Below are 70,309 nucleotides of genomic sequence, written 5' to 3'. Positions count from 1 at the left end.
CAGATGCTCAATTGGATTGAGATCTGTGGAATTTGGAGGCCCAGTCAACATGCCATTGTTGTGCTTATCAAACCATTCCTGAACCATTTTTGCTTTGTGGCACTTCGCATTATCCTGTTGAAAGAGGCCACAGACATCAGGAAATATCATTTCCATGAAAGGGTGTACATGGTCTACAACATTGCTTAGGTAGGTGGTCAAAGTAATATCCACATGGATGGCAGAACCCAAGGTTTCTCAGCAGAACATTGCCCAAAACATGACAATGCCAGCTTGCCTTCTTCCCATAGTGCATTCTGGGGCCATGTGTTCCCAGAGTAATTGAGGCACACACACCTGGCCATCCATGTGATGTAAAAGAAAATGTGATTAATCAGACCAGGCCACCTTCTTCCACTGCTCTGTGGTCCAGTTCTGATGGTCACGTGCCCATTGTTGGCACTTTCACTGGTGCACAGTTGTCAGCATGGGCACCCTGACTGTTCTGCTTCTATGCAGTCCCATGCGCAACAAACCATGATTCACTGTGTATTCTGACACCTTTCTATCAAAACCAGCATTAACGTCTTCAGCAATTTGAGCAACAGTAGCTCCTCTATTGGATCAGATCACACGGACCAGCCTATGCCCCCCACGTTCATCAATTAGCCTTGGCCACCCATGACCCTGTCACCGGTTCACCACTGTTCCTTCCTTGGACCATTTTTGATAGATACTGACCACTGCAGACTGGGAACACCCCACTAGAGGTGCAGTTTTGGAGATGCTCTGATCCAGTCGTCCCCATCACAATTTGGTCGAACTCACTCAAAGCGCTCAAATCCATTCGCTTGCCAATGTTTCCTGCTTCTAATACATCAACTTTGGGGACAAAATGTTGACTTGCTGGCTGCCTAGTGCAGTGGTTCTCAACTGGTTTGGCCATGGGACCCACATTTTTACATGGTCATCAAGCCAAATTTTTAGGAACTTTAATTAAGCAAATTTATTTTTTGTTTATTTGTTAACATATACACAAATAGTGTCTCTATTTACTTAGCTTAAGCCAGATAAATTGTAAGAAAATCACTAAGACTTGAATGATGAGTAAACAATATTTTGTGGCTGTCATTTAACAAAATTTATCAAATTATAGAAATATCACAAAGTAAAAACAACAAACAAACAGTGGTTATGGTAACGAAAAGTACAGTTACCATGGTAAATAAACAATGAACTAAACTGAACTGTTAATAAAACATATTAACACTGGTCCTGTTGAACAGAACAAACCAGCAAATAATAATAACCATCTAATATGACAGCTATTATAAACATCTGTTTCACTTAACAGTAATTTGGGAAGCTAATGAGATAACTGAGGATGTGCTTTACTCCTGATAAGACTTTCAAAGTCTGGGGTGATGGTAGACAGTGCTACCCTAAGATCGTGCTCAATGTTCAGCCTGTTCCTTTTCTTTGACCTAAGCTGCACCAAAGAAGAGAAGCCACTTTCGCACAGATATGTAGTGCTGAATGGTAGGATGGTTTTGATTGCACAAGTGGCGAGGGACAGATACTCAGAAAGTGCTTCACGACACCAAAACTGGGAAAGGCTCACCTCACTGAATTTCTTTTTCAGCGTCTTATCACATGACAGCAAAATACTCCACAGGTTTGTCTTTGCATCCGAGATGTTTCTTTCTAAATGTCATTTTAATTTAGATGGTTTCATGCTCTCTTGTGAGAGCACCTCTCTACACATGACACACTGAGGTTTCAAGCCTTTTTTGTTGTCAATATATGTAAATCCATATTTTACATATTCGGGGTCATACTTGCACTTCGACATATTTGTTGCTATAATTAAATTTAAAGTTTCACATGTCAAACAGTAAGGTTGTCGCGTGTGCATTTCAAAATAAAAGTCCTGTATAAGCAAAATATGTTAAAAAAAATTATAATTTTGTTGTTTTTGACCACACACTCCGTGACCCACTTTTGGGTCCAGCTGAGAAGCACTGGCCTAGTGTATCCCACCCACAAACAGGTGCCATGATGAGGACATCAGTATTATTCACTTCACCTGGCAGTGATCATAATGCTATGGCTGATTGGTATATATATATATATATATATATATATATATATATATATATAACAAATAAATGATAACAGCGTATTGAAGTTGAGTTTGAGTATGTTTAGAACCTATGAGGACTTCTGTTTCTTCTTCTCAGCTTCCTCCTCTTTCTCCATATATATATATATATATATAACACACTGATGTTGGACGAGAAGGCCTGGCTCTCAGTCTCCGCTCTAATTCATCCCAAAGGTGTTCTATCGGGTTGAGGTCAGGACTCTGTGCAGGCCAGTCAAGTTCCTCCACACCAGACTCTGTCATCCATGTCTTTATGGACCTTGCTTTGTGCTCTGGTGCACAGTCATGTTGGAAGAGGAAGGGGCCAGCTCCAAACTGTTCCCACAAAGTTGAGAGCATGGAATTGTCCAAAATGTCTTGGTATGCTGAAGCATTCAGAGTTCCTTTCACTGGGACTAAGAGGCCAAGCCCAGCTCCTGAAAAACAACCCCACACCATAATCCCCCCTCCACCAAACTTTACACTTGGCACAATGCAGTCAGACAAGTACCATTCTCCTGGCAACCGCCAAACCCAGACTCGTCCATCAGATTGCCAGATGGAAAAGCGCGATTCGTCACTCCAGAGAACGCGTCTCCACTGCTCTAGAGTCCAGTGGCAGCGTGCTTTACACCACTGCATCCGACGCTTTGCATTGCAATTGGTGATGTATGGCTTGGATGCAGCTGCGCACTGTTCTTGAGCTAATCTGAAGGCCACATGAAGTTTGGAGGTCTGTAGCGATTGACTCTGCAGAAAGTTGGCGACCTCTTCGCACTATGCGCCTCAGCATCTGCTGACCCCGCTCCGTCAGTTTACGTGGCCTACCACTTCGTGGCTGAGTTGCTGTCGTTCCCAAACACTTCCATGTTCTTATAATACAGCTGACAGTTGACTGTGGAATATTTAGGAGCGAGGAAATTTCACGACTGGATTTGTTGCACAGGTGGCATCCTATCACAGTTCCACGCTGGAATTCACTGAGCTCCTGAGAGCGACCCATTCTTTCACAAATGTTTGTAAAAACAGTCTGCATGCCTAGGTGCTTGATTTTATACACCTGTGGCCATGGAAGTGATTGGAACACCTGATTCTGATTTTTTGGATGGGTGAGCGAATACTTTTGGTATTTATACCAATACTTTTAGTGTATATATATATATATATATAGTTACACTACACTAATAAGTAGTGTAACTTTTCAATTACTTTATAAAAGTATAAAAGTAACTACATTTGATTACTTTTTGATTACTTTTAAGTTTCTAATGGATATTTTCAATGAAATCATTTCCAAACATTTATACCATGCAGGGTTAACCTTACAGTTGTACTCAATTGTTTACTGTTAGAATTTTAAATCTTTTCATCACTTGAATTAAGATTATATTAATTTAATTTTAAGCACAGCCACCACAAAACCAGACTTCAGAACAAAAATTGTTTAATACAATGTTTTAGGAATCAAATCTTTGCATAGCTATTACAGGACACACTGGCAAGTAACAATGTCTTGGAAAAAAAACACAATCTGAAGAGTCATCATAATGTACGCTACAGTGATAAAATAACTAAGTTATATAGATCTGACATTACCAACACATTATATATATATATATAAAGCATACCTTTTGGTTTGGAAATGCCAAAGTATCCTGTTGTTAGTTTCTGCTGTGTAATGACATCCTCCAGGATGTTTCCTGGGCAGAAGTCATCATTACATTTCCTGCATGTTTCGGAATCTGCCAAAACATATGACAGATTATGTTGTATAAAATCATATCTATCTGTTTCACTTTTATAAAACCATAATCCCTATATATTCTGTACATAACATAGATTAATTTCCACAGGTAGATAAAAAAAAAAGTCACCCCTGATGGGATGGCAGATTTTCCTGCAGAGTGCATATTGCAGTACACATAAACCAAATCTGAAAGTACTGGAAACTGGAAAAACACATGCATACCCAGATCTAGATCATTTACCTGCTATGTTGCTAATTGGGGTATCTGGTTTAATCAGGTTGGAATAGGGTTCTGTTTTTCCTAGTTCAATCCAGTTACTATGACTGTAGAAATCCTTAGAGAATAATATAAACCAGGGTCAAAATAACAACACAACTGCTGTATCAACTAATGTCCCATGAAACCAGGACATCTCCTTTGATATTGCAGCCATGCAATGTAACATCATTACATTTATTATAAATTCTCATATATCTTGATTTTAATTAATAGCAGTGCCACAAATTTACATTAACATAGTGAAATACCTGCAATGTGTGTAGGATTTTACCAAGCGCCTCTCTGGCAGCTTGATAGTTCTGCTCTTTGATACTGTATTTGACAGCAAAAAGTCCTTCAGTTATAAGATCTCGTCCAGCAAAAAACTCCTCACTGTCAAAATGGTAACGTGCAGTAAAAAAATGCCAAAAGTCGACCCAGGCATTGTAATGATTTATCTCATCAATGCTCTTTTGAAAATCTTTGGCTGAATCAGATGAGTAACAGCTTCCTGCTACTGACCTAACTGTCAGTGTGGAGATCTGCAATATGAAAGGCACAAAAGAATCCAATGTGTGTATTTATATATATATATATATATATATTTTATTTATTTATTTATTTATTTATTTTATTTATTTATATTTCAATAAATATAAAAAGTTTTATCCACCAGAACAAAATTCTGTCCTTTTTGAAGTGCTCGCGATTTGCAGATATCAGCAGTTGTCTGTAAAATCGCATCACGAGTTATGATATGATGCGTCTTGGAATTCACTATAGCGGGCATAAAGGTCAGCGCCTGTCTTGTCATGAGGATCAGCATAAGATTCGGATAGATCAGTGTCCTTATAAGCAGATTTCTGATGAACATCATCAAACCTGCAAGGAAGAAAAACCCTGGTATAAATTTTATATGATAATAAAAAAAAACTTTGTATGATATTTGTTTAAATGCTTTCTTTATATTTGTATCTAAATTTCTTAATTAAATATATTAAGAAGCATTAGAAGCATTTTAAACATAAATCATTGTTTTAAAGATCCTACCTTAAAATTTTAGTCTCTATGTGACTTTAGTAGAGCTGTGCGCTGTAATGTTGAAAATCCTTTCGTGCTTCTGCTTTATGCAACCATCAAGAGTGTCAAAAGAGTCTATAAAAGCCACACCCAAAACCAAACATTATGATAACATCATGGACCTTTCAAGAGTACATTATTAATTTATAAATATTTTATTTTCTTGCAGAAATGTGTGATGACCTACAGTTTGCAGAATTTACTGAACTTTTATTTTATTTTTCTGAACTAATTCTTCTGTTCGTATTTCAATCACATGTAATATTAATATATGCATTTACAACTGCATGCACAAGCTAAAACAAGTACATCTCAAGTGATACAACAGGAAAAACAGGAAAATACACCTGCAGAGAAATACCTACAGACTAAAACCCTGTTCATTTATTCACTAAATCCTAAAAAATGACCCTTGAAGACAGTTCTAAGGCTGTACCAAGCACCTAATATTCTGTAAAACCAGATTTTCTCTTTAACTATTATAGCAGTACTCTCTTTAATTTTTAAAAATTGTTCAGTATAATCTAATATAAACATCACAGTTATTAGCAATATATTCACGTGGCTGATTTTTAAATAAATCATTTGAACATATTTTAATTTTAAACAGATATATGTAAAGTCTGATAATTACATGTTTTCTTGAACTAAAAATATAATGCTTTACTTATATTCTAATCATCAATGTCAGAGACAATATTAGACAATTATTATGTTATTATGCAATGTGTAACATGGATTGTGGAGTGCACTGTGACTCAAAGACACATGCAGAATGCACACAGATAGTAAAAAGGCGTGTTACTTTTAACATTTTGTTAGCCATGTTAAATGTTTACATGGCTATTATTCTTTTATTTAACATTTGTCACATGGCAAGGTTTGAAACACAGGGCGGATGCAAATGCAGGTGGTGTAGGATTTAATTACCACAAAGGCAACCAGATTATCAAAGGGAAGAGTGTCAGCAAACAGTGGATCCCTGTAGCTTTGAAAAAATAATTACAATATGTGAATAAATAATAGCTATTTTAATTTTATTCATTTATTATTTTCAAAGGAATACATTTTATTTTGTAAAAAAAGTGTTTTGATATATTGTCATATTCAATTCTGCATGCACAGATTCATTTGCTTTTACTGCCAATGATTCTGGCTTATCTGTATATCTAATATGTGGTGAGAAACAAACACAGAATTTGTTGAAAAGTACCAAGCTGATGAACAAAAAAGAACAATTTCAGAACTGCTGTGATCAGAGCAAATTAACTTTCAAGAAGTGGACCAAATATCTAAACTCAACTACTACTGCTAGCTTTTTTCCAGCTCAGAACATAGTAAGGTGAAGAAAGGTGTTCACAGATGGAGAATACATGAAAGAATCATTTATTAAAATATCAGAGCATCTGGTTCTATAAAAACGACAAACTACATGCTCCTTCCACCATGTCTTCTCAAAAAGGTATGATCAGGGCATGGATTACAAGCCAAAGTTCATAAGAACAAACCTCTCTTAAGAGCAGTTGAGTGGGTTTGTCTGTATTAATAGGACTTGAATCGAGATTTTTAGTAATACAGTAATTCAGACGTGTAAATGATGCAAACATTTTCAGCAACTGTAAAAAGTTAGGAGTGGATGGTAGTGCATGGGTAATTAAGGTTGCATAACATCTGTGAAAGAGACAGACATAAGTTGGTACCTATACATCAGTGGCCAGCCGTGCATTTCACACCTAGGCCTTCACCGGTGTCCTTCCTGAATTAATCCACCTCTATACCATCATTATGATGCCATGGCAATAGATACAAATCAACCATTAAATAACAAATTAAAAAATAAATTAGGCTACAGTATTTCACACCTCACAAGGAATAGTCAATTTTATTACAGTCCGCCTTGAAAATGCATTTGTAAGGACGTCTGTGACCAAATCGATTTCTTCACCTCTGTCAGCCATTGTGAGTTAAAATATATATATTTTTATTTAGTTTCTGCCTCTGACTACTCCAATTATCCAATCAAAGGATGGGAAATTGCTGACGTAATCATATGCCTGCTAGATGGCCCCAGTGACGCCAACTCAAAATCTGATTTCTTACACTCTGGCAACACATGATGTCAGCCACTGGCTGAAATATGATTGGATAAATACTCCTATCATAAATATACACTACTGGAAGCAGCACAACCAAGAGAAAAGCTATAAAATGTAGAAAATAGACTATTGGGAATGATTTAATACACATTCATGGAAAAATATATTAAATATATTAAAATGCAAGTCAGTGATTTAGATCACTGTCGTTTAGGCCAGCAGAGAAGGCCTTGCTGGCCCTGATGGCCCACCACTGCGATACATACATAAATATGCATTTTTTCATCAAGCCCTTAAGCTTTGATGAAATGATATTTTGCATATATGATCCACACACCCTGTATGGCATCATTCCGTGTGTTGGTGGTGGTGCTCTTGTCTGGTCTTGTCTGGCTCTTGTACTGTGCAGTGCTCACAGTAGGGTGTTGTGTGCTGTGGTGCAGGGGTGCTCGTATGATTGAAGTGTCCTCTGAGTTACGTAGGCCGACATCCAGTTCTGGAGTGTACATGTGTGTTGAATGTTATTATATGCCTTTTTTCAGGTCTATGATAATAAAATTGATAATTCAATTTTAGTGATACAGCTTTTTTTCTTTTTACTTTGTATTTCTTTATGTGTAAATGTGTTTGCAGAACTTATTTCAGAGCTTTGTCTGAATAAGTCCCGCCACATTGTTTAATTATGGAGGATGAACTGCAAGAAATGAGAGATTTAGTGGCCCAATTGAGGGCAGACAATGAGATACTGCAGCAGGAGCATTGAGTTGCTTGATCTTGGCACAGGCTCTGCTAATATGATGTGGTTACTCCCTGGTCAGCTGATACGACTGCTGCTTCAGTTCAATGGTTTGTGTTCTTTCCAAAAGACTGACACTGTAAAAAAATTAATGGTAGATCTGGTATCGGCATTGAAGAGTGGGTCAAAGAAGCTCAAGTGTATATGAGTGTATACGAGTGTACATAATATAGCGCACACCAATCAGGCATTTTTCCTGATCATCTTGAAGGAAAGGCCTGAGATGAGATTAAATATCAGTCGAGTGCTGAATTATATGGGTGTACAGAGCACAAAAAGCGTTTTTCTCATTGTGGAAACACAATGAGAGAAATATCTCTCATTAAAGAGAAATAAATCTCCTTGGCACTACTGAGACTTTTTAAAAAGTGAATAGCCAGTTGCCCCAAACTATTCCAAACGCCAGTGTTATTGTAAGGGACCAATTTTTGAATACCTGTCTGATAATGATCTTTGTCAAGAGCTGAAGACACCATCCTGCTGCAACGTTGTTAGAGCAATTCTCTAGAAAAAAGAAGGAATGGCAGGTGGGGCAAGGGGTTGGAACCAGTCAATCCTTTCAGTATGTGGAATCCAATATGGGATTCAGGGAGGTCCTGGGTTAGATTCAGATTGTGGGGGTCAGTCATCTGAATAAAGTGAGCTTCGAGATAGATCATCTTACCCAAGCCTTGGCATGCAACCATACCTCTTTTGTGCATGTTTGTTCATCTTGTTCCACCCCAGTGATTTGTAGACAGGGTCATCAACTAGTAGGGGGTGTGTAGGACTCACAGCTGGTAACTCATTTGTTCTCCTGATGTCCTCACCTAATTGACTTGAAAACCCCTAAATTGGGTATGTTAAGTTAGATATTGAAATGTGCGATAGTGTTGTTCCTAGTTGTTGGGTACTAGTAGTCTGTGATCCCCCGGGTGGTGGCACTGACACCCCTGGTATTTTTGGAATTAATGCACTCAGTAACTGCCACCAGGAGCTTTCTGTTCTGTATGGAATGACCTTATTTGAAATTCGAAAGTTTCTCAGGAATTTCTTAATCATTGTGGAGGAAATGTGGAGGTACAAGGGCATAGTGTGTGTCACATTCCAGGCAGCACATTAAAATTAGTAACAGCAACTTGCACATCCTTTTTCATGGGCACAACCATCTTATTTGAGCCCCCGAAGGTCGATCAGAAAGTGCTCAGATAGCTGGTTGTACCAACCTCATTTCCCATGAGATCTCCTCATCAGATGACATTCCACCATCTGACACCACCATCTCCCTGGTGGTACTGGTCAGAAAGAAGGACAGGACATAAATTTACAGATTATAGGTTTACATATACATATTTAAATCATGACTGCCCCTCTCCCCTGACCTCAACTTCCTAAGCTGAGATATGCAAAGAAATGTATTCCACTGTGCTGTATGAATGTATGTATGTATGTATGGCAATAATAAAGGCTGCTGCTTCTAGCTAGACCTGTCTACATCTTTCTTTATATAGGTAAAGTTAATATATAATGACACAAAATTATTTACAGTTAATTATTGTAAATGATTGAGTCTGTGTACAGAGACATTTTAATTTAGTTAATAGCAAATCAAGAGAAAGAAAAAAATACAAGGGAAAGACATAGGCAGTATCTTAAATCATAGGCAGGAATCAACAGATGTTTTTTTTGAATAATGTTCTATGAAGTACATGGCTTAAATCACCTTATACCAGTTATAAGTTATTTAAAAATAAATGCACTTAAATTTAAGCATTAAAATAAAATTATTCAGGCAAGAAAATGTAAGCTATACCAGAACATGAAACATTATAACCCTGTATAACCATGTAATAGCAATAAGCCTGTAATTACTAGCAAATGACTCGGGAAACAGTTTTACCTTGGATGTGAATGTCTTTAATGAAGATCAATCACACCAATTTGAGACTGAAGGCAAAAACTGCTTCTGTTGCTCTTACAGATTTAAAACATGTGGCAACATTTCCCACTTCATCCACAGCAACCAGTTCCAGGTCTGAGGAACAACAAGAGGCATTGTAGATGACCATAGTGTCACTGAGCACAGTATTGGTGGTGAGGTTGCCATTTCTCTGGAGGATTCTCACAGTCTGAACAATTGATCAATTTCCATCAGTCACGTTGGCAGTGAGGTACCATGAGGAGAGGCTGCAGACTGCAGTTGCCTGAACAGTTAACATTTACACTAACAGTAATAGTTTGGTCTGTGTCAACAGCAGTGGGCAGCACACCCTGAAAGAAGTAGAACGGGAGGGAAACTGGATTCTGGAGCCTTTTCCCACAGAACTCATTGTGGTGCACCCGGCAGAAGCTTCCCCACTGCCAGATGAGACAGGTTTTAGACTCTCACTGTTTTCACCTTGCATAGTGCCCTGAAACAGCAAGCTGGCAGGGGCTAACCCAGGAGGTGGCAACACATAAGGAGCAGGAGGATGGGTGGTCATGGCTAAACCCCAAAGCACTGGAGGTGGTGGGGTAGGCAGCAGTGGAAATGGCCCTAAAGGAGCATCCCTGAGAACCCTAGCCTTCGGGCATTAGGATTCCTTTCTGGCCCACATGGCAGAGATGGTTGTCTCTTGCCTGGGGGACCTGCCCCTAAGCGCTAGCCAGCCACCCAGATTTTACATGGGGTGGCTCACGCTGCAAGGTTAGCGTTCTTTTCCTGCCTCAGTAGGCCAGGCTGGGGCTGGTGGGTACTGGCCTAGCCCTAGCTCCTCACTTCAGCAAAGGAAGAACAGGCCCTTAGGAGACACCAGGATGTCTAAAAGAAAGGTTGTCCCTTTCTTTTATCTCTGTCAGATTGCCTCTCTGTGGCAACTAAATGCTTTTATGAAACAGCCAATGGCATGGACCATCTGATTTATGGCACAGACGGCTAAATTGATGAGCCCCTTCCCAGATATGAGCCCCTTTAGCAGGTCAGCTCGGTACAACTACATTGTATGCAACACCACAACAGCTTAACCTGCAGGCCCTTCCCTATAAGGCCAATGTGGCACCTGCCTTTGTCTCTATTCCCTGACACTTTTCTCAATATTTTGAACATTAAGTACTTCAGTGTGTGATATTTTTGAAAGTCCTTCCAAGTTCTGTCAGGATGCAGATTGTCTGGTTATATATACATGTTTATATACACAGAGGAAATTATTGAACTTATTTCTCAACCACATTTAACACACCCTGAAAAACAGTACAGAAACCTTACAATCTCTTTACATTGCACCAAAATAATGGTGGGTTGACCTGGAAACACTGTATACACTGAAAAAAGTAAATATTACACACAATAGCTTTATAATGGAAGTACACATCATCCCCACACCATCATCTATAAATCCCTTTGCAATTTAAGTGCTAGCACTTACTTATTGGAAATAAAAATAGATTGTTTATCCCTTATACTAACACATACAAGGCATATATGTAAATTGAATAATAATACTAAGAACCTTAAAACCTTATGCTGAATGTATACATACTGATCTGCAATTTAAAAAATGCGTTTATATTTTAAAATTTTACATGAGAATGTCATGATTAAAACAAATTTGCATGAAAATCCTTCTGATAGGTGTTTTTTTTGACTTGACTTACCGTAAACGATATGCATGTGCCCTGACATTTAATTATTCACATAAAATAACAACAGATCATTTAATAATACATGAATACATACAGCGCTTAAAATCACTAAGTATATTATGCAAATAATATTTCTTTCTATTTCAAATACATTTAGTTTTTTCTCTTAGTGCTGCATGAATCTGTAAATTGATATTCCTATGTTTACCCAAAGACAGACTGATAAAAAGCAAAATTCTACACCATAAGTAAGGATGCTTGGTGCAGCTTTAGATTTGAAGCAGGTGGCAACATTTCCCACTGTATCCACAGCAACTAGTTCCAACTCTCGGGAACAGCAAGAGGAGCTGTAGTCCACCATAGTGACATTCACACCTGTGGAACTGAGCACGCTGGTGGTGCTGAGTGTGCCGTTTCCCTTGATGACTCTTACACTCTGGATACCTGACCTGTCAGTCACATTGGTAAGGAGGTACCATGAGGAGAAGCTGCAGTTGCCTGAGCAGTCAGCATTTATGCTTACTGCTGCACATACTGGAGGAATAATATCTTTTACCTTAAAGAAGTAGAAAAAGTGTTACATTCATACACAAACGGATATAATGACTATATACACAACTACAAAAGTATGGGCTGAATATGCAAGGTCTAACATTTTAAATACTCTTTAAAGATTATTGCATTTATGCATTTAATGTTTCAATTCTGGATCATCACTGCCATCTTGAACACTGGTATACAATTATGAACTGATTTGATTAGGCTCATGTCAATACGACATGTCCAAAATATCCAAAACACCATCAAAGCATCATTGTATGAGAATATCACACAAAGGTTTTATACACCCTGTGATGGTGGCGCCCACACCACTGCCCACTCTAGAAAATCTTTGCCCTCAGTGAGAAGCACAGACAGTACATGGACCCAGCAGGCTTGGGGAAGTTATCATGGATTGATGCTAAAGCTCTCTTGATCTCTTCCACAGAGTTTGATGCAGACAGTGAAGACTAACTTCCAATGCTAAGCAGTGAGGATGACATCGAGGCCCACCTACAAACTTTTGAGAGGACCACCATTTGTGAAGATTGGAGCCGGGACAAGTTGGCTTTTGTCCTTGCACCCTTGCTTTTGGGGGAAGGTCCAGCTGGCCTACTATGCACTACCACTCATGCAGGCGGCCATCTATAGCACACTGAAGGGTAAAATTTTGTCCTGGCATATGGATGCTGGGAACACCACAGAAAGTGAGACACCTATGAACCCTAACCCTGTCTTATCTGTGTTCCAATAGATCACCAGAGAGGCAACTTTAAGTAGAAGAAGGATAACTGGCTAAAGCAATGCTGGAGCCAGGTGCACCAAGTGGAAGGGGTCAACGTCAACCCTGGCCAAAGACTGGCAGCATCGTACTTCTCTGTCTTTGATAGGCTCTTGTACTATCACACGGAGTGGCAGGGCTAATCCTGTGACCTCCTTTTCGAAGTCTGCCACACTGAGATTCCCAAAGTTCAAGGAATGCCCTTTGTGTCCCAGATAACAACTGATCTTTATTGGCTGTTGCAGATTAAGCACCTGTGGCCCCCAGACAAATGGGCTGTTTGAGAGTTATAATCAAATGCCTAAGCAGATGCTTAAGTGGGTTCTAGATGAGGAGAGGAGGAATGGGGAACTCCTCCTTTCTTACATCTACATAAGGGCACAGACACCCAGTAATATCACATAAATGTTTTTAAAAAGTGGATCGAGTTGTCACCATTATTGTCTGCGTTTGCTGTTTTCCCCACAGATCCAAAGGAGCGTACCCTGATGTGTAGGAGGAAAGATTTACACTCTCCCAGGACCAAGATCTGTTGGAGATAGTGGATCAGTTCGCTAATGTGTTCTACTCGACCCCCAGACTAATACACTTGGTCCACTCACTACAAGATGACAATACCCCCTGGGAGAGGTGGTAAGGCAGCAGATCTATAGAGTCCCAGAGGCCCACTGTCAAGCTACCAATGAGGAGTCCAGCACAGAGCAGGAGCCCACAATGGCAACACAAATGGCCTGTCAAGGAGGCACACCATGTGGGACCAGCACCCAGTGGCAGTAGGCTCAGACCTGAGAAGGGTTTCAGCACCCCAGTGAGGTAAACAAAAGACCACATGGCTGCAGGGTGGGGCAGCAAAAACTCTCCTCACAGCCAGCTGGTGGTAGAAATTCTTTACCTTTGTTAGGTGACAGTTACCATGGAGTGATCTTAATTGCTCTCTCCATCTCCTTTCCACAGAGTTTGATGCAGATGGCGAAGACTATGCTCCCCAAACTGCTGTGCCCCACACCATGCCCTGGGTCAATGCACTGCCTAGAAGCTTTAATGGCCTGGCACCACTAAGACATCAGTTCTGCACACTATGATGACTTAAACGCTTCACCAAAACCTTGTGATTTAAAATAAAGAACGCGTTTTAAACATCTCTGGTTCTGGGGTGTCTGTGTTTAGCTTGTCACACCCATAAGCTTGCTACAGTACCCAGTAGTAGTACAGGGAGGAAAAAATATTTCGTTCAAAATCTGAGATATCAATGTTAAATGTTTGCCAGATTTTAGAGAAGTGACATCTAGTGGGTTTTTACCAAACTGCCATATATTTTAAATGATCAGTTCAGCAATGGTAAGAATCAAATCGCCTTCTGTTCAACAACTGAATTTAGGAACTTACAATTTGTTTCTAAGAATCCTGAAATATTTAATGTAATGTAAAATAATTACCGGAGCAATGACAGAAAGACGCAGCACAACATAGTTGAAGTCACTTCCATTTGGTGCTTCAGCTTCAATTGTCACAGTGACATCAGTTCCAGAGGGAGTATTTTCAGGAACAGTCAGAGTTACTGAGCCATTTGCACTGACCCCACTAACCAGAGTGATAGACGAGTTATAGCGAGTGTCAAAATTGCGATCATTGCTGACACTGATATTGAAGATTCCTCCAGTGCCACTGGTTGTAACAGTGAAAGGCAGAGTGAATTGTTTTCCTGGTTCCATTGTTCCAAGTGGTTGAGTCTGTCAGTATATAGAAAGAAAGTAAATAATCCCACTTCACCAAATAATGAATGAACATACTTATAACTCACATATTATTATGATGATGATAATGATGATGATTATTATTATTATTATTATTATTGGTCAATAAAATGGCTTTCAGCCATCTTCCATTTCACAAAGATTTGCCAACTCAAGGACATGAGACTGAATACTTATTTCAAAAAGATATTTGAATTTGATTAATTTGAAAAAACAAAGAAAGATATTTTTTACATTTTACTTAATTATTATAGATAATTGTGCCTAGATAATTGCTCATTTTAAGCATTAATTTCTTTGTATTTAAACTTACAGTAATGTTCACATTTGATGTTTGGAATTGAGTTGGTGATTGTCTCTGAAAGGTGTTATCTGAGGCTCGAGAGGGACCGATCTGTCCAACCACATGAACAGTAAATTTTCCTACTGGAATGCTGTTGAAGGTCACCATGTACTGCCCACTAGTTACCAATTCTATTATTCCATTAAAGGAATTTGAACTTGAAGTTTCTACCAGAGACACCTCTGTAGGTTGCACAGTGTCCCCACCGACCATGGTCACCAACAGGGTGACATTGGTGTCTGAAAAGGAAAATAGAGAAGAAACTTTAGTTTTAAAGTTCAGATTTAATTGATTGTAGCGTAGGCACACAAAGCCTACACTAAGCAAAGGACTGTTCCCAAGAAAGCTGTAAAAGACCCAACAATCTACCCTGTTTCTAAGCAGAGTTCGGAACTGGCACTAGAGGGCATCCAACCATCCTGATCCACCTGCCCTCTAACCCTCATGAGCCACCTGTTAGCCGACCTTTCCGGCAACTGTTGGCCGAAGATGTCCCCTACAGGTTACTCCTCATCCAAAAGGGGGGAACTGTAGCGTCTCCCGGTCGGCTCACTTGCTCATGGGGTTCGTTGCATCCTTCTCAAAAACTCAATTAACCATTACGCAGCTCACAACTGACCTATTTCGCTTATAGTCATTTAATTTTGACTCAACCGACATGCTGTAACTCATGGGAGCCAGGTTCCGGGATGTCTGATGGCTCTGGATAACCAATGACCCCCCCAACGAGACTGGAGACAAAGTAGGAATCCTGCCTCCATGAATGTTGGAGTTCTGCAGACCATCAGTACTGATAGCCCAGCCTCACACCGCTGGAACTTCCCATCAACTTGTGACCTTAACATGCAAATCACCTTGCGCCTAGCAGTTTTACTGCCGTTAAAAGTCGACAAGAATTCCCTAATCTAAACCGAATCAATGCCTTGACCGGGGGATGACCAAAGTTCTGACTGAAGACACACACACACACACATATACATACACACACACACCCACACACACACATATACACACACACACACACACCCAAAGCATCTGGAAACGCTCATCCTGACCCCCACATGCACACACATAAGGAGAGTTCCTTTATTCAAGTTTCAATAAAACAATCGTAAAACCCTACCTGACCCATGCCTAACACACCTGTATATGTATTCCCCTTTTTGCCTTTATATTTTTATTGTTGTATTACCACTCATTGCCTGTTGTTCTGTGTTTTGCTTGAAACAGAACATGTTTTATAAGATAAGATTATATGTTTAATTACTTATACCCAGTTTCCTTTCCTCTCACACTGTCTCTTTCATGTCTAGTATCAAAATGATCCTCTTTTACTTTTATAAGCAATAGTGTATGCCATATGGTCATTCAAGGACATGACATGAGCCTACTATACTTTAATTGAAACTTTATCCATTCCCCGACTTCAACATAAAGTATGCAAATGAGTGACCGAGCGGAGACAAAGAAACTCTTTCCCTCCAAAAGTTTCAGGTGTTGGATTGGTCACTCTGAAAAACTGGGTGCGACCAAGGGATCTATAAAAACCCTAAGCACCCATCTATCGTTGCTCAGCTTTTTGTCCAGCTTTGGCTTTTTGTCCGGCTCAGCTCAGCTCGGCCCCACGGGGGCCAACCCCGCACCTTTTCTTCCCGGCATGACCTCTTCTATCGTTGCCCGACTCGACTCCGATCTTTCTTCGGGACAAGACTTTCACTTTCTTCTGAGACTTTGCCGGCAGCTTCAATTGAAGAACTTTGTTTGCACCACCGAAACCTTTTTCATTCCAGCAGAATCTCGTGCTTGCTCTGAGGACTTTGAATCTCCGAACCTCCTTGATCCACTACATCAGGACTCTTATCAACGAACCAATGCAAGTAAAAGTTACTAATTACTTTAGATCCGCAATTTTAAGCAGAAGACCCTTTATTAAGGCAAATCCTAATTACCTTGATGATTCTCACACAGCTGTAATCAAAACTCGATCTGAAACTGGCCATATTTGATCTCTAGTTCCTTATCTCTTTCTCTCTCTCACTCTCTCTCTCGTTCTGATTTCCTCCGTATTCCCTTCTTTAATCTCAATCTCTCTTTGCCTACTTATCCCCTCTCTATAATCCTTATCCTTTCTTTTATGTAGTATGTGTTGGGTGTTTCTGTTTTATTAAATGCATTTGATTCACGAGTGATTGTTTCTGTGCTTTGCTCACAATTTCGGGGTCCCTGAACATTGCTCTTGCTACGTGCTAAATTACAGCTAGTACCTTATAAAGTATTTATTCTTTCTTGGCCAGGAAGATAACTTTCCCTGGAATTAATACATAATTATACTGTCTGTTCGCTGGATGAACAAATCAAATAATTGTGTTATTTATTCTCTAACAGTTAGTTCTAAAACCCCCATTTGAATATTTATAATTAATTGTAACCCGTTATAATTACACTTAAATATTTAAATGTTGAGCTAAATTCGCTACATGATTATCACTTTGGATGAGTTGTTAACTTACTTGCTGCAGGCCTGCTGTTTAATGCAACATAGCTTGCATGAAGCCCTTGTGAAGATTCTATGAAGTCAAAGAGGAAGTCAACCTCACTTTGACCTGAATAGTAAATAAAAAAATATTACTAAAATATAATAGTAAAATACTGTATTTACTGACTGAACATGTCTTTAGTCATTTATTTATGCACAACTGAGCAGGAGATATCTACTAAGAGAATTGGGAAGTGAAAGAGACTTAGTTTTACCAACAACTCTGATGCTGTAGGGCTGTGTCGATTTCATGTCGAAAACCCACCACCCAGTCTTCTCTGTAATAGTTGGTTGCACTGTGTGGAAGTTACCAACTTTCTGAATAAGCCCCAAAGCTCCATCCAGTTCAGTGCTGCTCTGTGAGACTCCTAGGTTTGATAATAATATTATTATAAAGATTTATCATAGTGCTATAGTAATATATTGACTTTTCACGAGATTCTGTGTGCCATCGCAGAATAAGGGTTTTGATTAATTTCACAATATACACACCTGAGGGGCTGGTGATGGTGTATTCTGGAGAATTGCCTGTGATGTAAATGATCAAGTTTTGCACAGAAGAATCTACAAAGGCTGACAATTTTTCAGCTTTTGCTGGATTTCTTACAGCCTGGAAAAGCGTAACCTGAAGAAGAAAAGAAGTTAGTTATGTTATGTATCTATATTAATGGCAAAATTTCCACTTATGTTGCTTTTACATATTTTTAATAATGTCCATCTTTCTATTTAATGTTATGGTAACATTTATTCATTCATTCATTTAGATACATTAAGTGCTATACCCTGTTCAGGGTCACAGTGAATCTGATACCAGGAGCACACTTTAAATGGAATGGCAGTCCAAGTCTTGGTTATAATGCAACAAAAATGTAGCCAAATAAGGTAGCTTTATCCTATTATTAAAGAATGTCTTTAATTACCAGTGTAGATCGGGAGGTAACTGCAATAATGTCAGTAGCTTGGGACAGAGTATCTTTGGTGACCTCAATAGCATGGCCCCCAGAGGTATGAGCCAGGTCCTGGTAGATCTGTGAATTGAAAAGCTGAGGGGAGACTAGTTGCTGGCCATCTGCACGGTCAGCACTCCTTCTGCGACGCCGAGAACTAATGGTGTTAGTTAGCATGAAAGTCACCTTCAAATTGGAAAAGAAAGAAGATTTTATCAGCATTTTGCCTATTTTTCAGATTATCTCATGTTTATGTAAATGTGTCACAATGAATACAAAATGGAGAATAAATGATCAGTACATATATCATTTTTATAAAATTCTCAAAAACTCTAAAACATAGCATGATATTTTGACGTTTACATATTAAGGTTTATATGTACTCACTACAGACTTGGTTCTCTCAATCAGTGCTTGCACAGTGTTTTTCAACTCTTTATCTTTTGCATCAGCATCAGTGAAAACAAAAATCTGTGTCTGTGCTGGAGATCCAGTGAGGGCGAGCTAAAACAAAAAGAATGAAATGAGTGTTAATTTTATGCTTGTGATTCATCAATGCTTTGTCAATGTTATTGTTAAAATGTAAATGAGATATTGAATAATTGATGAGTCACTGACCAGCTGACTTACTGGCTGTCTGATAGAGGGACTGTCCGAATAATTCACTGCTAGAATAACTGACTAGACTGACAGAGAATATGGTCTGAATCACTAAGGCTCTGATTGACTTACTGACTACTAACTATATGAGTGAGTGATTGACTAAATGAGTGATTATATGGCTGATCAAGCATATTTTTCTTCATAATATGTTATATCTTTTTTAGAATTAGTTTACTTTATTCTACCAAATGCATAATGGAAATGAGTCAATGTCATTGATCTGTCAGCTGCTCCCTTGTGTGTGAGGGGTTGCCACAGGGGACCAACTGGTCCACACAACAACTTGGCACAGGTTTTACACCAGATGCCCTTTGTGACATAACCTTCCCATTTTATCCGGGCTTGGGACTGGCATTGCATCCAATGGCTGGGAATTGAACCTGGGCCTTCTGTATAGCAGGTGAGAAACCTACCACAGTGCCACCAATGACCAATAGAAAGGAATCAATAATAAGTCAATAATATCATTTTAAAAATTACAATAACATGACACTTAAAGAAAACCAACCAGTACAGCAAATTATGATCTGATTGTATCATACTTGGAGTGCTGAGAGACTCATTTCAGGAGAATCTCCTCCATCAACAGCTGTAAGTTCACTGAGTTGCTGTTTAAACACATTAGGATCATTTGTTCTTATAAGTGGACCATAATCTGAAAGAAAGTGTAAGAGCAGTGAAAATTAGTTAGTTAGTTTGTTTATATAAACCCACTGTACCATATGTAAGACAAAAGTCAAGCGACATTCAACATCATATTTTTTTAACCTTTGGCACACATCTCCGGAGCCTGTCATTGTCAATTCTGTCTAACAATTTCTACCCACTGGGAGGAACAGCAATACTCTTTGTACCAGTGCTTGCTCTATATTTCAGAAAAGCTTTGCATATTACTTCTATTGTCACAAAGTAAGAATTTCATTGTATTTAGCAAGTGTATGTTTACTGACTTATAAATGTTGTATAAGAGTTGTACTGATGTATAAAAAGGCTGCATTCTAGGAATAAAGCTTACCAGGGTCATTAAAAGGCACAAGGATATATTCTGAATTTGCAGTGCCTGCATTACTGTCAATGATAGATGAAGTAATTCTCCTCACTTCATCAATGTCATCAGACATGCTGCTAGTGGTGTCTATAACAAAACAAACCACTGAAGTCTGGCTGAGTCCCAACATTCTGAGAGAAAAGAACAAGAATAGTGAGTACCTGTCTCACTACTGAGCAGATAAACCTGCTGAGCCAGTGGAAATGCCTGACTTTGTTTTTCTTTTATATGAATAACAAATGGGAAATATGAATGCAGTAATTACGGTAATAGAAGTGTTTATGTGCAGTTGCTTTTATTCATATCATTGCTTAAATCCAATTTTGAATCCAATTTTATTATTTTTTCAGATACCTAAGAAACTCTGAATCTCCAACTGCTGCTCTAATATCCTGCAGTAGTTCTCTGGTAGCAGCAGTGGCTACTGATGCGGCTGCTTCATGTAAATGACCATGGCTTGAAGATGTAGCATCCTTATTTATGCCACCTTGCCCCTGAGTCGTTAGATCACCTAATCCTCCATGGCTGCACTTTCCTTAAGATAAAACGAAACATGAAGATACAAAAGATTTAATTTGTTTGTCAAAGTGGTTGAAATTGGTTTGAACATGTATTTTAAATAAATTGTTTACATTTTATTATTTTAGAATTATTTTAGAGGGCAAGTAAAAAATATGAATAAAACCATTTAACAATTTTCTGTAACTTCATCTCAAACCAGTTACCCCGGACAATATGTAGACGCTTTAAACAGTTTAAAGCATTACCTTGTGGTTTATACATTCCAAAGTATCCTGTTGTTAGTTTCTGCTGTGAAATGACATCCTCCAGAATGTTTCCTGTGCAGATGTCATCAGTACATTTCCTGCATGTTTCTGAATCTGCCAAAACAGTTAAGAAGGCAAAGTTGCATAAAAACCCTATATATTATATTGTGCACAAGCTAGATTAGTTTTCACTTAATAGTATAACATTCACGATACATTAAGCGTAGCCATGGATCCACTGAACAAGATTTTCAATAGGAAGTTTCACTAAACTATTCACAGGTAGATAAACAAACTAGATATGTGTAGTGGTGTTTTCTGACCAAAATAGATAAATAATTATACTAGGTATTAATATTTAATAGTCAATCAATCAAACAAACAAGAAACACATCAATAAAACATGCAAATTTCACAAAGGGCAGAGGTGGGATTTGAACAACAAGCCATTAGGGTGCAAGGCAAATGTGCTAAGCCACCATGCCCCCACATGCAATAATCATTTTATTTGATTGAATGGTTCAACCATTTTTTTTTACCAAACATTTGCCTTGCACCTCCAGGGCCGGAGGTTTAATTCCAACATCTTCCTTGTGTGAAATTTGCATGTTCTTCCCATGTTTTGGGGGTTTTCTTCCACAATCCACAGACATGCATTGTAGGCTGAGTGGCTTAAATGTGTGTAGTGTTTGAATATGCATATGTGTGTGTGTGTGTGTGTGTGTGTCTTTTGCCTTGTGATGGGTTGGCACCCTGTCCAGGACCATGAAATCTAAAGCTGGACTATTAGTTTGGCAGCTGGAAATGAGGCATATGTTATTATTGTTAGTTTCAGCTTATTATATATGTGTAACATCATATTTTTTGTGCAGTGATTACAATTATTATAGTGATTTGCAATTATTATTTTGGTCCTCATTAGATATATGCTGTTATGATTCCATTGCCTGTTTCAGAACCATCCCTTAATTTGGTTAATCACATTTTATTGGCTAACAGCTGCTGTGGTGAAAAACTGAATTGGAATAATGCATTTTTTTCTGTTTGAAAGCTACTGAGGAGGTAAGAGCAGGTGGAGTTTTAAACTTTTTGAATGCAAGTTGCATGTTAAAAGACAATAGAACACACAAACCAAAACTGAAAGTATTTCAGTAGATATGGATCACAAGAAAAACAGGTTAACTCAACAGCAGACAAATACCTACAGCGCTGGATCATTTACCTGCTATGTTGGTAATTGGGGTGTCTGGTTTAATCAGGCTGGAAAAGGGTTCTGTTTTTCCCATTTCAATCCAGTTACTATGACTGTAGAAATCCTTAGAGAAAGCCATGGAGCAGGATCAGAATTACAACACAGTTGCTCAAACTAAATTAAACAGTTGCTCAAACTAAATTGAGTATTGAATGTTAAACCTTGTATTCTGCTTAATAGCAACTAATGTCCAATGAAAGAAGGACACCTCTTTAGAAATCACAGCAATGCAGTATAACATCTTTAATTTGATTTAAAAAGACGCAATATATTTTCATCTCAATTATTAGCAATACCACTATTTTACAGCAACATGGTGTCATACCTGCAGAGTGTGTAGGATTTTGCCAAGCGCCTTTCTGGCAGCTTCATAGCTCTGCTCCTTGATACTGTATTTCACAGCAAAAAGTCCTTCAGTAATAAGTTCTCGTCCGGCCAAAATCTCCTCGTTGTCAAAATGGTAAGGTGCATGAAAAACATGCTGAAGATCGACCAAGGCATTGTGTCCATTTATGTCATTAATGCTATTTTGAAAATCTTTGGCTGAATCAGAGTAACAGCTTCTTGCTACTGACTTCACTGTCAGCGTGGCTGGCTGCAAAATGAAAAGCACAAGACGATCCAATATAAAAATATAGTTTTCTTAGAAATAACTTTATATTTCAATAAATATAAAAAATGTTATCTACCAGAATGAAATTTCGTCCCTGCTGGAGTGCTCTTGATCTGCAGATATTGGCTGTTGTCTGTAAAATTGCATCACGAGTTATGTCCTGATGCATCTTGGATGATGTTTTTAAAATCTTAAAGGTCAGAGTCTGACTTGTTATGAGGATCATTATAAGATTTGGATAGATAAATGTCCTCATGAGCAGATTTGTGAAGTTCATCATTAAAGCTGTGAAGAAAAAAAAAAAAAAAACCTTGCATAAGTAATCTCTAAAACCAACTTTATATGTTATTCATTTAAATTCTTTCTTTATATACTTCTATCTATATTTGTTAATTAAATATATTATGAAGCATTACAAGCGTTATAATCATAAATCATTGTTTTATAGATCATACCTTAAAGCTTTGGTCTTTAGGTGTCTTTAGTGGATTTGTGCTCTGTAATAGTGAAAATCGTTTTGTGCTTGTGCTTTTATCAACCATCAGTACCAAAAGAGTGTCCAAAAGCCACGCCCAAAACCAGACAAAGCATACATAGCATTATGATGAAAACAACTTCGGAACAAACTTTTTATATAATTTGTTTAAATGCTTTCTTCATATTTCTATCTTCATTTCTATATTGAATATACATTCAAATTATAATCACTGTGATATAGATCACACTTTAAAGCTTTAGTCTCTTTTTGCTTTTGCCTTATCTAACAGTTATCAATGTCAAAAGTGTGCATGAGAGCCACTCCCAAACATAACAAGCCAATCAACATACATAGCAATATGATAATATCTGTATTCATATATTTATGGTGGTCATCCTTTCTGCTTCTTTATAAAGTAAAAAATGTATTATGTTTTTTGGAGCATGGTTGTGGGGATTCACTCCTAAACTGGGATCCCAAAAGAGATCCTGACTGACCAAGGCACAGCTTTCATGTCATGTACACTTCAAAAACTGTATGAATTATTGGGCATTAAATTGAATTACACAAGTGTTTTTCACCCACAACCTGATGGCCTCATCAAGCGATTAAAATGTATATTGAATGATAAATTACTCGAAAATATGATTTGTATGTTTATGCACAAAGACACAAGAAATTGAGAAAAGTGGGTGAAATAATACAGTTGGCAATATAATTATTGAATTTCAATATGTTCTTTACCTGTGGGAAAAACTCCACACAGGGACAGTTATCAATGGAGAATTTGCAAAAGGTGCAAGAACGGTAATCCTGGCTGTATGATGGGGTTCCTACATGTCCTACAGCTATGCGAATTCTTACAGGGAACCTTCTTGGCACAGGGAGATAGTTCTTGATTTACTACCCACATCAAGCTCTAAATTACTTGCTAAATTAAATGCGAAGTGAGGAGGGAGGACTCAAAACTATGAGCTGTGTGTGTATGTGTGTGTATTTGTGAGTGATAGTGATAACATTGAAAAGTGAAAAGTAAGCTAAAGATCTGGGGTTGCACCTCGTCTATCTTCCACTTCCTTATTTACCTTCCTCACCCACTCAGGAACATTTCATGCAGCCTTTATTGTGTAATATGCTACTGTAGTAATGCTGGAGTGCAGTATTATGTTGGACCTGTCCGCATACTTATGCTTTTTGTGTGTTAAACATACCTGAAATTCTTGTGTAATTTCTAACATAATAATATGTTTACATGCCTTCTTTATATTTCTATTTACATTTCTTAATATATATATATATATATAAATTCCTTTTTGCTGTTGCCCTATCTAATGATTATGAATGTCAAAAGAGTGCATGAGAGCCACTCCCAAACGTAACATGCTGAACATAACATGCATAACAATATGATAATATCTAAAGTGTGGTGGGCATTCATTTTACTTCTTTGTAAAATATATCTATGATGTTTTTACTTGTTTTTTGGAGCATGGTTGTAGGAATTCATTTATTATATTATAGGCCTACTGTACCTACTTTGATCACAGGAGTATTAGCGAGGTTGGTCAGCAAGAAGATTTGTGAAGTTTGTGAAGACAGAAAGATTGCTTATATGAATTTTATATTTGATTTACATTTAGGAACAAGGATACATTAAAAAAAAAAAGAAGAAAGTAAAACATGCATTAGGCAATTAAATTGAATTCAAGTTCACATTTATAGTGCATTTTTATATGCCCAATTTAAAAATACATTATTTAAACATTATTTTCTTCTTTTTCTTCTTAATAATAATAATAATAATAATAATAATAATAATACTAGTTTCATACAGAAATGTGTGATGGCCTGCAATTTACAGACAGTCAAGAAGTAAAATATGTTTCTTTTTTCTTGTATCTCACCTGCAAGTAATAATAGTGTTCCATCCAAAAGTGAAGAAAATTGCATTAAAACATTTCGAAATTTATATATAAAAGTCTAATGTCACCTTAAAGTCTTCTTAAATAGATAATTTAAAAAAGCATGCCCAAGTCAAAACTGAAAGTACATCTGGAACAAGATAAAGCAGTAAATAGATACCTGCAGAGAAATAAAATCAACACTCACTTCCAGTTAAACCAGGTTATCTCTCTTTAACAGTTATAGTAGTGCCATTTTACCCTCTTTAAATTTATTTTAAGAGTGTCAGTGTTAAGTACCCAGTATAATCTTCATCTTACTTATTAGCAGTACATGATTATTTTTGCTGAATAATGTAGTGTGAAGTATGTGCTGAATTTACTGTTGTATCTGACATTACCAAGCTATTTGATTTATGGGAGATGTCTGGTTTTAAACCTTTTTTCTTTCTCTAGTTTACTTGTGTTTTTACCTCTGTCTGATAACCTGTTTGTTTATTACCTGATATTTGTCAGGTAATTATATTACCTGACAAATACCTGATATTTGTCAGGTAATTATATTACCTGACAAATATCAGGTAATCAAGATTATTATATTACATCCGGCGTAAAACCTGTGCCAAGTTGATGTGCGGACCAGTTGGTCCGCTGTGGCGACCCCTCACACACGTAGGGAACAGCTGAAAGATAGTTCAATCAGTAATTAATTTAATCAATTAATGGACATCACCTCTCTGACAATCCTTAGTGATTTTAGCCTTCATTCTGACAAGCTTCAGTCTTCTTGCCTTCTGCCTCTTCTGAATTCCTTCTACTTGGCATTTAACAGCTGCCTTCCCCCATGCACAAGGTATTAAAGTTTCCGGTATTAGGGCAAATGATCAGCGAATGTAAGAGTGGATGGGGGTCCTTAGGTGTAGCTTTCCTGTTACCTTTAAAGAGGTCTTGATCTTCTTGATGATGCTACTCTTTCATCCATCTCAATGAAGATCAAGACATCTTCACGGGTCCACCAGTAGTTAAATGTTTCTATCTAACTAGAAAGAAGTCCAATTGTCATGATGCAACTTCCAGATAAGATTGAGCACAGCAACAAGACACAAGATACTGCATCAGTAAGCTCTCTCCCAGGCAAAGATTTCTAAGTACAGTCCGGTTTCACCATGCGTTATTTGATATTTTGAGGACTGTAGACCTAGAGGTTGGCCAAGGAAACTTGCAGCAGATTAAAGACATAATGCTTACTTCAGCACTGGAAAATGCCCAGCAGTGTCATCAACAAAGAACTTTAGGAAACCTGTAGTACCCAGGTACACCAAGATACTGTCCAGAGAAATGGAGTGGAGTGAAGTATGGCCAGAAGTGGTCTTCATGGAATAACTGCAGGCAAAAAGCCTCAACAAAGAAACAACTCAACTATGCATAGGATCTTGGGTGCATTATAATGGCACAAGCATAAAAACCCATTCTATTCCACTCTCTATTGCTCCTCGCACTACTACCATGGTGGTGATGAAAGGAGAGTGCCAACTGGGTGGATAGCCAGAGAGTGCATCTATAACATTCACTTCCAGCTTTTCACCCTCCTGGACATTTCTGGCATTTGTCAGACCCTTATCCAGAGCGACTGAGTTATGGACCTTGCTCAGGGGCCTTGTAGTGGCAGCTTAGTGGATCAGGGATTCAATCTCACAATCTTCCGATCAGTAGTAAAGCACCTTAAGCACCTTAACCTGTAAGCTACATTAGCTTACAATGGTCACACCAAATATTGATTGGACTTGGATTTCTCTTCTGTTCATATACTTCCCATTTTGTTAATTGATTAAAAAAAAAAACATATTATATATATATATATATATATATATATATATATATATATAAACACTATTTTTGAAGCATTCTTACTCTGCACCATTTTTTCATTGCTGCCTGGATTCCAGCAGAAGATGAAGAGTGTTTTCCAAATGCCGTAAATATAAATGAATATTCTTTATTTGCTTACTGAAATTCTATACACACCAAGTAAGTCTAGTTGCAATTATAGTGCCAGCATTTAATTTTGTTTAATTATTTTTAAAAAAGCCCCCATACAACTGCAAGCATGAACTCTTAAAGCAGAACCTATATTATTATTTAAATTATATTAGAAAGGTTAACTTTAAACTTGAAACTGAAACCTTATTACTCTATACTGCATGTAGATATATTATATTGTAATATCATTGAGCTCTTTTAAAATCTTAACATGACATTACCCAGTCATTTAAAATGTATTCATATTTTAAACTTGTACAAAAATGCCTTTTGATATCTCTTTTTTTAATAAACTTAAAAGCATTTACCGCTTCATGTATGAACGCAGTACTGAACAGGTATTATATAAAATAAGCCAAAATATGCTGATTTTATTCATATTCAGGTTTTTAGGGCTGCAGGAATTGGTAGAGTGAGGATCCTATATTAATCCAAAGGCAAACTGGTAAAATCAAGAAACAATTTGCACCATAAGTGAGGATGCTTGATGCTGCTGTAGCTGTCAGAGATTTAAAGCAGGTGGCAACATTTCCCACTGCATCCACAGCAACCAGTTCCAACTCTTGGAAACAGCAAGAGGAGCTGTAGTCTACCATTGTGACATTTATCCCTGTGTCACTGAGCACAGTTGTGGTGTTGAGTGTGCCGTTTCCCTGGAGGACTCTCACACTTTGAATACCTGACCCATCAGTCATGTTGACAGTGAGGTACCAGGAGGAGAGACTGCAGCTGCCTGAGCAGTCATCATTTATGCTAACTGCCGCACATAATGGACGAGTAATATCTGTTACCTTAAAGAAGTAGAAAAAACAGTTGAATTTCTACACCATTATTTACCATTGACTTGTCTGAAAAGTTGATAATGTGTGGAAGGCTGTATTTTGACAAATTTTGTTAAAGTCAAAAGGGAGAAAACTTCAACAGGAACATCAGCTGGTATCTGTTTACAAACAGAATTGATTGAGCTGATATGTGTTTGGTTATGGCATGAACCTACCCAAAAATGTCACCAAAGGATGACATTCACTGTGCAGGGAAATCACACTTAACTATGGTTTTAGACAAGATTAGGCAGACAGACTGTTTTCCCCATTGCATTTGTACGTTTGCAGAAAGCTAGTCAAGGTGAGATGATTTTGGCAAAATATATTAATTATGAATTCTAATTGGGAGGTGTTAAAGTATGCTATATGCATACTTTAAAAAACACTTTTTATTCATATTTTTTTAAATTATTTCTGGATGTCTGGCAGACATCAACATTAACTTAAATTTAGTCAATAAAATGTAAATAATTACCGGAGCAATGACAGCAAGACGCAGCACAGCGTAGTTGAAGTCACTTCCATCTGGGGCTTCAGCTTCAATTGTCACAGTGACATCAGAACCAGAGGGAGTATTTTCAGGAACAGTCAGAGTTACTGTGTCATTTGCACTGCCCCCACTCTCCAGAGCTATGAATGTGTTAAAGAAAGTCTTAAAATTTCGATCATTGCTGACACTGATTTTAATGCTTCCTCCAGAGCCCTGGGTTGAAACTGTGAAAGGCAGAGTGAATTGTTTTCCAGGTTCTATTGCCTCAACAGGTTGAGTCTGAGGAAAAAGAAACAAAATATTTCACTTAAAAACATATTTAAGTGTGTGTGCCTGTTTGAACACAGGTATTTTTATCTTGCAGCATTGAATACTGAGAATTAGTTTTTTTTTTGGGTAATTTACTGGGTGGGAATTATTATTATTATCATTATCATTATTATTATTATTATCATTATTATTATTATTATTATTATTATTATTATTATTATTATTATTATTATTATTATTATTATTATTATTATTGTAGGTATTTTAAATGCCGACTTACAGTAATGGTTACAGTCGATGTTTTGAACCGAGTTGGTGACTGTCTCTGAAAGTTGTTATTTGAAAATCTAGAGGAACTAATCTCTCCAACAACATGAACAGTAAACTCTCCTGCTGGGATGCTGCTGAAGGTCACTAAATACTGCCCTACAGCTACCTCTTCTAGTGACCCATTATAAAAGTTTAAGCTTGAGGCTTCGAGCAGAGACACCTCTGTAGGCCTCACACTATCCCCACCGACCATGAAGACCAGCAGGGTGACATTGGTGTCTGAATGAAAGGAAAACAAAGAAGATACAAACATATGATTTTGTTCAAAGTTAACTGATGATCACATGCAAAGGGTCATTCACTTACTTGCTGCAGGTCGGCTGTTTAGTACAGCATAGCTTGTTTCTGAAAGTTCTACAAAGTCAAAAAGGAAATCAACCTCGCTTTGACCTGGATAGTAAAAAAAATAAATAATTAAAACAGTACATACTTTTTCTCACAATATAAATGTATTGATTTACAACTAAGTAGGAGAGGTCTACAAAGAGAACTGATTTTACCAACAACTTTGATGCTGTAGGGCTGTGTTGATTTCATATTGAAAACCCACCATCCAACCTGGCCTGTAATATTTGGTTGTACTGTGTGGAAATTACCAACTTTCTGAATAATTCCCAAAGCACCATTCAGTTCAGTGCTGCTTTGCGAGACTCCTGGGTTAGATAATGACATCATTATAAAAACATAGCATAGTATTGTGTAATGTTGACAGTACATGAGTTTTATAGTGATACATAAGACCAGGGGTTGTAGTCAATTAATTTCCTAATCTACACACCTGAGGGACAGGTGATGGTGTATTCTGGAGAGTTGCCTGTAATGAAAATTGTCAGGTTTTGCACAGATGTATCCACAAAGGCTGAGAATTTTTCAGCTTTTGCTGGGTTTCTTGCAGCCTGAAATAGAGTGACCTGAAGAAGCAGAAAAGTGAGTGTTACTGATTATACAATGCTAATAAGAGATGTGGTAGTTCTTAAGGCATTGGAATACTGAACGAAAGGTTGTGAGTTGAAATACCAGGTCCACCAAGCTGCAACTTGTGTAAAATGGAAGTTGCTCTGGATAAGGGTGTCTGCCAAATGTAAGATAAATGTTCTTTATCTTTTTTTTTTAAACATAGCAGATCAGATCGGACGAGTCGACTAACCTTTAATGACAAAAACAAACTGAAATAATGCAGAAACCAAGCAAAAGTAAAGAAAAAAGTGTACATAAAATGTCAAGTCTTGGCAGATACCAAAATATTTTTTTAGGATTCATAATCTGTAGTTCAGCCAATCCAGAAAGTGCTGAGGAGGCTGTAGGTTTTTGTCCCTACAGAGCCACACCTCCTTCTAACAGCTTGAATATCTAGAACTATGTGTCTTATTGGAACATAAAACAGCCAGACTAACCATTTATGTCTTAAAAACAGAAACCTGTATGCTAAATCCCTTAACAAAACATTGCTTCAGACATAAACTTCCAGAAACAATTAAAGCTCTATTAAAAAGAATGAACTCTTTCCTTAGAACTAGCTTTGTAGCTAAATCCGGAAATTAGCAGTTAACAAAGGCTTACAGTTGTTAATAAGCAGTTATCAAGTCTTATATTTCTTTAGGTCTCACATTTGCAGGCTAAAGCATGCTGTGAGATTTCTTTGGAAGGTTTCATTTACTTTTACTGAGGAAAACAAAACAAAACAAAACAAAACAAAACAAAACAAAACAAAACAAAACAAAACAAAACAAAACAAAACAAAACAAAACAAAACAAAACAAAAAACTCAGTTAACCTTACTGAACTAATGTAACTAAAATGCATGCATCAGTTCCACAAAACTAATTAATTTATATAAAGAACATTTATTTTAATAAATCTAAAGTGCTGAACCCTCAAGAGAGCTCAGAATCTCTGAAACTCTGGCATGCTGAGGCACTCTCATTACCACTGCATCATTCTTCACAATCTGGGTAATTTAATACTATATTATTTACTTCCTTCCGTGCCAACAACCTTGAGCAATTTAATAGCATAATTGGATTCCATTAAAACTAAATGATCTGGGTATATTGTGTTATAATATCAGTAACATTTCTACATATTCTATGAACCTTTAGGCGAGCCACTCAGACGTGTCGACATGTTGGAGACCCCTGATCTACACCCTAAATAGGATGCCAGGCCAAGAGATGGTTATAACACAACCGATATTTAGATGTATGAATATTATGCTATTAACAAAGTCTTTAATTACCAGTGTGGATCTGGAGGTATCTGCAATAATTTTCGTAGCTTGGGACAATGCTCCTTTGGTCACCTCAATAGCAAGCCCTCCAGAGGCCAGAGCCAGGTCATGGTAGACTTGAGACGAAACTTGCTGCGAACTAATGGCTGTAGTTTGTATAAAGTTCACCTTCAGTGAAAGGAAGAATATAAAATCAGTCTTTAGCTTGTATAATTTCATGTTTATGTAGGTGTGCCACAATGCACGTAGATGAATACACAATCAGATATACAGATTATAGGATAAAATATATTTTTCATATTGAAACATTACAAATCAACAGTAACAAAAGTTTGTGTGTGTATATATATATATATATATATATATATATATATATATATGTACTGTATGAAAATTTGCATGTACTCACAACAGACTTTGTTCTTTCAATAAGGGCCCGTATAGTATTTCTCAACCCTTTATCTTTTGCATCAGCATCCGTGAAAACAAAAATCTGAGATTGCGCTGGAGAACTAGTAAGTGCCAGCTGTAAAAAAAAAAAAATGCTATGATTGCTACTTGTATGCTTGTAATTAGTCAAGAATAAACATCGTTCAGTTCTATGGTGAAAAAATAATGTGGTAATTTAAATGTTAAAAGCACAATATTTAAACAAAGAATAAATTTAAAAACTAAACACAAGTTAAATAAAAAAGTATTTCACCTAGGCTTATTTTAAACATTAAAGTAATCGTATTATTTTCTAAAAGGTACATGCCGTCTAATTTTGGATATCATTTTAGAACTTTATTAACCTGTATCATACCTGCAGTCCTGAGAGACACATTTCAGGAGCATCTCCTCCACCTTCAGCTCTAAGTGCATTAAGTTGCTTTTTAAATAGATCAGGATCAGTTGTTCTTGAATGTGGGCCATAATCTGAAAAGAATGTGTAGCCAGGTTTGTTTATATAAATTTATATCACCATGTTATTGCATTTTCTGCCAGCATTTAATAGAGCACAAAGGGTGAAGATGAGCTAACTATTCATGATTATCTGTTAGTGCCCATTACTGTAAACTTCCATAGCCAAAAGCATAGCATAGTGGGAGTGGTTAGGCCACACCATAATTGTAATTTTACCTCTGGCCACCTCCCTCCCTAACCACCAGAGGGAGCCATCACCCGAGTTTTCAGACATTGCACTTCCAGTCTCTGCTTTGTTTTGTTTCACTGCTACCTGTTTCACTGACCTTTTGCCCTGTTTTATGGTTTTTCTCTTGGATTTGTGATTTGGATTTGTTTGCACAGTGGATATGTTTTTTCTGGTTTTTGATCATTGCCTGTTTTTGACCCCTTAATTTGCTCACTGTTTTGGAGTGTTTATTATGTTCATTCTTTATTAAACTCTACATATGGATTCCACTTTGCGCACTCCGACTCCTTCATTACAGGCATTTAGAATGAGTCAGTTATAAAGAGGAATTAAACTTACCAGGGTCATTAAATGGTACGAGGATGTATTCTGAACGTTGAGCTGCTGTGCCAGTTTTACTGTCAATGATGAATGATGTAACTCTCCTGACTTCCTCAATGTCTTTTGACATGTCACTTGTGGTGTCTATGACAAAAGACAACACTGAAGTCTGGCTGAATCCCATGAGTCTGAAGGATGAGGAATAACATACATAACTATGCTACAGAGCAAATAAACCTGGATTTAATGCTAAAGAAGAGGCAAAGCACAATATAACTACAATATAAACTGTAAATGCAAGTGTAAAATGTGTTATAAACCTTATTTAACAATGATCAGAATATGACTGTGAATAACACTGATAAAGTGAAGCCAGGAAACATCATCCAAAGTGGCAAATGGACATAACCCACCTACTTAAGTGGGTATGTGTGTATTTGTGCATATCATTTCTTAAATATTGTTTTACACATTAAAAGACTTTTGCTGATACCTAAGAAACTCAGTATCTCCAACTGCTGCTCTGATGTCTTGCAGTAGTTCTCTGGTAGCAGCAGTGGCTACTAATGCTGCTGCTTCATGTAGATGACCGTGGCTAGAGTCTGCAGTATCCTTATTTATGCCACCATCCCTCCAACTTGATGGATCAAATATTCCTCCATGACTGCATTTTCCTTAAGATGAAATTCAAAAGACATTTTATCAGCATAAATAAAAATAATTTGTTTGTCAGGGTGAATAAAGCTGATAAAAAATATTTGTTATTTAAGATTATTTTTGTAACAGAAAAATAGTTTTAGTATAGTAATAGTATATAATAGTAATAGTAATAATAGTAGGACAAATGTGACTATTGACAAGGCAGCTGCTGCTCATCTGTTTTATCATTATATTATTTTATGGCTCATGGTGGTCCAGCGGCAGGATCCCGCGCTCTCATCGCCGTGGCCTGGGTTCGATTCCCGGGTAGGGTGCCAACCCAGCCACTGAAGAGTTAACTCCCAATGCCGGTCCCAAGCCTAGATAAAAATTGGAGGGTTGCCACAGGAAAGGCATCCGGCATAAAACCTGTGCCAAATCATGTGGATCAAATGATCTGCTAAAAACAGCGGGCCCTGCCATTGCGCGGGACAATTGCTAGGATAAAAAAAAAAATCATTATATTATTTTGTTTTATCCTTTTTTAGCATTACTTCTTTGACCATCATACCCCTCCCCCCAACAATCTTTTAACTTTATAAAGTAAAGTGACATTCACCATTTAGCCATAGTTTGCCTGCACCTGTATGCCATATATAAATAATTTTATGAATTCAAGGAAATGGATTTGACTAAAATGAGTTTGCTAACTACGCATATATGCTGTGCGGGTTATATTACTGGCCTAACATCATTTCATTCTGGCTACTTTTTAAAAAATTATTATTGTATAGTTTGACAATTGTCTGTATCTTCATCAGACCAATAACCTCTGCTTTTAAGTTAACTGCTTAAACTATGTTACACATTACCTTTAGGTTTGGAGATGCCAAAATATCCTGATGTTAGTTTCTGCTGTGCAATGACCTCTTCCAGGATGTTATTTTTACAGTCTTTCCCAGTACAACTCCTGCAGGTTTTTGACTCTGGAAAAAAACAGATGAGAAGATGTTCTCTGTGCTTTACACTTAACAGGATTTTTAATACAGAGTTTCCTTTGTAGTCTATGAATAAGATTTACTGGTATTTGGAAAATTGGTGTCAAGGAGGACTGAAGCTGTTTTGATAGATTCGTGGTGAACCGTAACCCTACTAAGCCAGACGAACTGTCATTCGTTTATTTACAGGTACAGGACAAGGTTTAGATCCATGTGCTGGGGAATTATTTTGTACATCTAGAGCAGTCTGATCCAGTCTGGAAATCCATAGAAAATCTAGCCACAGATCTAGCCACATGTAAACACATGATACAAACAGATAGAAAAGAAGCAAGCAAGCAAGCAAGCAAGAAAGCAAGAAAGCAAGCAAGAAAGAAAGAAAGAAAGAAAGAAAGAAAGAAAGAAAGAAAGAAAGAAAGAAAGAAAGAAAGAAAGAAAGAAAGAAAGAAAGAAAGAACAGGGCAAGGTCTGGACAGGAAAATGGATTAGAAATCAGATGGCAAGAGTTCTGAAATATGTGTAAGGTGTCATCTGATGGTGATGCAGTGAAATGCCCTGGTTGGATGTGACAGTAGTATTAACTGCTATGTCAAGTGATTCAGAAGCATCTTCTAAAAAACAGCAACAAGATATGATGTTGAGAATGGTTATGTTAATAGTCAGAATCAACAAAGCTTTGCTGATCTGCAAAGCCAACATTGTGGATGACTCCACACAATTTTCACACAAACTCTTTATCCTCCTGCCATCTGGAAAAATGTACTGAAGCATTCAAGCCCTAACTACACCCAAACCATCAGACTCCTTAATTTGCAGAGATTGGACTGACACACACTAACATCTCTAAACTCGCTGTAATCTTTGCTACAAACTGCTGCTAACTGATTACATTCAGTGCATCTTTACTTGCACTTTATTTAACGATAGAAACTATATACTGGTTCTACTACTACTAGTACTAGCATACTAAGTTATTAGTTCTGTGCTGTTTTATGTAGAACCAGGGTCCTGGTGAAACATTGTTTCTTTTCACTGTGTACTGCACCAGCTATATATGGTTGCAAGGACAATAAAAGCTTCTTCAATTGACTTCACTGGGCCCATGGGGCAACTCCTGAATTCAGTCTCAGCAGATCCTTTTGTACCATTTCAAGATGGTTCTGTTTTTCTTTGCAGGAACGCCCAGTCCTCTTCAACTGTCCCTGACCCTTATGTCTCAAGTTGTTTTTTAGAACATGCTCACACCCTCCCACCTATCATGCATTGGCTATTTTGATTATTATGATTAACATACACCTTTTCTTGAAAATACACAATTTTGTTCCACACTGTTAGCCAGATAGCAATACTCTAAGCTCAGGGTTATCAAGGTGACAGCAGATCAAGGTTTATGCATGAGAAAACAATGGTGGGTATTAATAAAATCAAATAAAATGTTTCCCTATAACCAGAATCTTAATAATAATAATAATAATAATAATAATAATAATAATAGTTAAACATCAGAAAAACACCCATATAAACACTTGCCTGCTATGTTGTTAATTGGGGTTTCAGGTTTAATCAGGTTAGAATATGGTTCTGTTTTTCCCATTTCAATCCAGTTACTATGACTGTAGAAATCCTTAAAGATAGAAATGAACCAGGGTCATAATTACAACACGATCACTGTAAATTATTTTCGTTTATTAATTAAACCCTAAACATGATTCCTTGCATTTTACTTAACAACTATTAATTAAAGTCCCATTAGACTTATTCATTTCTTTAGCTACTATAGCAATGTAGTGGAACAGCCATAAGCAAATCTGCTACAGTTACATGGTGGCATACCTGCAAAGTGTGTAGGACTTCACCAAGCGCCTCTCTGGCAGCTTGATAGCTCTGTTGCTTGATACTGGATTTGACAACAGAAACTCTTTCAGTAATAAGATCCCGTCCAGCCAAAAACTCCTCATTGTCAAAATGGTATCTTGCCTTAAAAACATATTTATAGTCAATCTGGGCATTGTGTTTATTTATCTTATCAATGCTCTTTTGAAAATCTTTGGCTGAATCAGATGAGTGACAGCTTGCTGCTACTGAGTTTACTGTCAGTTCACCTTGCTGCAAAAAAAACAAAAAAAATCACTTCTGTTATAAAATATGTGTGTTATTAAAAAGATTGTATGTTTAAATAGATATAAACGGTTTTGTTCACCTGAACAAAACTTCTTCCTATCTGGAGGGCTTGCAATCTGCAGATATCAGCTGTCGTCTGTAAAATTGCATCCCTGGTTATGTCCTGATGCTTCTTAGACTTTGTCCAAAAAATATTAAAGGTCAGAATTTGACTTGTCATTAGGATCAACATGAAGTATATACAAATCCATGTCTTGATCTGTAGATTTGTGGTCCTCATTGTGTAACTGTGAAGAAAAATAGAGAGAGAAAGGATTTGGGTCATGCCACTAGAGGTCCTCATTGTTCCTCATGTTGTGTTACCTCAGCCTAAATGTTCTCAGTGCCCATGCATAATTAAAAGATTATCTGTTTTTTAAGTGAGACCTCTGGGATCTTTGCCCTTTTTTCTTAAGAGAATATTCATGTTGCACCACTTATTTTGAGGTCGTGTGCTGTTTATTTTTTCACTGATTTTTTTTTTTTTTTGGAGAATTTTCACCTCAGAGCGTCTGACTCTCATGCTGCAATGACATCCTAACACTTTGCACAAATAGCCTTCAGATGTGTGATATGTATGAATTTCAGACTTTCCCAGTACAGTATTTATTTTGCTTTAATAACTGACCTGGCATGTACTCCAAAAGTTTGTGCAAAACATTATGCAACAAGTTAGATCAAATCTATCAGAGTATTATCTGAACACATGCTTTACTAAAAGTGGTAAATCAAAAGAAACACAGAACCTGGTCAATATCACAAATTTGCTTACATTTAAAAAGGGACCATAAAATAGTGCAGGATGTTAAATATTTGATATTAAATATCAAATTACTGAACATTTAAATGGAAATTTAATGTATATATATATATATATATATATATATATATATATATATATATATATATATATATATATATATATATATATATAAACATTTCAATACATAAATTAATTACATAAATTTGTCATGTAAATCATACCTTAAAGTCTAGAAGACTGCAGTAGACCTCAGTATTAGTGTATGTTTTGTTGTGCTTTTGCTTTGTGCAATACCGTTGCACCAAGCAAAAGCACATAATAACCGTTGTGAAAGCCAATCCCACAACGGAAGAGGATAACACCACTTCATAAGAATTTTTTAAGAATTCTTCAGCACAAACAACCTTACCTGACTTACAGGTTAGGCAAATCAAGTCACCTTGGAAAAAAGTATCAGCCGAAGTGCTGTACATCATCTCAACAAAATACAAACTAAATAAACTAAAACTAAAGCAGTACACCACTGGAGAAAAAAAGACAGAAAAAGGTCCGACAGCATCTCTTACAGAAACACAGCCTTAATACTATAGATCTTGATAAGAATCAAATGCCTTTAATAACAAATGTTAATTTGGATTTTGCAATGTACACAGTGGGCCATAACGTTGGAGCTACAACAGAAAAACCCCAGTCACCTTTAAACTTCATCAGACACCGTTGAAAATTAATATGAGCTGGTTAGATGATTTTCAAGCTCTTGAGGTATTTAATATCTCTATATAACTTGTTGCCAAGCTAGTCAGAGATTATATTTGACTGTAAAAAAAAGGCCAGGACAAGAAAAACACCCTGTCATAAGCAGCCACATTTCAGACTTCAAGAACATGCAAAGATTTAGAAACATTTATACATTATTAAATCCCTTATACCTTGCAGCAAATACCTTTTTAATTTGTAACCAAATATATTTAGACTGTAGTAATGGAACAGACAAAAGAGGCAAACATTTGAGCCAAGAAACACCCATATACCTGCATCCTGTTCATTTACTCATTATTACAAGTATTATAGACGTTACAGGATTTATGCAATATGTCACATTCATAGACATGTCAAATCTTGTTAGCTTTCCATCGAAAAGGAAATACAAGTTGTCACAGACGTTAGGGCACCAAACTGGAAAGCTATCCATCCAACCATAGTGCGTGGTCAAAATATAGGCTTTATTAGTTAAATACTTCCCCACCAGATGGTAGAGGCATTATGATTTTGGGCTGCCGGTGCTCTGTCCATGCATCCAGTCGAGGTTCTTGTTAGTGAGATTAAACAGCAGATGAGATGATTAGATTACTTGATCCTAATAAATCACAGCAAGGTTTTTCTTTTTAACTTCCTTCCTGTTTAAGCATAAAGTTATTTGAGGCATACAAATGAGTTCAGGTGAACTCATTAAAGAAGGTCTAGGCAAGATGTTGTACTTATTTTGTTTATCATTATGACATTGTTCTTTTTTTTATTTGCAGTGACTGTAACAAGTATTGGCCCTGATATACAATAACATATTGATTTTAACAAAGAGGGCCTGTGAGTGACTGTTTCTCCACAAGGGTTTTCTAGCCTTCCTCCATAGTATAAAAAAAAAAAAAAACTGGATAGACATCAGATAGATACCACAAACCAGATTACAGGAGTTAGAATTTCTGTAGTCTGTAGAAATTTGCTGGGGGAGCTTTTCCCCAGTTAGGTATGTTTTAATCTTGTTATGAAATGGCATGGTGCACTAACCTAATATCGACACATTTTAGAGGAAGATAGACTGGTATAATACAGTGGCCCAGTAAAAAGGACATAAATTCAAACTAATGAAGTCAACTTTAAATAAATAGAAAAGGTGTCAACTTTAAAAATAAAAAGAGTTTACAAATAATGACATTCTCTTGGGAGTCAGTTTTAAATAAAAAGAGTTAAATGACTCTGATGACCCGATATTCTCTATCAGGATTTACTGATAGAGGATTTACTGGGTTTACTGGGTGACTGCAAATAAATTGCAGTTACCCAGATCCTGAAGCAGCAATCTATTCACCCACCGTAACACTGCCACTATTATGGTTGGCTGTTGTTATGATGCTCTGTACTGTACTGTGAAATCCCATGTTAGTTTCATGCCAGATTTACAGGACCCATATCTTTAAAAAAAATTCCATTTTCACCTTTACTGTTTCTAACCGTTTCCTGACTGGCATATATCAATAACCTTCTGGAACTTTCTTTTGGTCATGGCATGGTATGCTGCATGTTGAGAGAATTTTGCTAAAACGCTCTATTTAAGTGATGTTTAGATTCAGCAGTGCTGGCAGTAATCAAGCCTTGTTGTGTCTATTTTAATTGAACCCAATTGCCTGTTATATTTGGTTAATTGGTTATTAACTAACGTCGATTTACTTTAAGGTGACTTTTAAATAAATATTTTTAAATAAAATGTTGCAAGTGTTAATGAACATGTATCTAGCTCTTTACAGGCTTTATATGCAGTTATATCTCAGCATGGTTGAATTCTGGAATCTGACCAGTATATAACCACACAGTTTGGACAGTAATTCTCACTTGTTTCGTGGATGCGGCACATATTCCAAGAGTGTTAATACACAAGTGTTTAATGGTTTTTAGAAGACATTTATACAACATGAATGGATGAAGTCTGAAGTGTGAGTGTTCTGTAACAGTCACAGGGATTGAGTTTATGCTTTGTGGTTCCCCTTCAACTGTACTGACTTTTGAAAGGAAGAGAAAGAGGGAGAATTTTTCATGGCTATAGACCTCTTCAGTGTTTATGAACAAATAGAGATGAGTGTTCATGCAAAAGGTCTGACTAGCCAAACAACAGGTTGTCAGGTTATTTGGCTGAGTAGCCAAACAACCTGACACTTCAGTCAAACTTAAATTAGCTGGTGTTATTTTTATGACAGGCAGTGCTGTTTCACTAATGTTAAATTCTTAGTTCTTCCTAATTGCCAGTAACCACAACCATCTTTTGTTGGCTTGGAAAGGTAGAACACAACAAAAATGTGTATGAACACTTTCTTTTTGACATATCACAAGTGATATCACAACTGATACTGACTCATGCTATATTTTCATAACCGAAATGTGTGACTATTGTCAGAGAGGTGTATCTCACTCAAGGGTCTATAGCGTAAATGATGAAATGCTAACAAGAACTAACAAGTTTAATGTCTAACATGTCACAACCAAATCACCTGTAGTTGTTAAATATGGCTGCAAGTTAGAGTGTCTCTTACTTAGATGAGCCAAAATGACTTGCAAATTATGCTTCCCCCCAGATGTACTTGCATGTTTGCTGATTTTGTCATTATTATTATTATTATTATTATTATTATTATTATTATTATTATTATTATTATTATTATTATTATTATTATTATTATTATTATGAACATGTGTAGTGCTTTACTCTTGGTCGTTGTTGTGGAGATGTAGTAGCTTAGTGGTTAATGTGTTGGACTACTGGTCCGAAGGTTGTGAGTTTGATTCCTATGTTCTTCAAGCTGCTGAAGTGCTGTGAATTTGAGCAAACCCTTTGACCCTCAACTGCTCAGTTTCAGTAACATGAGTTAACCCTAACCCAAATGTTGTAAATGTAGTTGCAGCAATACAAAAAACTTCCAACTGGTGTTTGGAAACAAAATTTTAATACAACGAACAATAAATCAAGACTAAATAAATCATAATGGCACTTGAATATGGACATAATATAAGTCTTTGATCATTTTAACTTGTTATAATCAAACTTTTCAAGTTACATCAGGATGCAGTAATATGTTCTGTTGGCATTGTCTGTTTGACAGTGTATACATACACAGGATAAGTATTACGCTCATGTCTGTGTAATTCTCAGCCACATTTACCACATCCTGAAAAATATATAAAAACAGTCTGAATACTTACCCACTTTACATAGCACCACATTAATTGGTGTGTTGACCTGGGAACACTGGTGTGCTACAAAAATACATTTCCACATAAATGTTTGAACAAGCCAGCTCTCCTACATCTATGTCTATTGCGAACACACCTGACACACATTCAAAACAATGTTTTACAGATTATACTAACTCACAATCCTGACCAAGATCCCATTCTTAGTACAGGTCAAAATCCTGCTGACCTATCCTTATTACTGACTAAATTAACACTGGGATTTTACCTGTATTTAATAGAAAAAATCCTGTCATGTTTGATTTAACATCTTGACAGCTTTACAGAAACATTTAAAAAAAAAAGTTGTTCAGATAGGATTTCACTTTTAGGCATTCAGTCTGTTAATCCAGATAAAAGAACCAGGGTAAAATATCCTGCAAAGCACAGATTTACTCATATTAGCACTATGAGCAATTTGTTTTGAATAAGTTTTTTCATGTTATGGAAATCTGACATATGAACACAAGCCTTGGGGATAAGGTAGGATAAGCCTAGGAGTGTAGATTGAAACAGAAAGCAAAGTCTTTGGTGGGGTGTAAGATCCAAAAATTTGCTTCTTTTTTGTTGTTTCTTCATTCTGAATCTAACATGTCCTCATCTCTCTGTTACATGCTCATGGGGTTAAGGCACACTCATGACAGGAAGGTCAAACCCTATAAAGGACCAAGGAAGGTTGCTGATGTCTAAACTTCGGAACTGTCCCCACTGTAACTTGTGCCTGCATTCTCCCTGCGGTTGCTGCCATTGCCATAAGCAGAGCAAGAAGAAGTGGAGTATGGTGGATACTTTTTCTCTTTCCTTTTACGCCTAAGTAAAAGAACCACTAGAATTACCACTAGACACACTAGGAGGATTAGTCCAGCCACTCCCAACAGTGCGGGCATGCCAGCAGGTAGAATAGAGTCAGTGCCAGGTTCTTTACCCAAGCTCCCCTCCACCAGGGGGTGCTCTATGTACGTTTCATGACCCCATGGCTGCCTCTGACTCACTCTGAGACGATCAGAGCGGTCCAGGGCAATGTGCTGAATATTAGTGCCACGGTTGTTCTCCACACCAATATCTAAGGCATCTGGGTCAGGCACAGCACGGCGGTTCCGGGTCATGGCACCAGAATTTGGAAGAACAGATGAAATACCATGGTGGTACTCCAGGCTTCTCTTGCCACGGATGGCATTTTCTCTGGAGCGGACGGTGTATATAGCATGGATGAACCACTCCCTACCAGCGGCAACCTTAAATATAAGACATTTTTTTTAACATATATTCATTTTTCCTGTATTATGATACCAGCAATCAGACAATAAGTATGGTCATTTAAACATATAAAACAAAGCAAATCAAGATTCTGACCTGGAAAAGGGGGGATGAGGACAAGGTGAACCCATCTGATCCAGGCTGGCGGGCAAGAGCAAGGCCTCCTGGAGATTCTTGTGCCAGTGTAGCATCAAACCGCACATCTCCAAAGGAGGTAGCCTGGGTTTCAGGCTGGGCTTTGTCCTAAAGAGCATATTCAAACTGTCAGTTTAAATTTAAGCTTATGAGGTACAAATGATTATGAATAGCACCATAAGAGATAATTGACCCTGCTTGCTGTAAATTGTAAAGTTGTAAAGGTCATTATAAAATCAATTATATGTTCTTAAAACAATACTCTACTCAATGTATGCCATAAAGGACAATATAAGAAAGAAATGGCATACCAGGATCTTGAACCTGTAGAGCAGTGAGGGGGCATCAGCCAGGCAACCATATTCTTTATTGGTGGGGTTATACTTTGGTACATAGCCATCTGTACCTGTGCAGAGGAAAACCTTCTCTATGCTACAGGAAAATGAGTCTCCCAAATTTTGCACTGGGTCCACCATCACACGTCCATAAATTGTTGAACCTGTCAGAACAAATAAGAGTAAACATACCATGCAATGTTTATTATATTCCTACTTAAACATATGTGGTATATTCTAACAATGGATTATTTTTATTAGTGGCTGACCAGTGATGGTGTCAGCTTTTATATATTCCAATATTATTCTGACATTTGAATTCTTAGTACGTATAGCTTAGAACAAATTTGCATTTCTGACTTTGGAGAAAGAAGGCAGTTCTTTGAACTGTGAAAGAATTAACAGTGCATTACCGTGTCCTCTCTTACTCTCATTTTCTCTTTTGACGTCAAAATGTCATCATGTCATCAAAATGTCTGTGCCTATGCCAGGATTAAGGAGCTTATTTAAGGACACTTGAACCCCAAACCTTCTGATTAGTAACTCAGCACCTTAAGCATTGAGCCACTACTGCCATGTGAGGGCTAATGGATAGATAAATGGATGGATGGATGGATGGAAGGATGGATGGATGGATGGAAGGAAGTATGGATGGATGGATGGATGGAAGGAAGGAAGGAAGGAAGGAAGGAAGGATGGATGGATGGATGGATGGAAGGAAGGAAGTATGGATGGATGGATGGATGGAAGGAAGGAAGGAAGGAAGGAAGGATGGATGGATGGATGGATGGAAGGAAGGAAGGATGGAAGGAAGGAAGGATGGAAGGATGGAAGGATGGAAGGATGGATGGATGGATGGATGGATGGAAGGATGGAAGGAAGGATGGAAGGATGGATGAATCGATTTGAGGTTGACATGAGGTTTTTACTGGCATGAATGTAGTGTGAGCATAGATTTATTATCACTCTTGCCCCAAACAATGAAAATGTTTCCTTATGTTTAAATACCTCTACTTGAATATTGTCTATAAATGCATTGCTAATGTTAGGGGTCTTTTCCAAAAAGGTTGCCTGCATAAAAGAGATGTGTTAGGCCTGATAGCCTTAAATCTACTGTTCAAGGGTTAATTTCAGGTTTATTTTACCTTCAGTGAATGCAGCATCGGTGCCTTCTGCAAAGCCCATAGAACCGTCAGATAGCCATATTTCTTTCTTAGACAGGAGGAACATCTGAGTGTTGAGGCTAAACTCTGCTGCCACCGGGTCACTCACCTGAAAGGTTGAATTGTAAAAAAAGTTTTTATGACTAGCACATGTACTAGGGCTGTTAAATTAGTTTAAATCAAAATCTTTTGTTATTCTGGGATTTGCCAAAAAAGAAAATGCAAACACCATAAATATTTTAACCACAGTTAAATCTCACCTGCTGGAAGCGGATGTCCATGTCAAATGTCAGTGGCTCTCGGGGATGGCACACGGGTGGAATACTAAACTCTCCATTAGGAGAAGCAATACACGGAATCAGCTTCACTGTGTAAGTGCCAGAGTAGTCTCTAACCTACACACATCCATAGATAACATATAAATGAGATTTGTTTTAGTCATGCTAAGAAATATTTCATGGTAGACTACATATGTATAATGGTAAAATAAATTAAACATAGTAGGGGGAAAAAAAAAAATGCACCCCCCAAGCCACCAGATGGCAACCTTGTACATGTTTTGAGCTTCTTTTGTTGTTTGTTTGTTGTTTCATTTCTCTCCTGAATATTTGTTTGCCAGTTAGTCTCATTATTTAAGTTCTTGCACTTCACTGTTTCTTTGTCTAGCTTTTGTTAAGGCCATATTCTGTTTCTATGCTATAGTCTTGTTCCTAGTGTCTACATTGCTACTTTAGTTTATGCATCATAATTTGTTCATTCCTTTATACTGTGTAAAGAAATATTTGCACTTGCATCATCTCACCTCTTTTACATGATAATTGTAAAATATATGAGTAATTTATTGAAATAATAATAGAATCTAGTGTATAAAAACAGGCATGAACCAATATAAATTTGTAACTACTTTTCTTTTCAATACTCACGGCAAAGTCAGAGACAAAACTCCACTGCTGCATTGGTTGGTTGTATGTAGGCTCAGTTCGGACCAGAGAAAGAGTGAATGTAAGGCCAGGGTGATCAGCACACATTACAATGGAAGAGAGGCTGGTTGCTGTAGGTCAAAGACCACAATAAAGTGATTTGATACTTGGTTACTACAATCTATCATTTATGTGTGAGTGAGATGGAAAAACACTTTACCTGGATGAAACATGACAAACTGTCCCCTGAATCGAGCCTCAGTCTTAAAGTTGACAACCAGGCGACCCTCCTCATTGATTCTCATACTGGTAGGATACATGGCACCTACAGAGATTTTATTACACAATGAACAAATTCAATGACATCTATACTCTTTTGGGAAACAAAATATAAATCACTATATGCTATAGAACTATTCTGTATATATACCTATAAAATAAAACATAATATTGTATAATGTATTGTCATATGCATTTACAGCCACATTACAGAGTCACTTGGTTTTTATTTTATAATGAGGTAAAGCTAAGAATTAATAATTTGAATCTGTGAGTGAATATTTTATAAGCGTAAACTATTAACAAATTATATCATACCATGGAATTATTAAGTTGTATTCAAGGTCATGGCAATGAAGTGTGTAACTTATGCCCACAATTTATGGAAATATTATACACTAGATAGCCAAAGGTTTGTGGAAACCTGATCATCATACCCATATGTGCATGTTGTAATAATCTTCACTCTACTGGGAAGCCTTTCCATTAGTTTATGGAGCATGGCTGTGGGGATTTTTTGTATATTTAGTCTTAAGAACAGGTGAGCAGGCCTGGGTGTGTAATTCAACCAAAAGGTGTGGTTGGAGTCAGGGCTCTGTGTAGGACACTTGAGTTCTTTCACACCAACCTTGGCAAACCATGCGTTTACAGACATAGTTCTGTACACAGGAGCATTGTCATGCTGGAACAGGTTTGGGTCTCTTAGTTCAAACGAAGGGAAAGACATTCTCGACAATTGTGTACTGAAGAACCATTTATGGCTTTAATGGTCAGGTGTCTAGATATTTTTGGCCAAGTTCAGTTCAGAAATCACTTTTGGTGGCAAAAAAGTTGAGAATTTGTCTAAGGCTAATTGTATGTCCATGTTGCACCACCAGTGACTCTTATGTGTTATATTATTTTTGAATCTTAATCTATTAATTCCTGATCCATCCTCATCAAAATATGATATAAACCTCAGTGGCTCTGCATATATCAGATAAGGATATGGTGATATCTTAACAGCTGACCTCTATATCATTAACAATTTTCGAGACTAGATGGCTGTGCAGCTACAGACAAACAGACAGAGTACCTTGTAGTTCAGCCTCCGGCGGACTACCGATTCCATCCTGCCACAAAATGGCAGTATCATACACAAAAGTTAGACGTAGTTCTGACTGCAGGTCAAAATGCTGCCACCCGCCTACTGCCACAGGAGAGTGGAACACGTAGGACACGAAGAGAGGCACACGCAGGGTGACATAAGACTGGACCAAGTTCAGCACCTACACACATAATAAACACACATTCGCATTAGATACATGGTCACAGTATGTTAAGCACGAAATAAAAATGTATGAAAGCCACAGGTTCATAATGGCTGAATGACCAGTGCTATTTAATGTTGCCCAGTATAACAGAGAAAATGCTGAGAAAATCATTGTACAGGCTTCTGGCTTTTTAAGATTGTAGCTGTCCACATCTGGCCTTCTAACAAGTAAATGAAATGACTGGACATTTTCTATTATACTGGGCATTTCCATAATTTGGATGACATTTAGCCGTTTTTATAATGTTAATTAAATAAACGGTAATTCCATGTACTTATTGATAAATAAAATATTATTTACAGACAACTAGATTTATGTTATATACTACAACGCCAATGATCTACATTCCACAGCCTCATCACATGCCTTAATTGACTAAATAAAGGATGTTAGATTTAATCACAAAAGGGGTAAAGGGTTTTTTTCGAATGACAAACAATGAAGACATTAAAATAGTGCCCTTTTTGTACTTTGACTGAAAATCCTATAAAAACAAAGGTAGTCTGCAATCTTCAGACAGTCACTTGATGGTTTCCCTAATGCTTCCTCTCTCATTTTCAATTCCTGTTTGCTTTGTTTTGGGAGCTTCCTGTCTTTCCTCATTCCTTTACATGAGTACAGATATTGAGAAAATGTCCCCAAAATCAATTGACCTTTTGTCTCCTTTCTGTAATCTTTTTGCTGCTAGTGAGTGTGGTGCATATTTTCTCTTTATGCAGCTGAATGCTAATTTCTGAATATAATTGGCCATTTCAAACATTATGCAGTATAGTACCAAAAGAACAAAATATTATCAGCATCCAATTGTATACATATATTTTATAACCTACATAATCAAACAATAAAAACCTAAAACCTAAAGCCAGTGCCCAGTATTACCCCTGTAACTCTTACCTGTCCATCAGTGCCAATGGATCCTCCACACTCGTTGAGTAGCTCAGACATGTCATAGTAGCTGCTGAATTCCCACAGGCAGGCCTCTAGGTTCAGGTTGCGGTAGAATCGTAGAGAGTTGGCACTGCGCATGGCCACACTGTACTGGTAGGGAGCTGTCTCACCAATGATCTCTGGGTTCTTGGTGGCATCTGTGATAAAGCCATGGCCAGTCTGAATCTCGTTGAAGTCAAGCAGGTTGGAGCAGCGGTGGTTCCCAGCTCGGGTACCATCCGGACTCAGTGTCAGCTCAAAGTTTGACAGAGGACGTGTGGAGATGACAGGCAGCATGCCTGAGCAGAACAGCCAGGGCACAAGAGCATAAATGAGTGCGGGTTTTAAACTAAACTGTACTGTGTGGTCCTGAATGGTTCCAAAGGTTGTAAAAGAGCTCACTCATACACTCATAACATTTTATTAATTTGAATAATTAGATGATGATTTAAAGCTTATGGAGTTGTGGCCTATGAGTTTTAGCCATGAAATTAAATATATGTTGCTTCAAATAAATACATTTTGCTAATATTTGTTGTGATCAAATTTGTATTTGTATTTGTATTGCAGAGGTGCTCAAAGTTTTTGTGTTCAGCATTGAGGAGATCAATATGCTTGTATAAATGACGACCCTCACCATCCATGTGTGGCATAGTGACAGTTAATTTGATGAGGTTGGGGTAGTCAGGGTCATCAGGTCCAGTGTAACGGATTTTTGCAGAGAACGGCTCAGCACCAACGGTCCCAGGAATGCGAGGCTGGCAAAGCCCTACAGAAAATGTTCAAAATGATGACAGATGAGTGTATTGTGTAGGAAAGTTTTAGTTGTAGTATAAATTCAAACTGAATGAAACAGTGAACAGTGAAATTCCGAAATATAGATAGTGATAGAGACATTGAGAATCAATCAATGAGCTAAAACACTCAGAGAAGAACTGAAGTGTTAAGAAAGTATTAATATAAAAGAAGAGCTGACTGATACTGGACTCACCCTCTTCCCGGCTGATGATCACGATAGATGAGCTGAGTTCCAGTCCAGCATCTCCATTAGCGTTGAAAGCCCGGGCAGCGCACTGCACACGTGAGCCTGCTTGAAAGTAGATGGAGTCCAGTGTGATGGACTTGGTATTGGTAAAGAAGGTGTTGGTGTCGACCTCACGCATGGGGCTGGTGACTCCATCCGGCCCAGTGGGGGCACTAACAAGCCAGCGGTACTGAGTCAGGGTGTCGTTAATGTTCTCCACAGCACAGATAGAACCGGTCTTGTCAAAGTCTGAGTATTTGGGGTTGCAGGCCTGAAAAAAATTAAGTGAATGGTCAGAGAAAAATATTCCAGAAAGAATTAAAAGAATTAGATTACGTCTCTATTTTAGAAGTATTATGTAAATGGGAATTTATATCATTTATAGGGTTATGAGGTGAAGCAAAAACAGCTTTATCCATGTTTTAATTTTATTTAATATTATTTTCCCACAACAGCATGTCCAGAAGTGTTTTATTCCTCTTATACCACAAAAATGTTTTTATGTTGTTGAAGAAATTAAGTTGTTATTAAAACTGTATTCCCTCACCAGCCTCTCATTATCGAGAAATCACAAAGCCTTCTTTCCTGAATATTCCATTCCTAAAGTTTCAGCTTTACCTGTTACAAAGCATTGGCACTGGAGGTTCCTTCTATTAGTGGTAAATAAACAACAACAACAAAAAAAAAAACAGCTTTTGCTTTCTTAACCTGATTATGCAGAGCATCTGCAACTTGTCTGAATCTGCCATTCAATTCTCTGTGCAACCTGTTACTATAATGTGGTAGAAAAAGCACATGAATATACTGCATTTGATTTGCATCAAGTTGCAGCCAGAGCGACTATCAAAGCTAATGTTATGGAAAGTGAATCAAAACCTTTTGATCGATCACATTTGAGAATTCAACAGCTTTGTGGTAAAATGCAAACTAAGTCTAGAAGTACAAATAGAAATATCCAATATGTTGTGTGGAGTACATTCTAGTTCAATCTGGTTAAATGAGATGGTATGAGGATATGTGTTACACTCACCGTCACACACACTACAGGGTAACCTGTAGAGGGGTATGGATATTCCTTTGTCCGAGCCGTATCATCATACGTGAGCAGGGACACAACTTGGGGCACCGCTGGGAAGGTAACATCAGCTACACTATTCATCTCCTCAATATACACTATGGCTTTGCTCATCTAAAGGGAACAAGTGAAGAAATAATCTTAAAGTAACAGAGCATCATTAATACATTTAATAAATTATTAAATTAAATAAACTTTGTAGTGTATAGGTTTCAGATTTTTGAGGCACATGCCCATATTAACCTACTGTATTGTACACTTTTACTTAGAAAAAGCCATCTACAACCAAAAGATTTCTTCAGTTAATTCTTTGTGGGAACTTTGGAGAATTCTGTGTAGATTTCTATAACACTGTATTTGTGTTGCAGAAAGTGCTGACAATTACAACCTGTTTAGGACCCAGTTAACCTTTCAGGGGGTTTAATACTAGTGGTTTAATCTGAAAATAAAAGCATTGTACCAAACCTGAGACTATCAAGAAGCGGTGGTTGTAAAAGAAACTGTGCCGTGATTCCCGTGAATGTGAACACAACTTGTACTTGGGTATGGACTTGGAAGTAAAGTAACTTGTGCATTTGTTTAAGCAGATGATGACATCATTAAGTTAAACAACACATGTGTACCATGTGTGGCAAGAGTTTGATAGGATCAAGTTAGTCTGAAACCAGACCAATGCTGTGGGGGCACCGGGAACATCGTGCTCCGATTTAGACCACAGCAAACGGTTCTAGTATCTGAAAAACAACTTAACCTTAAGAACCTAATATTTACATGGGGAAAACTTCCTTGTATACTTGTAGTCAGCTTAATTTTTTGGGTAGCCAATTAAGTTTATTCTTGATTAGTTTTGTGTGTAGTTCATTTAACAGGTTATAAAATAGCACTTGACCTGGTTTATCCTATTATTGTATACTATTATTGGCTGTCAGTCAATTTTGCACACAATTTAATAAAGCCATGAATTACTAAAATTGAGTTCATGAAATCTTTATCTGTGCGTGAAATGTAGGCAATAACCAAAGCACACATTACAGTGTAACATGATTAGATTAGATTAGATTAGATTAGATTAGATTAGATTAGATTAGATTAGATTAGATTAGATTAGATTCAACTTTATTGTCACTGCACATGTAGGTACAAGGCAATGAAATACAGTTAGCATCTAACCAGAAGTGTATTTTCGCAGTGCAAATAATTTGCATATATAATCAGTATATAAACAAATATAAATAATTTGCATATATAAACAGTATATAAAAAATGTGTTGTATGATGTAGTTACTTCAAGCTATTTGACAGTAAGGTTGTAAACTCTGCTCGAGTCAAAAAATGGATTTATGTTCAGGGTCAGAATTGCTAGTAATATAGATATAATTTAACTTCTGAATGCCATTGTGCACAATTACAATTACTCCTCCCTATGAACATGTGATGTATCAACTATGCTGAGCACTATATTAAACCTGGCTTGATTATGGCTGTACAGGAAATAACATACTGAATGCTTGCATATAGGGCAGCGTGCCCACTGAGACACATTCCTATTAGAAAGAGCACATGAGGAGACAGCGGCTGTCTCTACTGGAGACAGTGACCAGCTCCCACTGACAGAGACAGCTGCTGTGTGGCTATTTTAGCAAGTGAAGCCAAAGCACATTACTCTGTGTCAGTCGGAATATTTATATATTCAATGACCTCTGACCTGTGTCTCAGCCACCATGTATTCATCAGGCTTCAAGTGGACAGTGAAGGCCTCACGGATTTCCCTCTGTCCATCATACAGGACCTGGACCTCCACCACATGCTCTGTCTCCCCTTCTTTAAACTCCACATCTACAGACAGAGGCAGTCATAAACATGAAACATGGGCCATGGAAACAAAATGCTTTCGGATCAAGTGTTAAAGTCTGTCTTTAAGTCAGTTTCAAATCACTTTCAATGGCACACTTTGCAGATTTATAGTTTGGGGTCTGTGTGTGTAATCATATCTACTGACCTTGAGACAGCGGGTTGTAGTCCTCTCCTGACGTGGCAGAGCCGTCTTTAGTGTGGACTCTCACCACCGAGACCTTGGAGGTGTCACCCAGACGGACAACAGGGATTTTCACCACAGCAATCTCTCCTGGAACCTGCGGCTCCTGTACGCTGTACTTAACCTCAGAGAATCTAATGATAGCCTCTGGATGATAGAACGAGCACAACATGTTTGTGTTTAGTTATGATTGTGGTTCGTTATAATGATATTTATACATAGCCAACTCTACATTTGTAGGAATTTGTGAATGTGAGACCATGATGAATAAAAAAAAATCTTAAAGTCTTAAAATCATTCACTTAGAATTTTTATATAATTTATTGAATTATGACAACTTATATTTATCTTATTTTTTATTTTTTTGCTCAGGGGCCCAGCTTGGTGGTCCTGTGATTCAAACCCACAACCTTCCAATCAGTCGCAACACTTTACCCAGTGAGTTACCACTTCCCTCAGTGAGTACAAAGATTTTTACTTTTATTTCACCTACAATATATACAGCATAATTTTCCTAAGTATTATTTTCCTACACCTGTTTTTCAGAATTGCAGTTGTTTTAGACCAAGAGTTTATTTATTTCAGGATATTTAGTTATGCTTTTTTAACAAATTTGCCATATACCCTAGTTATATACCTAGTGTACTTAGTTATGGATGCCATTCGTTCATAACAAGGCTAGATTTGATTGATTATGGGTCACATTTGAGAAATGGACAAAAATAAATAAAATTCTTTTAATGAAAAGGCAAAGTAGTCTGAGTAGTTTGAGTGCTACCAACTATCAGGTGTCACCCAGAAATGTGACTATTATTTATATCTAATTTTAATCACTATACAAATAAAATTTAATTGAATCAAAAGACTTTCAATAAGGACCTGGTGTTAAACCTTGCTAGTTCCATAAGTACTGATTTAGCACTTATAGTGTTTGTGAACTCACTGTCTTTTTTGTCAGTGATGGTGACCAGAGTTTCTTTCTGCTCCCCCAGAGCTGCTCCGTATTTTGACTTGCTTTTGGGTGTTCCCAGAACCAGCCTGAACTCCTCATCATCCTCATGAATGGAATCATCCAACAAAGTCACAACACATGGCTTCTCATTCTCACCTACAGACAGACACACATAAGCACACATATAGAAACATAGACTTTGTGACTGCTTTCAGGGCTTGGGAAAGCAGATACTATACATAGATGTTTATTTTTTGGTCTTAAGTAATCCAGGACTGGGTGATGGAATCTATTCCATAAAATGTGGGCAGCCAGTTTAGTGCAAGACACCATGTTGTAACTGACCTGGCAGGAAGGTGATGATGGACGCATCGGTGTTGGGTCGCTCATTGTAATCCATCATGACCTGGGCGGATCCTTGCCTAGTATAGCAGCGGACAGTGGATTTCTGGCTAATGTCACCACTGCGGTACACCATGGCCCTCACCTGACCATCAGCTTCATCCACCTTATACTCTGCCTCTTTAAACTGCATTCTGGGAACTGTCAATATAGAAGCACAACACAGACCATCGCATCTGAGATTCATACATTATGCCTACCATATATTACACAAACAGTTAATATACAATAAGTACTATAACAGTAAAAAGCTAGCATCCAGGCTACTAAACACAGTGGATGACTCACGATCAGTAACAGTGTCATTGACGGTGATGACTGTCTTGCTCGGCTCTCCTAGCACAGCATTCATGGGCATGCGCAACACCAGCTCAAATTTCTCTGGCCCTTCAAGCTCAGGACGGCCCAAATCATCCAAGATGGTCACGCGGAAGGTCTGCATGGTGACGCCGGGAGCAAAATCCAAGTTGCGACTGATGCCAACGTAATCCAAACCAGCTACAGACAGTCAGAGACAAAAACAACAAGAATACATTGTATATATTGTCTATATATAGATTTGTTCCACATATAGGTCTGTAATACTTGGACATCATGTTTTTTTTATTTTTCTACCTTCGGCTGAGACTGGCTCCGTCTTACGAGAGCGCACGGTCACCGTAGCCGTCTTGGAAAGGTCAGTACCTGTCCTCCATACTAAGACCTCCACATAGCCAGCACTCTCGTCCACTGTGTACTCCGTCTCACCGAAATACAGAGCTGGCTCTAAAGGGCACAGAGAAGTCCAAATCACTGAAAAAGTTTTTACACAGGTGGTCATTTCACATTGTTCATAAGATGTAGAATTTAAAAAGTTCTATGCAAAACACAATATATTTATTATGCTCTTAAATATACTGTATGTATGTATGTATGTATGTTAGTTATTATTATTAATAATATTATTATTAATATTAATATTATTATATTGTGTTACATTTTTATTTGGACTTTCCAATTAAATTTCACATATGTCTTGGCTATTTTTTTTTTTAAACCATCTAAGCAAATCCAGACTAAAACTTTGTTCACACGATTTTTTCAATGCACTATGAATTCAGAGTACTGACTGCATTACTATAGTAATAACGGTAAGTGGGTGGTGCAAATAGCATTCCATTTTTACCACAAATCAGTTTTTCTGCTGCTAAAATTGTCGAAGGAAATGTGTATTTAAATTTTGATCATATATATAAGATAAAGGAGAAGCAGTGTGTGCTCTTTGCCACAGATCACGTGCGCTCTGCTGTCTTCACTTCCACTGGTAGTTGCTTAATATTTGCCATTAGTTTGCAATAGTAATATATGCAATGTTTTCATGTTGCTGATGTGGACATGTCCACATCTATTCACCAGAATTTGACAGCTCTCGTTGAAAATGAATGAACTCTGGCCACTTTGTCGCTGCAAGTCACTGTATGTGTGCACACAGCTGTGGCTGTTTGCATACTGCAGGCCAACATCTTTGCATAAGCACTTCCTGTTAGTATTGCTTGCAATTTAAAAATTTTGCAATTTTTTTTATTTTTATTTTTTTATTTTTATTTATTTATTTATTTATTTATTTATTTATTTATTTATTTATTTATTTATTTATTATTATTATTTTTCATTTTCCCCTCCCCTTTCTCTGTTTTCTTCTTTTGTAAAGCTGCTTTGAGACAATGTATATTGTAAAAGGTGCTATACAAAATAAATTGAATTGAATTGAATTGAATTGAATTGAATTGAATTGAATTTATATATCAAAATTACCTGAATAAATCAAGCCTGATTTGATATGACTTCCAACTTTGTAGGAATTTAAAGAAACAAGTGTGATGATGGTAGGTTTTGTTTCATTTCCTAAATATAAATAAAATAAAATACGAACACTTACGTGTAATATCAGTGCTTACATTAGATGGCAGTGTATTCTATTAAAGTAAATGGAAGTTTTTAGGAAAACAAGATGTGCATAAAGACCCTGCTATATTTTAATATGCCATTCCAGTAGTCACAAGGAACATTAGAGTGACTTAGGACTCAGAGAGAGAGAGAAAGAGAGAGAAAGAGAGAGAGAGAGAGAGAGACTCTGTGTCATCGCCATCTAACAGCACAGGAAGCACCTTGCCCCTACTTACATCCTGCCAAAGACGACAGGCAAGACAGGTCTAGTATTCCAGCCAAGACACACTAATGTGTGTTTGTGAAAGCAGGGAAAAGAGAGGACCGGCATGGGTACAAAAATAGGGTGGGGGGTAGAAAGTGAGAAAAGTAGCCAGTCAAGAGGAAGATAACAATAAAATCCTGATTTTTGGCTTAAATCCAAATCACAGGCCTCTCCAATTGAACTTCCCACATCCCCATTCGACCCCTACCACACACACACATACATACACACATACATAAGCAAGATCTGTTAGACCTACCAAGACGTTTTGGCCACAGTTGTGGCCTGCATTATGTGCATGAATCGTTTCCAGCCACAAAGGCAAAGTAAAGTCTGGGAACGTACAAACATTATTTATGTATAAATCTGACTCGGGTTCTGAATCACAAAGGGAAGCCTCCATGCTGTTCTGCCTTTTATTTGAAAGATATATAAGATGAGGCATATTATATACCAACTGAATGTGTAGACTGTTGAGGGTATTAGGTAGGTAGTATCATTGGGTTAAAAGGTTTAGGCTTTGTTCTAGAGATGGTAAGAAGGTAGGTTTGAATATTAGGAGGCCAGAGAGCCAGCTTGGTTGGATTTCAGATTTACTTGGAATAAAAACTGTCAAATGGACCCTTTGCTAATGGTTAGATCCTTTAGCATGCCTCAGATTCTCTGCCCACAGAATAAATAGCTTCTGTTATCTTTTATACACCTTTGCGGCACAGAAACTTCACAAAAATGTTGAAGACAAGCAATCTGATTGCCTTTCCACACTCAAGTCCAATGCAGACATCCAATCAGATCATTACCTTAAAATTTATTGCCAATAACCATCAGGTTCTCCAAAGGTGTTGATTTGAGTCTCTAAAACTGAGACTAAGTTAATACACACATAAGAACAATACATACTTCTTTCTTTCCTGTCTAACTGTATGGACATGCTCTTGCTGGTTAGTCATTGCAGGAGCTTGACATTCCCTTGAATTCTGTTCTGTTCCTTTCCCATGTTTTGGGTTCTCATGTTTCAAGGCTTCTAAGGATGGCTATGGCATGGTGATGGATGAAAAACTAGCATGCATTAAGAATCATTGTTTTTAACCATGGAAGGACAAATGTAGGACATAAAGAAGAAATGAGGTGGAAAGAACAGGTAAACCCTCAAACCTTGGGAGTTTAAACAGGAAACAAGCAAATGCTATTCGATGTGCAAAGAATTTGGAGGTGAGCTTAGGAGTCATGAAAATAAGTAATAGTGTGTGTGTGTGTGTGTGAGAGATTTTTTTTCTAGCAAACAGACATCAGGTACAAAGTTTTGTTTGTATTTTTGAAGTCAGTAATGTTGTTATATATAGCTAAAGACACACTGTAAAATGGTCTCATATTCCCTAATTCAGTCCTACAGTTTTATTTTTAACGGTATATAGGACAAATAATATCTTTCATTTTGAATCTACTTTCCAGCTTCAGATTTTACACATCGACCTCCAGATAGACTCCAGTTGTTGTTTTGTGTCTTATAGACTAGCCAAAGCTTATCTCCTCCTTATTCATCTTCCCTTTGACTCCACCCTGGCACAACTGACTCTTTAATTACAGGTGTATGTGAGACTTCACTAGTCAATGCAGTTGTTCAGCTACTCTCTATACTAAGGGAGAGTAGGTAGGAAGGACAGAAAATGCTGAACATTCAAACTGTTATCAGATATGGCTGTATTTTGGGGCTTTCTTTCACTGCAAAATGCCAACCTGAACTGCCTCAATCTGATGTCCCCTTTAAGTCTTCTAAACCTTACAATGTAATGTGACTGGAAGAATGATCATAGATCATATCAAAGGTCACAACTTCTTTTTCTTTCTATAGCTTAGCTCAAATGTATTACATGTAATATAGTAATGCTTTAAGGAGAAACTTATTTATTTTTTTAAAGAAGGATTCTCCAGTCTCAGTCCTTTTTTTCTTTTTTGGCTGATTTATGGAGCCAAATAATAGCGTGTCTGTTTGTAGCTGCTGTAGCTTAAGTGATAATAGTAACTTGTGGCTATTGTATTATATTAAATGCTGCCATTAATGGATCAAAATGTGATGTCCTTATTTTGTTAATAAAAAATGTGAACATTGGTAAATTAACACAGTGATGCATGGTTTATTTAGAAAATAACCAAGGAGGTTTAAATTTTCCTTACATATTCAAAACAATATTATTATTCTTTTCTTTTTTTTTACAGAACTAACTTCTCAAGTCAACTTTCCTAATAATGAATTTTCCTCAAACAACCTCATATGAGTGCATTAATGCCAGTTACTATAGGTTAACTTACTATGTTCTATCACTCACCATCATTGCTGTCTGCCAGGATGACCACTTTGGCACTGGGGAAGCTGGCTCCCACTTGACCTCCCATAGGCATGCTCAGTGAGACATTAAAGCTCTCCTCTTCCTCATACAGGGAGTCATCAATGATGATGATGCGGCACAGCTTCTCTCGTTCATCCTTGTCGAAGCGCAGCACACTGCTGTGGTCCTCAGGTCGAGTGATGTAGTCGGAGTAGGAGAGTACAGTGCTGGGGATGGTCCCTGTGGCACTGCCTGAATGAAACATTGTACCAAAATTCAAAAATGAAAGAAAAAACTAAAACAGAATCAGCTTTCATGCATGTCTGGTAACATTTTTGCCTAGTGAAATGAAATGAAAGGATTTTTAATACAGTTCTAGAATAAGGAAATACATAGCTGAGGTGTAAGCACTCACCTTGCTGCGTGTAACAAATGACCATAAGCTCCTGGCTAACATCTCCAGATCTGCGGACAGGAACAAGCAGCTCTCCAATGTCCTCCTCTATTAGGTATTCAGATTCAGGGATGAACACAGTGGACTCTACAGAAGACAAAAATGAAAAGCGCACATTAGTACATAACACACACATATATATAAAGTTATATATTTATATATATTACATACACATATATATTATATATTATTACCCACACATATGTATATATCTGTGATATACACTATACAATATAATATAATAATTAAGTATTCAGACCCAGCAGTTATCAAACTTTGGGAACTAAATCTAAGTCTATGTAGTCTATTTTTTTTTTTTTTTTTTTCATTTCTGTGGAGCATTACACTTTGGAAAAAATGGTTCTTACCATCACCGGGGTCCACAATTTCCACAGTGGCTTTATCAGGGTACTCTAAAACTGCCATTACTGGTTCAGAAAGTTGGATCTCAAAGGTTTCTGAGGTTTCAAACTCCTGATCAGTGAAAATTTTGACTCTCCAAGTAGCTGTAGTCTGGCCTGGATTAAACTGGACTTGTTTCTGTGCTTTTCCACGAAAGTCCTTGTCCTTTTCTGCAGTGCCATCCTTAGTGGCAATACCTGGGAGAAAACAAATATAATATATATAATTATAAAGGCTGTCTTCACAAATAACATCATTTCAACACATTTAGTAGTGTTTGTCTTTACTTTTCGTCACCTGTTTCCTGTACTCATTTATAGTCTCACTATCTGGTCTCACCCTTAAAAGGATAGATTCTTTATCTGAGTCCGGTTCCACTCAGGTTTTCATCTAGATATTATTAGGAATCTTATTTTACATCAATATATTTAAAAAAAACATCCATACTAACTAAAATTGAATTAAATTAAAGCTATTGTTGCACTTGTAAGTATGACTACAAGACAACCTCATTATATTTTAACTATTTTAAATATTTTGATATTGATTTTTTTTTTTTAGAAGGAGTAGAATTTCATTGCTTCCCTTCGAGTTGCTTCATGGCAGCTCTTTGACAAATATTTTACAAAAAGAATGCCATGCCTGTCAAGTCGTAAAAGTGAGGTTATAGTTTAAGTCTAAATAAATCACTGTTACAAGACTGTAAAAATACCAGCTTCAGAGGAAACAAAAGGCAGTAGACCTACAACATAAAAACACATATGTGTATATGTAATTGATCCACATATTTCACCTATAATAAGCATAGAAATACTGGTTTCTGACAGGAGCCCACTCACTAACAGGCAAATTAATTTTACGAAATTGTTTTAAGTCTTTACCCAGTTTGGGTAATACAGTGCAACTAATTTCAATAAATACTTACTAACAAATGATGTCTCTCCTAAATATCCTCTACGCTTGAGTGTCACCTCCAGGAACTTTGCATCCTCGTCCACCAAGTAGTACTCCTTCTCCAGAGAGATCCATGCCCAGTTCAAACGGAATGGCTGTGCCTTCAGTTTGTTGCCCCCTGTTTCAACAAAAGGGAGCCATTTTTAAGCGGTCAGAGTATCACTATTTACTTATTCACTCATTTTCAGTCATTTTCAGCTTCATCCTGGTTCAAATTTTTATGGACATATAGTCTATTCCAGAAAAGTGGGAATGCATCCCAAGTGGGATGCCAGTCTATCACAGGGCACCAATCCTACATACTTTCATACATTATGAGCAAGGTTGCATGTTTATGGGAAGGTGAAATGGGCGATATCCAGAAGAAACCCTGAGAGACATTAGGAGAACATGTGGAACTCCAGAAATATATTATTCACAGTAACACAACCTGTTGTTCCGTCATGTCAATCTTGCCAATTTATTGTGATAATTAAACTAAACCCAGACCAGTTTAAAGAACGTTTGGCTGTGTATTACCTAGGTTTATGTGATTAACCTTCGAAATACAATAGGATCAAGTAAATGCTTGAAAGATGTACAAATCTGGATGACTTCCCTCTGTTCTTGCACTTTGCACTCATAACATTTGGGGTTGTTATTTATCAACTAACCCCTTGTTTGTCATGTTACTCAAGTTTCAAGAACAGACTCAATGTATCTGAGGTGAGAATGTCAAATCTTCCAGAGACGCTGGTAGATTGTGATTTGGAGCACCATCAATTTTCTATCTCTATTAGCTGTCTTCATTAGCAGATAGGCCTGCTTTTATGGCCTGTATTTTAAAAGAGTATGTAAATGTACTACAGGTCCAGACAGTCAGTTTGGTTGTGAAGGTCATGGGACCAAAAGGGTGGAACAAGAAAGAAAGGAGGTTCAGTTACCACCATGACCATCAGTCATAACAATTAGCAGCAGGAGATCTGGGGAACTCATACTGACCCCTTATCTGAGTCTGTTTAGCAAATTTATTCAGGTCCAGATGCCAGATTCCATGCTGTACACAGGTGCAATTATTTAATTATTGTGAAAATGCTTTCTTCTGATTTTTTCTTTTGAGCCTATCATTGCAGGACTGTTACCTGTCATCACATGTACTGTGTTTATTTGGCTTTTTTCCCTGGTTTTTAGTGCTATAACTAAATCTACTGTTAGATTTGGGATATTTGACAAATACTAGAAAGCTAGAAAGAAAGAAAAGTTTTTTGAAAATGTTATACAAACAGCCAAAGGCTTGGACACTTGACAGAATTTAAGTACTTTTTTTAAAATGCTAATTAAATGTTTTCTTTTTGTATCAATTACTTATAATGTAATTGATAATGTAATGTAAAACTTATATATATATATATATATATATATATATATATGACAATGACAAATAATTCTTTAATGACGTGAGTTTTGTCTGCAAGATCAAAATCTGGCATAAAACTTAAACATGGTGTCAATTTATTTTTAACTAACTTTGAAAAGACTAGTAAATAATTTTTAAGCAAAGTAAATTTTGTTGAACAATTTAGGATCTTAAAGCAGATTTGTATATACGCTATTTGACAATTTTTATACTGTGGAAGGGAAGGATGTCAGAGGACTTATCATTACATTTTTAATCACGAACAAAGGAAACACTCTGGTTTTGTTCACACTTTCTTTCTGAATGACTGTTACCTGAACTTTTCAGGTCATGCATGCGAGTAGATCATCTAGTCAGGTCAATGTGAGGCCTGCTCTGGGTTCAAAGAATTCCTTCTACAAGCTGATGTTTTAATGGTGTGATGGTGTGGTTTGCTGTGCTTTCCTAAGTTTAAAAATGGACATGCAAAAACAGGTGGGCAAATAAACTGTGGGTGTCATCTAATGAATGGAACATCTACAAGCAGTGAAGACAAGCCACCTGCATTTGGTCCACCTTTGCCCTTGGAACTGGGTGTTCAGCTATGTGACTTTAAACAAAGAAAACTGAAGTGTGTATGTTGGAGAGAAAAATAGAATTGGACCTCCCTGACTTGCCCATCAAAACACAGGACCACAAGACTTCTGCAGACAAAACAAGTCCTAATAGCATTTGCCATGGATGAAAACCAGCATGTCATTGCCATGATACCTCAAGTAAATATCCTGCAATAGGCATTACAAAGGATCACAGCCATCATCACTCATTATTCCACTTCCCACTGCACACTGGATCAGGAAGCATCAGGTTGCTATTTAAATCAGATTTAAGCTTTGACATTTGCATGGACATCTGTACTTTATTCACAATAGTCATACTATTCTGCATATACAGAATTTCTGTTTTAATTGTAATAATTTGATTCTATTTTCATTGTACTTTTTATGATGTGGATAGTCAAAAAGCACTTCACTACATGTTTTGCATAGGATTGTGTATGGAACTAATAAAAATCGAACAATGTGCACTACTTAACCTCGCTTCTTTACAGCATCTAACTGAAAACATTGGGTAAGTTTGTCATTTATAAACAGCAATACAGTCAGAGACCCTTGGATATACATCCTAGACCTCTTGGAGAACCATGGGACTAGTCAGCTAATACTGCATATTCAGTAATCGATGCTAGTCAGCAAAAAAGAAAGAAAGAAAGCAGGCTAAATACGCTTTAAAGTGATGTATTACAGACTAGATGATGTCAATTCTACAGGCAACTGCACATTGTGGAAGACACTGGAGCTGCCTCTTTTGTTTAGTTTAGTTATAATAGAATATTTATATCACTTTTATGTTTTGTGTATGTTTGTTGTATGTAAGTCATTTAAACCATAGCAGTTGCTAAATGAATGAAAAATAAAATGAGTAAATATAACTTTACACCTGGCATAACGGATAATGCACACAGTGATAATCAGCATGTTTATTCAACATAGATTTCCTTTGTCCTGCATGCTTCCTATCTAACTTCGTCTCCAATTTCATGTCATGGCAGTAAAAGTCACCTTTTTTTCTCTTTCTTTTTGAGGGGAGGGGTTTTCTTCATAGTTTGAATAATCAGTTCCATATTGAATTGCCTAATGGTTTTAAGATGATTAGTACAATATGAGGCACAGATTTATTTTTCACATTCATTACACTGATTTGTTTATTTTCACACTGTAACTTGAAAAAATACCAAAGCTGGAGGTGCAGTTTATATCTTGTGTTTGGCTATGAATTGGCGCTGGTGCTGTTAATCAACATGTAACCGAAGTAAACTTAAAAAACAAAAAAAACTTAAGAAACCTTAAGAAAAAGCTTGTGTAATCCTTTCTTTTTCAAAATGTGAAATGCAAACATAATAGTAACTCAGCACATTTCCAGTAAGATCAAGCATACGCAACATGATAAAATCAGATTCCAGGATTTTCCACATCTGTTCATATAGTAAAGGTACAGTACAAACAGCAGATTGTTCTAGAGTAAAAAACTTTCATGTGGGCAGCATGCCCAGTGTGAGAATGAGTTGATATTGAGCTTAGTGATTGTGTACCAGAGGATTATCATCTGAACAGTGCTCAGACAAAAAGCTCTTTTTCAGCCTGGTATCCGGCACACGGCCTCGTTAGCCCTGCAACATTCCTCTGGCCCTGGATAATACCACGTTGTTTTCAAGCATACTCATGAGTTATCTTTCTACATGACTATATTTCTTTGCACAAAAAAAAAAAAAAATTGTTGATTGGAAATGTAGTTAATTATAATGCACTACAGTGTGTATTTAATCTGTTTAGTTATTTGAAATAAAATAAAAGAGGATACATAAATGGGTGAAAGTTCAGTACATTTGTCGAAGGCTTAAGGAAACCAAATAATAGCAATGTAGATTCTTTGAATGATGTTAACAGTTGATTTCTAATTAAGCATTCAACAGTTGACCCACGAGGTGTTAAGAAACAGGATTGAATTACCAATGCGGATATAAATGCCACGCCTGTTGACAAAAATGCAGTAGCACACTTCACAAGTTTGACTGTGTACAAACACATGCAGTAGTTCACTGACAGCTGACAGCTATGGTATTATTAATGAAGTCTGTGGATTAGAACTATTCACTGTCAGTCTATTCAGTTTAAGGTAAATTACAGATCAGTGGTCATGGGCTACAAAATGGTCCTATTCTTTTGGATGGTCCAATTTCTTTTGATTACACAGGATGGGAGGAAGAAGAAATCAGGGGCTGATTGCTAGACAGCATGTCAAGTGATTACGCATAGCATCTTTTAGTCTTACCCTAGGCTCTTAAAAGATTGTTGATCAGAAGGTCAGTGTTCAAACCCCAGTACCACCAAGCTGCCACTGTTGGGCCCTTAACCCTCTCTGCTCCAGGACTGCTTTATCATAGCTTCCCCTGTGCAACTTCAACTTCCAAAGTTGGCACATATAAAGAAAATGATTTCCCTGTGGTGTAATGTATATGCAACAATAATAAAGGCTTCCTCTTCTTTACATCACCAAACTGAATTATTGGGTAATTTGCTAAAATTTATTTAAAAATAGAGTCAGGGACATCATGGATATGTCCCAGACCTCTGAACCCCACTTTGAGAACTGGGACTAATTGCTGTGAGACAGAGACAGAAAGAAAGAGGGCTAAGTGTACTATAATACATTAGAAGATTAGATTAGACTAGATGATGCCAATTCTACAGACAACTGCACATTGTGTAAGGTTGCTCTGGAACCATCTTGTTTACATTCATTTGTTTTAATTAAATATTATTATCTCTTTTATGCCACATTCCCAGAGCGACACCTACTTTATATTTTAGATATTTTAGTCTATGACACTAGCACATCCATTACGCATCATCAGCATTTGACTAAGAAATCCTTATGTTTAGGATATGTAGGAAACACAGTGTGAACCTGGTAGGGTATTACAGACCAGAAATTTAACTCTTTATGTGTATACACAAAATAAATGTGTATATATTTTATTCATTCTTAGTACAGCTTTGAAGAGCCGTATGATACAATACATTGATCAACCCTAATAGTTGAATTGTTGATGTATTTACAGTATACACTGTATATGAAATACTAAAATTGCACTTTCAAGTCTGCTCTATATAATATCAAGTCAAGTGAAGTCAAGAAGTTTTTATTGTCATTATCAGTCATTATCAATATCGGTATCTAACTTGCTTCAAATCCGTTGGAATGAGCCATAAGCTTTCGGAACAATAGCATCATTGTCAATGTATTCTCAGCTGTCAGAGTTCTGAGCAACTTTTTGTTACAGCTTTAGACCCAATATGACTGACAGGTGGTGTTTGATGGATGTTTATTAAGCCAGGACCAATGGTGGTCCCTGCACTCTTCAGACTAGCCACCTCACACCCAAACAGGCCTTTCCATTTGGCAATGCTCACTTTTTCCTCACACTACACAGACTCCAATTGGTATAGAGACTGACAGCTGTACTCTCCTTTGCCCTCCCTTGCTTGTTCCTTTTGTCAGCCTTTATTTCAACACAGAATGAAAAAAAAAAAAAAGACAAGGAGGTCAGCAGGGACTGTCTGGGTGGGCCAAAACCCACTGCCATGGGACGCTCAGAAATAAAATAGGAGCTGTATGGGATCAACAGTGTCCCAATGAATGTGTAGTATTTCTGCTTTAGGGATTTGTCTTTCTCATGAATGATGAGTGTAATTGTAAATTGTAGCAAAATGTCACTCTCGGTGTAGTCTGTATAAAATATGATGGCTTTAGTGGGTGAACAGAGCCATAAAATCACCTTCTCTAAAAGGGTGTCAGTAACTCAACAGAACACTGGGAGTCTCAGTGAATGCCTCCAGGAGTCTTACAGGGTTCCTGAGGTATTTATGGGTGTAATAACATGAAGAAAGAATGCATGGCTCAGTAACACACACATTCTCCAAGGCACACAATGGTCTTTAAAAGTCAAACTGGCTAAGATCTTTTTATATCCACCATTCAGATTTTTAAATTAGCATTTAGATTGGGCATCAACTACGGCAGGTCAGATATTCCATGTGGACATGAAACGGTTTATAGGTTGGATGCGTATGTATTTTATTTTATTTTTTTTTATTTCTGTGCATTCACATCTACAGTGACATTTTTTTTTAGATGTGTTCATGCTCTAGGTACAGCTATCTTTAAACGCCTTGGATGATATTTGGCCACATGTGCTTAGCTGTGATGCTAGCATCTCCTGAGCTGTGCTAATTTAGCACTGCCATATTAGCTGTCGTCTAAAAGGGATTTGCCAAGATTCTTAAGATTGCTTCCTGCTGGACACCTAAAATTGAGGGGATGATGGGAGTTGTCATTAAAATTCTCTCTCTCAATCTCTCTATATACACACAATATACATTATACATTGTGTTATTTTGTTCTACATACATAGTAAAGCAATATTAGGTGTTAGAAAGGCATTGTATAAACCAAACACAAAAAAATAATAAACATTAAACGGACCCCCCCAAAAATAAATCAGTAAAATAGTAATAATAATAATAATAATAATAATAATAATAATAATAATAATAAATTAATTCATTCATTCATTCATTAAAAACATTATTTATTTATTTGATTGTTTATTTATTTATTTATTAACTTATTCAATTTATATAGTGCTTTGTACTTCAGTTTATGTCATTACATATCATTATAATCTATGTATTTTTTATATTTATATTCACTGCTTCCTTTACAATTCCAGTATATTATAGTGAAGTTCAGCAAATTGTTTTTTTTTAATATGCATGCATTAAAAACTTTCACACACTACTAATTAAACACTGATGAGAAGTTATACAACACCTACATATTAGTGCAAATAAATATTTTTGCCCAAAGCTTGCATGATAGTAAAAAAGAAATGCTACATGACAGTATTAGTGATGTTCAATGTTGTTCGAGACAGCTATGGGTTCTTCAATAAGGCACAATATTGGCTGTTTAACCAATGTTTTTCAGCCTATTCGGGGGTCAGAGGTATGAAACTACATTTAGGAGGTCAACATTTGCCTCGTGCCGCATGATGCAAGTGTAAGCAAGAGTGTGTGTGTGTAAGTTTGGTGCTATGTATATCTAGTCAGAATGAGGAGGAGGGCAATTATAATTATCCTAGCTTTCTCTTTCCATTTATACTCATCATAGGGCCATGTTAGGTATTCAACACATAGCCAATTCAAGCCAATATGTACTCAGGGCAACATAACCCATGACCTAAACAGTACCCACCCCACACCCCCAACCCTTGCAAATTCATTGGTTGTATGCTTTCTATGATGCAAATCTGTCAGAAAAGCTAAATTGCCTGTGGACTGTGGACTTTCTGTGGACTTTCCCTAAAGCATGACAATCTGTGTTAGGACACTACAGATTTAAAATAAATAATAAATTCTCATTCCTAATCTATATTTGTAGTGGTTAATATAAATTTAAGATATACTGGAGTATTATATTAGTTGGAGTGGTAACTGTTTCATGTAGTTTTCTTTCTGTTTTTTTGTGTGCTTGTCAGTATATTATACTGTGTTCTAGGGTATTTCAAGTAGAATTGAATGACTGTTGAAAAAAACTTGAATAAATGGAATGAGTTATGGGTAAAATAAGTAAACAACAAACATACAAACAAAAACAGATAAATGAAGTGATACTTCAAAGCTTATTTATTTATTAATTTATTTCTAAAGTTAATCTAAAATATGAATTTCCCTACAGTTTAGTTATCCATGCATCCAGCCCTGACTCTATCTAAGGATATGATGGTACTAGTGTCTTACAATAACTTTCTTGCATCATTCTAAATATTCTATATTAACATTCCCTACTTTCTCTAAATTGCCACAAACTACTAAATCTAAATCTCCAATCTCCATAAGAGGTGTGATCTCCAGCCCTTGGCATGATGAATGATGGGATGACAAGTTACACTGACACCAGTAATCTCAGGCATTGGTATTGAAAATGATACCTCACGCCCCAGGCTTGGACAGAAATGACCTGAAAGAGTGTTATCAACATCAAAGTTATATAAAAGGAGCCTGAAGGATAGAAAGTCAGTATCTAGAGTGACTATGAGAGGATAACGATAGAGAGAGAGAGAGAGAGAATGAGAGAGAGAGAGAGAGAGAGAGAGATGGACACTCCTAAAAGCAAATGCCTCCTGACAGAGAGAGGAGGGGGTATAAATAACTCCAAAGCCATACATCATGTCCTCAAGGGTGATCAAAAAAACCCTCCATAAATCTGTATGCTGATGCATGAGGAAGGAGGACTGAAGAGGAAGTTTAACAGTTATGGGCCAGAGAGAACATTTAAATCCTTTAGCAGCTGTTGACACAAATGACAGGTCAGATCATGGAGCGTGAAAAGAAACCGCTCTGTCAGAGTGGTCCATTTCACACTTCAGGATGCCAAAAGTATTATTTCATTCTTATACTGACTGGATGATCAAATAAATTAAGAACTGATTAGTTAAGGGAACAAATTCGCTCTGAATATCTTGCACATGAACATCAACTTTAATGGTGCAAAAGATTTATTTAATGATGAAATTGAGTTGAGCTGAGTTTTTTGGTGTAAATCAAAAAGCTGGATTTTCACTTTAATGGTTAATGGTTTCCTATAGTAGATTACCTATGATGCTCTCTGGCTTCCTGCTGATAGTTGCATCAATGAGAATTCATTTCCTACTAAAGAGAGCAATGCAGCAGTCCTTTAATACTTTACTGTACTGCTCTCTCATCTCCTCTTCTGAACAGTCTGTGCAAACAGAGCAGATTCCAGTGTTTTAACATTCATGGCAACACCATCTCATCCATCAACTAGTAGATTGCTAACCAGCTGAGCAGAGTCTATGTTGTAACACAGTGCAGTTGTGCTGAATAGCTGCAATACATTGTGGAGCTTTGAATCCACCACTTGCTATTTCCATGTCTTCTATTTTGGACTCCTCATTTGTGTGATATGGTTGTTGTTCCCTATTAAACAGCATTACAGAACTAGCAATCTGTAAGTTCTGACAGCAATAGCAACGATACAGCAGCAACTGACAAATTAGACTCAGGTGTGGTGTAGAAGCAAATTTGGAAATTTGTTAACCGTTTGCTAACTAGTGACTTCTTGTCAAACTTAAATAACATAATAAGTTCACCCAAGTGCTCTTTCAACCTTCTGAAGTCGATGTTGCCCTTAACATGAGTCAAAGGAAAACCCTAGGGTTATCAGCGGATCTTGAACTGGATTTGGGTTACAGGGTTGGTGCAGAGAAGGCTTTGAAAAGAGATCGGGAAGCAGATCAACTCTCCCTTATGCACACACACACACACACACCTGTCTGCTGCTTCTTCCTCTCCCAGCCCAGGTTAAGTGGCTGTAGGAGACACAGGTCTTAGAAAAGAAATAAGATCCTTCTTATAACAAGTGATCAAATGACCTATTTTGGTGTCAACTCTCACTTGAATAGAATATTTAAGGTTTGGTCTGACATGAGCAGAATATTCTGCACCGTACATATTTTACTTTCTTTTCACAAGAACATAAATTTGGTTATTGCACATAGGGATCCATTCATCTCAGCTATAACTGAAGCACACAAGACTCCATGTATGGACATGCTCGGCAGCTTGCCAGTGGCTAGAGCAGAGGTTCCCAAGCTTAAATCTTCAGTTCATGTCATGAAAATGTGACCTCTACAGTTTCACTCTGTTCCCAATGCTAGAATAGCTCGATTGGAAAAAAAAAAATTTCTCTCACAATTATTTTTGCTCAATATAATTAATGAAATTAAAGAAACCTCCATGTACAGTAAGGATAGTACATCAGGTTTGCCTGTGCACTTTTAGTTTGTCTTGAAGAAAACTTTCTAAATAACTTAGGGTAGATTAGTTCTCATTTTAAATAGAAAAAAGTGTATTTAAATCCATGATGAAACTGTAAACAGTTAAGAGGAAAAGTGAAATTAGTTAAAAATAAAGATAAGACTCCAACTATATAAAAGCTATGCAAATAGGTGCAATTATACAATGGAGAGGGAAGGAAGCTATTCCACAGGAGAATTGTTTTCGTTTATGATGGGTGGTTTATAAGGTTGGACCACTTCCTTGGGCATGTGTAAACATGAACCCGGAATCACATTCAGGAACTGCTGATACTGAACCTTAAAACAGCTGTGTCTATCAATCGATTAGTTTATACAGGCTTTACTCTCTGCATTGTGCAACATAAGATCTTGACGTCTTTAATATTAGATATAGTCAAAATCCAAATGAGCCACATATTTGTCCCACAAATGCAAATCCTGTTTATTTTTAAAAAGGCCTGTCTTGAGCAGCCTCCTTGAGTCTCCAACCACTAGACAACTGTCCCTTTTTTCAACAATGCTGGCTCCAAATTGAAGTTTTTTTCCAGCTGATGGATTGCCAAAGAGACTAAATGCCAAGCCCGGGTCCACTCTAGTCACCAGAGAATTCCCTTCTGGATAAAAGATGGGTTGAGTTTCAACCATTTAGAAAGATCCATCAACAATCTTTCTCACTAGGAAATAAGCTGAAATTAAGTAGTGTATTTCACTTCACATATGTTTTTAATTATCAGTCAAATATTTTTTATTGGTCAATTATTATATTC

The 70,309-nt window shown here is 37.1% G+C and overlaps 4 protein-coding genes across 4 annotated transcripts in view; all 4 read right to left on the bottom strand.

The window, feature by feature from the left end:
• LOC131350967 (von Willebrand factor A domain-containing protein 7-like) overlaps nucleotides 1-5,310 on the bottom strand; it is a 16,237-nt gene extending 10,927 nt beyond the window's left edge. Inside the window, exons 1-5 of the mRNA XM_058386019.1 lie at nucleotides 5,179-5,310; nucleotides 4,802-5,010; nucleotides 4,398-4,670; nucleotides 4,111-4,204; nucleotides 3,751-3,864 (exon numbers count right to left, since the gene is read on the bottom strand). Of these exons, the coding sequence (XP_058242002.1) occupies nucleotides 3,751-3,864; nucleotides 4,111-4,204; nucleotides 4,398-4,670; nucleotides 4,802-5,005 (685 nt within the window). The 5' untranslated portion in view covers nucleotides 5,006-5,010; nucleotides 5,179-5,310. The remainder of the gene's footprint in view (nucleotides 1-3,750; nucleotides 3,865-4,110; nucleotides 4,205-4,397; nucleotides 4,671-4,801; nucleotides 5,011-5,178) is intronic.
• A 4,362-nt stretch (nucleotides 5,311-9,672) lies between these two features.
• On the bottom strand, nucleotides 9,673-23,503 carry LOC131346936 (von Willebrand factor A domain-containing protein 7-like). The gene is made up of 16 exons (XM_058380746.1): nucleotides 23,400-23,503; nucleotides 23,021-23,229; nucleotides 22,657-22,926; nucleotides 22,302-22,395; nucleotides 21,080-21,193; nucleotides 20,667-20,847; nucleotides 20,280-20,443; nucleotides 19,807-19,919; nucleotides 18,989-19,105; nucleotides 18,575-18,787; nucleotides 18,147-18,279; nucleotides 17,870-18,022; nucleotides 17,629-17,721; nucleotides 15,089-15,357; nucleotides 14,458-14,751; nucleotides 9,673-12,256 (listed from the first exon to the last, which is right to left on the bottom strand). The coding sequence occupies exons 2-16, from the start codon at nucleotides 23,222-23,224 to the stop codon at nucleotides 11,867-11,869; spliced, it is 2,802 nt and encodes a 933-aa protein (XP_058236729.1). The 5' UTR covers nucleotides 23,225-23,229; nucleotides 23,400-23,503; the 3' UTR covers nucleotides 9,673-11,866.
• A 4,087-nt stretch (nucleotides 23,504-27,590) lies between these two features.
• Nucleotides 27,591-37,819, bottom strand: LOC131351016 (von Willebrand factor A domain-containing protein 7-like). The gene is made up of 16 exons (XM_058386104.1): nucleotides 37,742-37,819; nucleotides 36,798-37,005; nucleotides 36,431-36,703; nucleotides 36,128-36,221; nucleotides 34,472-34,585; nucleotides 33,454-33,634; nucleotides 32,979-33,148; nucleotides 32,310-32,422; nucleotides 31,914-32,030; nucleotides 31,514-31,672; nucleotides 30,056-30,188; nucleotides 29,778-29,930; nucleotides 29,584-29,667; nucleotides 29,228-29,496; nucleotides 28,663-28,956; nucleotides 27,591-28,154 (listed from the first exon to the last, which is right to left on the bottom strand). Exons 2-16 carry the CDS (start codon nucleotides 36,996-36,998, stop codon nucleotides 27,753-27,755), a joined length of 2,757 nt encoding a protein of 918 aa, XP_058242087.1. The 5' UTR covers nucleotides 36,999-37,005; nucleotides 37,742-37,819; the 3' UTR covers nucleotides 27,591-27,752.
• A 3,401-nt stretch (nucleotides 37,820-41,220) lies between these two features.
• Nucleotides 41,221-70,309, bottom strand: part of frem3 (Fras1 related extracellular matrix 3) — a 36,090-nt gene continuing 7,001 nt past the window's right edge. The window contains exons 3-24 of the mRNA XM_058377642.1: nucleotides 59,636-59,782; nucleotides 58,677-58,907; nucleotides 58,270-58,395; nucleotides 57,855-58,106; nucleotides 53,952-54,101; nucleotides 53,625-53,834; nucleotides 53,280-53,477; nucleotides 52,926-53,090; nucleotides 51,947-52,129; nucleotides 51,653-51,783; nucleotides 49,903-50,061; nucleotides 48,840-49,143; nucleotides 48,486-48,617; nucleotides 47,816-48,147; nucleotides 46,684-46,876; nucleotides 45,550-45,654; nucleotides 45,333-45,460; nucleotides 44,670-44,804; nucleotides 44,392-44,518; nucleotides 43,223-43,410; nucleotides 42,873-43,019; nucleotides 41,221-42,754 (exon numbers count right to left, since the gene is read on the bottom strand). Of these exons, the coding sequence (XP_058233625.1) occupies nucleotides 42,206-42,754; nucleotides 42,873-43,019; nucleotides 43,223-43,410; nucleotides 44,392-44,518; nucleotides 44,670-44,804; nucleotides 45,333-45,460; nucleotides 45,550-45,654; nucleotides 46,684-46,876; nucleotides 47,816-48,147; nucleotides 48,486-48,617; nucleotides 48,840-49,143; nucleotides 49,903-50,061; nucleotides 51,653-51,783; nucleotides 51,947-52,129; nucleotides 52,926-53,090; nucleotides 53,280-53,477; nucleotides 53,625-53,834; nucleotides 53,952-54,101; nucleotides 57,855-58,106; nucleotides 58,270-58,395; nucleotides 58,677-58,907; nucleotides 59,636-59,782 (4,292 nt within the window). The 3' untranslated portion in view covers nucleotides 41,221-42,205. The remainder of the gene's footprint in view (nucleotides 42,755-42,872; nucleotides 43,020-43,222; nucleotides 43,411-44,391; nucleotides 44,519-44,669; nucleotides 44,805-45,332; nucleotides 45,461-45,549; nucleotides 45,655-46,683; nucleotides 46,877-47,815; nucleotides 48,148-48,485; nucleotides 48,618-48,839; nucleotides 49,144-49,902; nucleotides 50,062-51,652; nucleotides 51,784-51,946; nucleotides 52,130-52,925; nucleotides 53,091-53,279; nucleotides 53,478-53,624; nucleotides 53,835-53,951; nucleotides 54,102-57,854; nucleotides 58,107-58,269; nucleotides 58,396-58,676; nucleotides 58,908-59,635; nucleotides 59,783-70,309) is intronic.

Source organism: Hemibagrus wyckioides, linkage group LG03 (assembly GCF_019097595.1).
Source record: "Hemibagrus wyckioides isolate EC202008001 linkage group LG03, SWU_Hwy_1.0, whole genome shotgun sequence".
NCBI lineage: Eukaryota > Metazoa > Chordata > Actinopteri > Siluriformes > Bagridae > Hemibagrus > Hemibagrus wyckioides.
Note: the sequence above shows the minus strand (reverse complement) of the source record. Positions and strands in the feature narration are given on the sequence as shown.

What these genes read in the sequence shown, in the direction of transcription:
- LOC131351016 (XM_058386104.1), bottom strand. Translation starts at nt 36,998, where the DNA reads ATGAGGACCACAAATCTACAGATCAAGACATGGATTTGTATATACTTC. An exon ending in TAGGAAGAAGTTTTGTTCAG is followed by an intron (nt 36,704 to 36,797) that starts GTGAACAAAACC and finishes TTTTTTTTGCAG; the next exon opens with CAAGGTGAACTGACAGTAAA. An exon ending in CATCGACTGTAACCATTACT is followed by an intron (nt 28,957 to 29,227) that starts GTAAGTCGGCAT and finishes CTTTTTCCTCAG; the next exon opens with ACTCAACCTGTTGAGGCAAT.
- LOC131346936 (XM_058380746.1), bottom strand. Translation starts at nt 23,224, where the DNA reads ATGATGAACTTCACAAATCTGCTCATGAGGACATTTATCTATCCAAAT. An exon ending in CCCAATTACCAACATAGCAG is followed by an intron (nt 21,194 to 22,301) that starts GTAAATGATCCA and finishes CTGTTTTGGCAG; the next exon opens with ATTCAGAAACATGCAGGAAA. An exon ending in TGTGCCTTTTAATGACCCTG is followed by an intron (nt 19,920 to 20,279) that starts GTAAGCTTTATT and finishes ACTTTCTTTCAG; the next exon opens with ATTATGGTCCACTTATAAGA.